Source organism: Mesoplodon bidens (assembly GCF_964165515.1).
Source record: "Mesoplodon bidens genome assembly, chromosome: 10".
In the NCBI taxonomy this organism is placed as follows: Eukaryota; Metazoa; Chordata; class Mammalia; order Artiodactyla; family Ziphiidae; genus Mesoplodon; species Mesoplodon bidens.
In genome coordinates, this window is record NC_138172.1 from 83,937,868 (window position 1) to 84,009,242 (window position 71,375).

A 71,375-nucleotide genomic window follows, 5' to 3' on the forward strand; every position below is an offset into this window, starting at 1 on the left:
CCCGTGAGCCATGGCCGCTGGGCCTGCGCGTCCGGAGCCTGTGCTCCGCAACGGGAGAGGCCACAACAGTGAGAGGCCCGCATACCGCAAAAAAAAAAAAGGAAAAGTCAGAAGTTCTTTTTGCTTCTCAAAGGAGTCTGTAAACATAAGCAACCAGGACTTTTGAAATTAAGATGTTTACCTGCATCCCTGGACTTGTTGACACTATCTCTGAGATGATTATCTGTTTACTGGGGACATGTTATTTTCCCATGCCCACTCTAATCTCATATCTTAAATTCATTCAAGTGTAAACAATATTGTTTACTGTTTATTGTAACTATATATATATATATATATATATATATACACACACATATACCCATATATATATTATTTTTATGGGCTAAATAGGCTTGTATGAGTACACCAGGGCATAAAAATGACATTATTAAAGTTTCAGTAAACATAATGAAAGGAACCACATCACTGAATTGTTGGACGTTGGCTGCTTTCCTAAATTTGGCACTGCCTCTGTGTTCTCCCAACACAAAGCCGTATAGGTGTCATTCACAGAGTATATATTTCCCAGATTTTTTTTTTTTTTTTTTTAAAGATAGAAAAAGAGGGCTTCCCTGGTGGCGCAGTGGTTAAGAATCCGCCTGCCAATTCAGGGGACACGGGTTCGATCCCTGGTCCGGGAAGATCCCACATGCTGCAGAGCAGCTAAGCCCGTGCGCCACAACTACTGAGCCTGTGCTCTAGAACCCGTGTGCCACAACTACTGAAACCCGTGTGCCTAGAGCCTGTGCTCCACAACAAGAGAAGCCATCGCAATGAGAAGCCCGTGCACTGCAACGAAGAGTAGCCTCCGCTCACCGCAACTAGAGAAAGCCCGTGCACAGCAACAAAAGACCCAACGCAGCCAAGATAAATAACTAAATAATAAAATAAATTTATCAAAAAGATATTTCACATATAGCTTATTGACAGATTATAATAGAGGTATTTTCCCTTATAGGTAACACATAATATCCTGAAGGCTAATACTTTAAGTAATTTATTATTCTTTTCAGTTCTAAAACCTACAGGCTAAAAGAGGAAAGAATCTTTTAGAAGCTCTTCTTCAGCAAATTGGCAATGTAGCCCAATCTCTATGAAAGTGAGGCTTATGGATTTTATTGTAGGTCACTATATTTCAAAACTTTGCAATGATTATTTCACAATTAGGAGTTTATATCTGCTGTATATGCCTAAATTTTCTGAATAGGTATTACGGTCACTATTTTAAAAGATGGATTGTGTTCTATAAAAGGATTTTTCAGCATCCATAGAAACTACATTATTTTTTTCCCTTAATTTTATTTTTATCTTGTTTTACATGAAAGGCTTTCCTGACATTGAACCAATCTTGCATTCCTGGAATACATTTCATGTAGGCATGGTGTTTTCTTAATGTGTTTATGGGTTCTACTTGCTAATATTTTATTTAGTACATTTTTATTCAATATTTATGTAAAACTGGTCTGTAATTTTCTTCTGTATTTTTCAGGTTCAGGTTTTGATTTTACTTGCATTATAAAAAGGGCTAAGATTTTATTTTTTAATGTTCTAGAACAATTTGTAAAGCATTGAAATTATCTGGTTTTTGAAAGTTGAATTCTGGCGTGAAACCATCTGGGCTGGGTACTTTTTGTGGGATAGTTCCATGGTAACTTTTTCCTATTTCTTCTACAAAAATGGTCTATTTAGGCTATTTATAATGGGGATCAATTTTCATAATCTATTATTTGCTTAGAAAACTCTCCATTTTGTCTAGACTTTCAAGTTATTTGCCTAAAATCTGCAGTATAATCTGTCATGACTTTTTAAACAGTTTTATTGAGGGAAATTGATACACAGTAAACTGCACAAGTATATGATTGAACATGACAGGTTTTTTTTTTTCGGTTAAGGTAACATTGGTGTATAACATTGTATGTTTCATGTATACAACTTTATATTTCTACTTCTGTATACCCTACAGCATGCTCACCACCAAAAATTTAGTTTCCATCCATCACCATATTGTTGGTCCCCTTTACCCATTTCACCCTCTTGTCAGCCCCTTCCCCTCTGGTAACCACTATTCTGTTCTCCATATTTACATGTTTGATTTTGTTTGGTTTGATTTGTTTATTTATTTTGTGTTTTGGAGGTTTCTTTGTTTTTTATATTTCGCAGATGAGTGAAATCATGATATTTGTCTTTTTCCATCTGGCTTATTTCACTTAGCATATTACAAATGACAAGATTTCATCTTTTTCAATAGCTGAGTTGTATTCTATAATGTAGATAGAATACAACCACATCTTCCTTATCCATTTGTCTGTTGAGCTCTTAGGTTGTTTCCATATCTCGACTACTGTAAATAAATGCTACAATGAACGTAGGGGTACATATATCTTTTCAAATTAGTGTTTTCATATTCTTTGGGTAAATAACCAGAAGTGGGATAGCTGGATCATATGGTGGTTCTATTAATATTTTGAGGAATCTTCATACTGTCTTCCATAAGGGCTCACCAATTTACATTCCCACCGACAGAGCACAAGGGCTCCCTTTTCTCCACATCCTTGCCAACACTTGTTATTTCTTGTCTTTTTAATAATAGCCATCCTGGGGCTTCCCTAGTGGTACAGTGGTTAAGAATCCGCCTGCCAATGCAGGGGACATGGGTTCGAGCCCTGGTCCGGGAGGATCCCACGTGCCGCAGGGCAACTAAGCCCTTGCACCACAACTACTGAGCCTGCACTCTAGAACCCGCGTGCCACAGCTACTGGAGCCCGTGCTCGGCAACAAGAGAAGCACCGCAATGAGAAGCCTGCACGCCACAGCGAAGAGTAGCACCTGCTCGACGCAACTAAAGAAAGGCCCCGTGCAACAATGAAGAACTAATGCAGCCAAAAACAGATAAATAAATTTATTTAAAAAATAATAATGATAGCCATCCTAACAGGCATGAGGTGATAGCTCACTGTGGTTTTGATTTGCATTTCCCTAATAATTAGTGATGTTGAGCATCTTTTCATGTACCTATTGGCCATTTATATGTTTTCTTTGGAAAAATGGCTACACAGCTCCTCTGCCCATTTTTTAATCAGTCAAAGGTACGACGGTTGAATGTCAGGCCAATAGGGGTAAGGCAGTACCTTATTTAACAAATACAAATTACCTGTCCCTAGATGCTATATATGTAAAAGTCCTGTAATGTCAGCAACCAACCATATATGAAGTGTCAGAATTTTACAGATAAAGGGAATTGAGTCCACGGCCATAACAACCAATACTGGACATTGCCAGATAGGGGGTACAGAGTGTCTCCTTCAGCAAGGAAAGGGAAGTCCAGCTTAGAGAAGAGGTCCATTCAGTCTGTGTGGCCTAGGGTCCTTCAATCTTCTCAAGAGCAACGGAGTTTGGAGGCCTTCCTACAATCCTACAATGGACCCAGAAGTGCATCCAGAAGGAGGGAAGTGCCAGTTTGCTGGCAAAGAGAGTCTTCTAGGGCTACAGGAAAGAAAGGATCGCTAAATAAAAAAAAAAGAAAAAGAAAAAGTATATCATAGGATACATAGGAAATAACCATATGGCTTGCAGTGGCAGACAGTGCTGTTTATGTAATTGAAATCATACAGAGTATATTCTCTGACCACAATGAAACCAAACTAAAAATTAACAAACAGAAAAATCTCCAAATATTTGGAAACTAAGGAAAGCATTTCTCAATAATGCCCAGGTTAAGGAGGAAGTCTCAAAGGAATTTTTTTTAATACATAGATTGAAGGAAAATAAATATCACAGTATGTGAGACACAGCTAAAGAAATGCTGACAGGGAAAATTATAGCACTAAATGCTTATATTAGAAAAGTGAAATAGTCTGAAATCAATAATTGAAGTTCCTGCCTCAAGAAACTAAAGATCAAGAGCAAAATAAACCCAAGACATCAGAAAGAAGAAAATAATAAAGATAATAGCAGAAATCAATGAGACTGAGAATAGGAAAACAATAGAAAAAAGTTAATGAAACAAAGCTGTTCAAAAATTTTTCCAATAAAACATAAACCTTTAGTAAAACTGACAAGATAAAAAGAGAGAAGATACAAATCACTAGTAACAGGAATGAATTGGGGTTATTACTACAGATCCTGCATTTATTAAAAGCTTTGTAAGGGCAGACAGTGAACAATTTTGCACTTATAACTTTGACTACTTAGAAGAAATGGACCAATTCTCCAAAAAGTACAAGCAACCAAAATCCAACCAAGATGAAATAGATAATCTGAATAGTCCTTTAGCCATTAAAGAAATTGAATTCATAATTTAAAAGTTCCCAGATCTTCAGGTCTAGAGGGCTTCACTGGAGAATTCTACCAAATATTAGAGGAAGGATTATCAACAATTTTACACAATTTCTTCCAGAAGATAGAAGGGGTTATATTTTCTAACTCTTTTCTTTTTAATATCTTTATTGGAGTATAATTGCTTTACAATGGTGTGTTAGTTTCTGCTTTATAACAAAGTGATTGAGCTATACATATACATATATCCCCATATCTCCTCCCTCTTGCATCTCCCTCCCACCCTCCCTATCCCACCCCCCCATCCCACCCCTCTAGGTGGTCACAAACACCTATCTGATCTCCCTGTGCTATGCGGCTGTTTCCCACTAGCTATCTATGTTACATTTGGTAGTATATATAAGTCCATGCCACTCTTCCAACTCTTTTCATGTTGCTAAGCTTACTCTGATACCATAATGAGACAAAGACAGAATGGAAAAACAAAACAAAAAACCCCCCAGAATCCAGTATCTCTCATGAAATTAGATGCAATGATATATTAGCAAATCAAATCAAGGTATTTATAAAACGAGTCATATACCATAATTAAGTGGGATTTATTCCAATATGTAAGGCTGTTTCAATCTTAAAAAAATAATATATTCCATCATATCAACAGACTAAAACATATGATCATACAATTGACACAGAAAAAGAATTTGAAAAAATCCAATACTCATTCATAATAAAAACTTTCAGCACCCTAGAAATAGAGGGGAACTTCTCTAACTTCATAAAAAACATCTACAGAACACCTACAGCTAGTTTCATACTTAATGGTGAAATGCAATTCTTTCCCCGTAAGATTGGGATCAAGACAAGAATGTTCACTCTTATCATTCTTATTCAACATAACATTGGAAGTACAGGGACTTCCCTGGTGGCACAGTGGTTAAGAATCCGCCTGCCAGTGCAAGGGACACGGGTTCAAGCCCTGGTCTGGGAAGATCCCACGTGCTGTGGAGCAACTAAGGCCGTGCGCCGCAACTACTGAGCCTGCGTGCCTAGAGCCCACGCTCTGCCACCACAATGAGAAGCTTGTGCACCACAACGAGAGCAGCAACAAAGACCCAATGCAGTCAAAAATAAATAAATTTATTAAAAAAAAAAAAACACTGGAAGTACAGGCCAGTGCAATAAGGCCAAAAATGACATGAAGTGAAAAAATAAAACTGCATATTTGCAGGTAATACAATTGTGCACACACAAAATTTCAAGGAATCTACAAAAAACTTCTAGGACTAGTAAGCAAATTCAGCAAGGTTGAAAGATACAAAATCAATATGCAAAAATCAATCCTCTTTCTATATACTAATAATGAACATTTGGAAATTGAAATTTAAAATACAATGCCATTTGTAGTTGCTCCAAAGAAAATTAAATACTTGGGTATAAATCTAACAAAAATGTACAGGATCTGCATCTGTACTGGGAAAATGACAAAAAGTTCTTGAGAGAAATCAAAGAAAATCTAAATAAATGAAGGGACATACTGTGTTCATGGACTAGAAGACACACATAGCAAGGTTACCAATTCTCCCTACACTGATTTATAGGCTTAATATAAATCCTGTCAAAATCCCAGCAAGATTTTTTGGAAGACATAGATAAACTTGTTCTAAAATTGATGTGGAAAGGCAAAGGACCTAGAATAACTAAATTATGGAAAAGAATAAAGTGGGAGGAATCACTATCCCTGATGTTAAGTCTTACTGCAGTGATCAAGAGTGTGGCATTGTAGATATATATAGTTCAGTGGAACAGGTTGGAGAACCCATAAGTAGATCCACACAAAAATGCCCAACTGATTCTTCACAAAGTTACAGAAGCAATTAAATGGAGGAAGGATAGCCTTTTCAGAAAAATGTGCTGGTGCAAATTGGACATCCATAGGCAAAAAACAAAAAGAAAAACAACTCAGCCTAAACCACACACCTTATACAAAAATCAACTGAAAACAGATCATGGGGCTAAAACATAAGACATAACTTAAAACTTCAAAGAAAACATAAGAGGAAATCATCAGGACCTAGTGTTAGGCAAAGATTCTGAGAACTAACATCAAAAGCATGATTCATTAAAGGAAAAATTAATAATTTGGTCTTCATCAAATTTAAAACTTTTGCTCTGTGACAGACTCTATTAAGAGGATTAAAAGATAAGCTACAGACTGGGAAAATATTTTTATACCATATATCTGACAGAGGACTTGTATCTAGAATATAAAAAGAACTCACCTAATCGCAACAGTTAAACAACAAACAATTCAATTAGCTATGGGTAAAACTCATGAACAGACATTTTACTGAAGAGTACCCAACAATGGAGGCACCGTGTCATTCACCATTTCATGCCCCCATATCACCTCCCAGTCACCCTCACTCCCACGGTTACTTTAACTTTTTTCTCTTCATTGTAGTTTTTCTTAAATTCCATCAGTTGAATTTAGACACATTTTTTTTAAACAAAAATGTGGAGAAAGAAGTGTAATACAGACACTTCAAGGGTTACAACACCAACTACCAGGAGAGTATTGTCTGCTTGACTGGGAGCTCAGGGAGTAATGTGGAGTCCATCCTGCAGAGATGGCTGGAGCATTGGGGACCCTTTTATCCTTAAAGTAACTGAGTTTGGGAAGAGATCAGGAGGCACAGAAGGATCAGCTCCACACCAGTAAGCGTAGATTTGCACTGACTTTCGTTTTTAAGTGGCCGTCTACTCAGCCTCAAGAAACAAACTTTTAATAACTAAGGCATTAGGCAGCTGGATTCAATCCTACCTCAGGGACTTAACTCCTAAACATTCATCAGCAGGTAGCATATGCTATTGAGTCTCAGAGACTCTTTTTATATCGTGTATCTCAGCCAATGTAGTATAGTTACAACAGAAAAACAGTTATTTCTGGAAATAGGTATGTGAACACTTTGGTCTCAAGCAGTAGGTGCCGGGGGGATTTTATGTTGCAGTGAAAGAGCAGGTGGAATCAACCAATCTTCAGAATCATTCATTCATCAGGAACTCTGCTAGGTGCTGAGGATATAGTAGTAAGCCAGTCATTATCTCTTATCACTCAGCCTCATACCAGCCCTTCTTTATCCCGATCTGTAAACAGGGTAAGGAGGCTACAAACATTATTTCTCACCAATGTGTACTCTCTGATGAATGACGAGGTCAAAGTTGCTGCTAAAGGCTTTGCCACACTCCTCACATTCATAGGGTTTCTCCCCAGTGTGGATTCTCCTGTGCTTAGTCAGGCCTGAACTCTGAGCAAAAGTCTTCCCACATTCATGGCAATAGTGCCACCTCCTCCCAGAGGCATTTTCCTGGTTTCTTTGTAACCTGCCCTCCTGTGCACCAGCTTCTGCACATGTAGAAATCTGGGCAGTGTCTTCACCCAGGTGGCATGGCATCTGCCCAGGTTCCTGTTCTGGATGGTCCTCATCTGGAGGCAGGTCCCTGATCTTAGTCCATATCTCACCACCTGAAATAACAAATGACCAGCAACTGTCAATTATGTCCTGCCACAGAGGAAAGCTTTGTGATGAGTCCCAGGGAGGCAAGAATTATAGAGGTCTATACATGGCAAGGATGAGGAGTTTAGTACAAGAATAAGAATGGAAATAAGAGGGAGAACAGAGTACTGGGGAGGAAGGAGGCAAGGATGGGAATGGGTCCATCAGAAGAATGATACAAACTGGCAAGGTGGTGAGGACTGTGCTAGGGATACATGCAGTGGCTCTAAGTTCTAAGGACAGTAAGGCAGGCTCGTGCACCTAGGATTAAATACTAAAAGGGTAGCACAGAAGGCAACAGTAAGCAAGGCAAGTGAAAGGATTTCTGAAGCATTTAGTAAGAAAACAGGGGAAGTGGGGACTCAGAAATTGATCACCAAATAATGACAAGCGCAGCCATCTCTCCTAGTATTCCAGGTAGTGGCAGGATCCCCAAACAAAACTGGCTTCAACCTTCAACACTAGGAGATCTGAGTTGGAGTGCCACCCCTGCAATCTTGTGCACCTCTGCACGGCATGCTCATCTCTAAGGCCAGGCTCTGCAGTCAATCTCTAGGTCCCTTCTAGCTCTCACTCTATGGTCCCATGGCCCATTTCCTGAAGACACCCCCTCAGCTCTCCTCCACCATCAGGGCTAGCAACAGGAAGGGAAGAGGAAGAAATCAGCATTTACTGAGCATCTACTATGAGCTGGACCTGTACTAGAGGTTGTAAGTGCTTCATCCCACTTAACCTTACTACAGGGCAGAGGAGAAGGCAAGATGAGAAGGGTTAAGGAGCTGGTCAGTAACAGAGTTTAGAAATGGTGATTCTGATCCAAACGTAGGGGGTTCAATGGCTTCTAACAGCCTGGTAGGTTCTAATTCACAAAGGCAGTCAAGAAACCTTATGAGAAATCAGTGCCCATCAGTCTTACCCAAGGAGGTCAGGCTGCCACAGTTCTCTTGCTTTTCAGCTCTGTAGAAATTCACCTGAGCTGAATCCAGCTGTGTCCATCTAGGGGGGAGAGTCAGGGCCACATCTTCCATTTTCAGCGGCCCCTAAAACAATAGGGGCCAAAGATTCATGCTTGAGTAGAGCCTTCATCAGCTGGAACTGGCTGCTTTGTGAACCCCAGGATGGTGTCAACAGTGCCATCTTGCAGCAGAGCAGTTCCTGCCCCTGGCTACCACCTGGGACCTAGAAGTTATTCATTTATTTTCATTTCCATTTATTTGTCAAACACTTCTATAGCACTTTCTATGTGCCTGGCACTGTTTCCAAGAGCGCTAAACAATTAACTCATTTAATAGAGACAACAACCACTTTAAGGTTGGGACTATTATTAACCCATTTCACTGATGGGGAAACTGAGGCACAGAGCATTTAGGAAGTTTGCCCAAGGTCACCCAGCTAATAAGCGGCAATGCTTAGGATGGGAGCTCAGGGAGAGTGAGTCCAGAGCCCATGCTCTTAACCATTACTCTGTGCTCCCTCATTACATACATGTGTGCTTTTATGAAAACTCTTTGAGAATTGGTGCTAAGTTCTTAGAATACTAATATTTTTTCTTACTGAAAACAATGAGGATAATATTTTCTAGCTTACAGGATTTGGGGGACCAGCAAACTTGATCACATTATGTGAAATCACCTAACACAGGACCCTGCACATGTGTCCCTGTTAAATGCAGGCTTCTGTCCAGACATTTATAGTTAAATTACAGTTTTCAAGTTTTACTTTCTCATGTGCAACTCAGAATTTCCCACACCCTCTGTAAGGAATGAAGAGCCTGAAGCTAAGAGACCTGAAATCACTTTTCTGTGTTACAGGGTGCAATAGATCCCAGTGAAGAACCTTGGTCTTGTGGTCACTGGTTAGAAGGCTCTGGCTACACATCCTCTGAAAGAACATTCACAAGGACACAAAATAATGCAAAGAGGAAACAATCTCATAATACAGGTAAGAAGATGCCGGTAAAATCAACCCATTTTCTGTGATCCATGGGCTCCTTTCCAAGTGGTCCATGAACCTGGATAGGAAAAAACTATTTTAATTTTTACTAGCCTCCAGGAGAAGTTTAGCATTTCCTTCCACTATAAACAGGAGCAAAAACCACAATATGGAATAAGCATACCCCGGTCTCTGTCAGCAATAGAAGCTGCAGATGTTTTCACATCGCATTACATTACCACCAGGCAAATATTGTCAGAGTCATTCGTGCTTAGAGCAACTTTGAAATTGCCAGTTATTAGGCCTGTCCCTAGGTCTTATTATTTAGTGCACCAATAAAAAAACATATATAACTTTATCACAAATTTGTTTAATGCTTTCTAACTGTATTTCAATATAATTGAGTTCTTTTATAATCCTGTATATTTTCCTTTATGTATTTTAAAATACTATTATGAGGAGTGCAGGGACTTCATCTTACTGCCAAAGAGGTTCAGGTACAAAAGGAGATTGAGAACTTCTGGATCTTAAAGAAAAGCCCCTCACTCTGATCTGGAGATTTCAGGAAGAAACAGACCACAGCTTTCAGACGATAAACCTGTTCTCTCTACCTGCGGCATCGGCTCATCCAACTGCTTCTCCAAATACTCCAAGAGTACCACCACCTCCTCCCCGCTCTCCGGATGCTGCTTCCGCACCCAGCTCTGCAGGTCCCCCGGCAGGATGGTCAGGAGCTGCTCCAGCACCAGCAGCTCCAGGATCTGCTCCTTTGTGTGCACCTCTGGCCACAGCCACAGTCGGCAGAGCTCCCGGAGCTGGCTCAGAGCCTAGCGGGGCCCTACAGCCTCCGGGTAGCGGAAGCCTCGGAAGCGCTGGCGGGAGTGCTCGGAGTCCGGAGCTGGGCTGCCTGGGGCGCCCGCCTCAGCAGCCAAGGCAGAGGCTTCCTCCTTTTCCACCTTCACGGTCAGGATCCCGGTCCTGTCCTCTGCAGACTGGGTGTCTGAGGCTACACTTTCCTTCGATTCTCTAGCCATCCTGGACCAAGGCGGTACTCGAGCCTCACCCTAGCTGGGAGCTGTATTTCTGCAGAATATTTCTGGAAGTGGGAGATTGCTATTAACTAGTAAAATTGCAACCAGTTCCCTCTTCCCATGCCCAGGAGCTCAAGGACATTGCTGGGGAGCAGCTGCGAAGACTTCTTCCCCAGGTTGAAGTGTCTCTGCGGTTCCACTCTTTGCACCACCCCAAACCTTAATCCCACAACGAGCTCCCCAAAAGATATCATGGGGGTGGCCCTGGATAGCCCCTCCCCACCCCAGGTCTCTGGATGAGCCAGGAGAGAAATTGAGACCGGCTGGGCGGACCTCTGACTGGGACCCAGGCCGCTTCCTGGACTCTATATGAAGCCTTCTCAGTGACCTGCTCAGAGTTCTCTCATTTGCAACCAGGTCTGTGGTTGGCCAACTTATAAAATGACCCCAAAGGCCCAAATCCCCAGGACTTTGAATATGATGAGGTAGCATGCCCGGACTGACCACAAAGAACTGAATTCTACCAACAACCTCAAAGAGCTTGTAGCAGATTCCTTCCCAGAGCCTCCAGGTAAGAGCCCAGCCTTACCAACACCTTGACTTTGGCCTTGGAAGGTCCTAAGCAGAGAACTCAGCTGAACCTGCCTGGCCTTCTGACCTACAGAACTTTGAAATAATGAATAGGTTGTTTTAAGCTGATAAATTTGTGGTAAATTGTCATGCAGCAATAGGAAACGGATACCAGTTCCTTATCTGCTGTCAAGGCACTGCGGGAAGGAGAAAGAAAAAATGGCAGGTCCTGGATCAAAAGAAATGGGACTGAATTTTTAAACCCTGGACACCTGGTAGTGAGGCTCTCGGTTGCCCAGACAACTGGCATAAAAGTGACACTCAAATTCAGCTGAAAGTATAGCTTCCCTAGACCCCTCTGTGCTTTGGGCTGGAAGGGACCTTTAGTTTCTCTCAGAAACACCAAAGAAGCAGAATACATTACCAAGCCCTTGCCCAGGAGAGAGAAGTGGCTGCCCCTGGTCCTTGGCACTTCACTCTGCCACTCTTTCCTCCCCTTCAAAGCTAGACTTCTTGGAAGGAAGCCTCTGGTCCCTGACTCTAGTCCTCACCTCCCACTATCCTTCAACACACTGTGGGCAGCAAACCACCAACAATGACCACTGCGATTGCTCCTGCGAATGTAAACAGAGGTTTTCCCCCCAGTTACCATTTATCATGGCTGCTTCTCAGGCAGCCAGGTTGATGTGGCTGTCACTTCCAGAAACTATCTTGTTCCTGGATTCAGGGGCTCCATTCTCTCCTGATTCCCTCCTTCCTGTTTCTTTCCAGTCCCCATTCACAGTCTGGTTAGGTGCAGACTATCAAGCCAGGTTGCCTGGGTTCATAATCCTGGCTTTACTACTTAACTTGTTGGGTAATAGCCAATAGGGATATTGTGAGTATTAAGTAAGTTTATGTATAAAGTTCTTACAACAGTGCCTGGCTCCTGGTAAGTACTATATAAATGTCAGCTAATAGTATAATTCATTTGGCTTTCTCTTTTTAAGTATGAGTGGGCCATGGAGTTTTGTTTGGGGGTTTTTCTTTTTTGTTTTTGGGTTTTTTGGTTTTAACTTAAAAGAATTTTTGGCCATGGCATACACCATGTGGGATTTTAGTTCCCCAACCACTATTGAACCCCATGCCCCCTGCAGTGGAAGTTCAGTCTTAACCACTGGACCACCAGGGAAGTCCTCTGGAGTTCTGTTCTTGACCCTTTCTTTTCTCTCTCCACATTCTTCCCCAGAACTGTCTTTAATCACTTATAAGATTTTAGCTCTCATTTCTACACTGAAGACTCCTAATCCCTATCCTGAGCTGCCTCCCAGACAGTTCTGTCTGGAAATCTTGCAAACGAATCCAATTCAGTATGCCCAAACCCAGCTGATTTTCTTCCCCCCAGTCTACTCCTGCCCCAGAATGGCATCCTCTAGAAACAGCGGCACCAGCTGCCGGGTTTCCTTAGAATAATCTGTGACTTGCTCTTCTCATTCAGTTGCCACACTGGGTCACCTGGTCCAATCTATCCTACCTATGGGATGTCTCTCAGATCTGTTTCCTTTTCTCTATTCTTACTGCTATTGCCTTGGCCCAAGCCCTCATTATTGTCTCTAGCCTACTAAGTGTTTTCAACCCCTCCAGTCCTTCCTTACTTTCTAGGCTGTGACCTGAGAGAGCTCTTTCTAAAATACATACCTAATCAAGTCCCTCCTCTGCCTAAAACCACTGATGCTCCCCTTCACACCCAGATAAAACACCTGTTTCTACTCATGCCTGCTGCAGATCCTCTGTCCCCATAAACTGGTAACCAAACTCTGGGAGCATCACATACAGTCACACAGCTTGTGTACTGCTCACACAGCTTGTGTACTGTACAGCCAGTGGGGGCTCAGGTAGGGCAAACCTGTGCCCTCCAGTGGTTTTTATTTTATTTTATTTATTTATTTATTTTCTAGTTGCGGCAAACGGGGGCTACTCTTCGTTGCGGTGAGCGGGCTTCTCATTGCGGTGGCTTCTCTTGTTGTGGAGCATGGGCTCTAGGCGCGTGGGCTTCAGTAGTTGTGGCTCGCGGGCATACTTGCTACGCGGCATGTGGGATCTTCCCGGACCAGGGCTTGAACCGGTGTTCCCTGCATTGGCAGGCGGATTCTCAACCACTGCGCCATGAGGGAAGCCCTAAAACATTTTTGATGAGTTATGCTAGAGGACATATTTTACTACATTATCTTTTCATTCTTTCTAGAAGAATTTAAATTACAAAATTAACATTAAAAGACAGTCCAAGAATATAAAGACGACAATTTAGGAGAACATTATCATAGAAGTGCATCAGGCAGTTAATTAATAAAAATATTTTGTTATTTTTCTGACTTTCATGTTTGCGATGCTTTCAAGACTTTAAAATTTGTAATATGTCATTTTCCATTCCAAATCTCCATTTTCATACCTATGTTTCACCCAAATTATATATATTAAATCTCGCACTGTCTATATTTCTCTTTTAAGCTTCTTGAGGGTCAAGATCTGTGTTATTATATCCAATCCTTAGAGGAAACCCTTGGCACAAAGAATGCATTCAAAGAGAATTTGTTAAATGAATGGATAAAAAAATAAATTCAACTTCTTAACATATATTATCTATCCCCTTCTCTCCACTACTGTGGCTACTGCCTTGATTCAGGCCCTCACTATATCTACCCTGGATTCTTGCAGTTGTCTCCTAACTGGTCTACCTGCCTGTAATCTCAAATCCTTCCAGTCTACCCTCCACACTGCTGCCATGGTAACATTTCTAGGGGCAAATCTGATCATATCAGCCCAAACTCTCTGGTTAGGGATCCAGGAACAGTAACTGCAGGTGCCCCCTGCTATATATTCCCTTCTCCAGTCATCGTGATTTGCCCAATTTTCTGGATGACCAAAGTATCTCATCCCATTCCTGATTTTATTTTTTTATTCCATCTCTGGAAATTCCTTTCTCTTGTTCTATTTCCCTTGTATTAAATACAAGGGCAAACTCCTACAGTTTCCTGATCTGCTCCATTAGTTTTCCTCTTTGGCCTAATACATACATTTATCTTCTAAATACTTACACGGCATTTACTATGGTCCAGGGACTATCCTAATCGATTTACAAACATTTACTTCATTTTTATTTCATTTCACATACAAGTCTGCTGTATACAGTTACTTGTTTCTGTGCCCGTGTCTCCTTCTAGACTGCGATTCTAGAAAACAGAGGTTGAGAGTTAAAAATGAACAAACAAAAAACCCCAACCACAACTACCATCTCTCCTTTGTGGTGTCAAAGGGACCAGAGTTAGGAGAGCGCCTCAGGAAGCAATGGGCGGTAAGTACCAGACTGGAGGAACAATGAAGTCCCTTTCGGCCCTAACATTTTGCATTGCTATGATCATCTGATTCCCAGATGCCGGGAGCCACTCCGTACAGAAATCTCGCTGGGTTTCCCCGCCTCGGGCTGGATTTCTGGTTCCGAGCCTTGTAACGAGGCAGTCATAAAGTGAATCAACCTCCGGAGCTCCTAGAGAGAGCAAGATCGCGGAAAGGGATGCTCGGCTTCAGCGACGGGGCTCGGAACGATGACGCACTTCCGGCCTTTGTGGTTTGTGGGTTGTACGGGCGCTGCTGCCCTCGCCACGGATCCGAAGGTCCCGGGACCCCGAAGGTGAGTCCCAGGCCCCTCGTCCCGACCCTCCCGCCCCGGGAAGATTAAAGTCGGTGACTTGGGGTAGACCGGGAGGGGACGTCTGCGCGGGCGTGGCCTCGCCATCCTCTCGCCGTCGCCACGACACAGGGCTGAAGCCCCAGTGGAGTAGAAGGAGGTCCCGCCCCTGCCCAGGCGGGGCTTTGTGGTCTTGAGCGGAGGTGTGGAGGTGGAGGAGGAGCGTCCGACTGGGAGTCTCGCTCCCTGTCAAAAGCCCGACTCCGTATATACCCATCACTTTTATTTAACAAGTGTTAACATTATACAGTATTTATCGCATCTATTTTTTCTTTAAATGTTTCGAAATAAATTACAAGCATCATGACTTGTCACCCCTAAATAGTTTCGTATATGCATCTCTGAAAATTAAGGATATTTTACATACATAAATCATAACCCCAACATCAACACACCCAGCTAAACCTAAGCGCATTCCCTAGTATTACCTGACACCTACTTCATATTCAAATTTCCCTTCGTTGTCCTACAAATGTTTTTTGCAGTTGGTTTGTACCAACTAGGATCCAATTAAAGACCACTCGTTGCATGTAGTTAAGTCTCTTAATTTAAACCAGTCCTATCCTTCCCCTCCCTTCTTCCCATCCTATTGCCTGGTTGAAGGACTTGTCAGTCGTCCCGTAGAGTATCTTCATTTCCGGATTTGCCTGTTTCCTTGTGGTATTTAAGTTGTTCCTCTTTTCCTTGCCTTTGTGATCAGTTTTCCTTGGAATTTATTTTGCAACACAGGTGGTTTATGATTTTCATTATCTCTTCGTTGTGCTGATATGCGAATATGCTGAAGCTAATAAGAAAAACGCTCGGGAATTCCCTGGCAGTCCAGTGTTTAGGACTCCGCGCTTCCATCGCAGGGGTCGGGGTTCGATCCCTGGTAAAGGAACTAAGATCCCGCAAGCCGCGGGGCGCTGCTGGGGAAAGAAAGGAAAACGCTTTTTACGCCACGTCATGTTTTAATTTTTTTAGTTCAATTAAGGGAGATGGGGACACATCAAATTCTGCAATTGTAGCACTCTTTTATCATGTATTTGCTGCCTGACACGTAATAGGCACTTAGTAAATATTTTTAAGTGAATTCCTTTGCGGGTTACAGGTAATGCAGTGAATTTAGGATGAGTTGTCCTCTTTCCTCCAGGAGTGTACCTTATACACATCTTCGAGATTATGGCTTTTATTTCATTCTATTATAATTTTATCTCCATGAGTTATAAACTCCTGTGTATACCCAGCTCTTAGCACAGCTCCATCAATAACTGTCCAAAGACTGCAGCACTTTTTTCAAACAAAAGTTAAGCTGTTTTGCCTTTCAGTTGTATTTTTCAAAGTTAAATTAATTTGATGAATACATTAACATTATACCTAAGTGGCAGTCTTTTGGATCCAGTGCAATAGCCTCCACCACCACGCTTTCAACTTTTGCCTTTTCTGCTTCCACTCTCTTGCCTCCACCTTCATTCCCTCAGCTCGCCTACCATACAGTAGCAGAGCATCTTAAAACGTAAACCCAGTCTTGTCACTTACCTTCGTAAAAGCCTTCAGTGGCTTTTCAGTGTAATTAGAATTAAAAAATAAACTCTTGTGCCCTGCATGATCTGCCTTGTCTTACCAGCCTAATTTTTGCCACTCTCCTCTCACATGGCTGTAGGCACTCTGCCTCCTTTCATTGTTTTGACCACACCATGCCCTGCCTCAGGGCTTTTGACCAGTTCTCCCCCTGCCCCCCACCTCTACTCTTCAGGGCCCACTCCTTTTTGTTCTTAAGGGCTCACCTCTCACCATCCTATCTTAATAGGTCCTCCATTTATTTGATAACTCAGTGTCTTCCCCAGTAGAATGAAAGCTCTAGCAACACAGCGACTGGTTCTCTCTGGAGCACAGCCAGGAGGCAGGACAGCAGAGGAAATCAAATAAGAAATCTTTGGTAGCTGTGACAAAGCGAAAGAGAGGCATGGACATATTAAAAAAAAAGAAATCTTTGGTTAATATAAATGGCACTAAATTTACTGACTATGTTTTAAAAATACAAGAGTCTTAAACCATTTATAGAATTTAATGTTTCTTTCAATTGTAGAACTGAAGTCCCTGGTAGGACCAAGGTCTCCCTTTCCTTGCTGGCTGCCACTGTGGGACTGGTCTCAGCTTCTTGAGGCTGCCTGCATTCCTTTACTGGTGGCTCCCTCCATCAGCAAGTCAGCAATTGTGTATCTAATCCTTCTCATACTTCAAACCTCTGACTTCGTCTTCTGCTACCAGCCAGAGAAAATTCTGCTGTTAAAGGAGTTATGTAGTAGGTTAGGCCCACCGAGAGATCTCCTAAGGTCAACTTAATTACATCTTAATTACACCTTTTATCGTGTAAACTAACAATCTTAAGTGACATGATGACAATCATAGAAGACAGAGATCATGTGGTGATCTTAGAATTCTGCCTACCACAGTTCCACTGTTTGTTTATCCTGCAGTTGATGGACATTTGGGTTGTTTCTAATTTGGAGCTATTTTGAATAAAGCTGCTCTGAACATTTCTGTAGTTTTAGCTTTTAGTGGACGGAAGCACTTGTTTCTTCGGGGTATATATCTGGGAGTGGAATTACTAGGTCATGGCGTACACATATGTTCAGCTTGTCAAAGAATGATGAGACCATCACTCAATATCTGAAATGAAAAGACAGCTGGAGAGATATCCTGACTAGGAACACCTCCCTAGGTACAGAAGAGATTGCTGCTGTTACACAGGCGTTTTGAGAAGCATGGAGTTCGGTGGGCTGACATCATCTCTGGGGACTTGGTTTCATGGGACAAACTGTTGTTGATTAGTTGGCTCTCAGAGCTGTGTTTATTGGAACGAGTCATTACAGATTGGCTGATTTTCAAAAGCTATGGGTTGCCACTAATTGATGGACTTAAAAAAACATGTTCTCTGAAGTGAATTGTTGATTGATTGAACAGACCAGTTCAGGGCTATTTTTTTTAAATTAATTTTTATTGGAGTATAGTTGCTTTACAATGTTGTGTTAGTTTCTCCTGTGCAGCAAAGTGAATCAGCTGTACGTATACATATATCCCCTCTTTTTTGGATTTCCTTCCCATTTAGGTCAGTTCTGGGCTACTTGATACCACAGCTGCAGAACTTTTTTTACTCTCAAGCTTTAAGAGATAGTTCTAAAGAATTTTCCAAAGTGGTTGTACCCATTAAAGTATCATATTAATGTATGAGAGTTCCATTCGCTCCAATTCCTTGCTGATTTACCCTTAAATTATAAGATGTGTATTTACTTTTAGAATTTTTTTTAATGAGGTCTGTTGTTCAGTATTTCTATTCTCCTGACAACAAGGGCCTTAATACACTCTTTCTACTGAATTGACCATCTACCACATCTTGTTATTATAAAGAATTTTAGTTTTATATTCTTCCCCTTTTGCGTAGTAAAACATTCTCATGTAAAAAAATGTAATAGGGGTTATCCACTGAAAAATTCCACATCATGCCTGCTCCCAACCACTCATTTCCCATCCCCAGAGACAGGTAATGTTGCTTGGGTATCCAATATATATATATATTTTTTCCCTTTTTTAAATACAACTAATAATATTTTTCACAGTGGTTCTTCACCTTGCTTTTTTCACTAAATGTATCTTGCCAGTCCTTTCATATCTGTACATAAAGAGCTTCCTCATTTTTAAAAACTGCATAGTAGTAGTCCAATATATGGATTACTCTAATTTATTTAACCAGTCCCATATTGGTGGACATTTAGGTTGTTTCCAACCTTTTGCCTCACAAACAGTGCTACAGTAAATAATCTTCTATGTACATCATTGTACATGTGAATGAATGTATTACTTTACAGGAAGTTTTTTTTTTCCATAATCATTTAAATTTATTGCCATATTTTGTCAGTTTTTGGACTTACGTTGTTTCCTCTGTTTCATACCTTCTTTCTGAGTTCACTTTTGTTTGCTGAACTACATCTTTTAGTTACTCTCTTAGGAAGGGTTCGTGGGTTGTAAATGGCTTCATTTTGCTCTATTTATTTATATTTAGCTGGGAGTAAATTCTGTGTTGACAGTCATTTCCCCACTCTGATTGCCTTCTGGACTCCATTTATGAACACTTTGCTGTGTTTCCTTTGTAGGTAATCTGTCTCTTTTCCTCTGGTAGGTTTTAAGATTGTCTCTTTATCCTCAATAGGCTGCAGTTTCACTATATTATGTCTAGGTGTGCACTCTTGATCTGAGAAATCAGGCCTTCATTTCTGGAAAATTCTTAATTTTTTTTCTCAACTATTATTTCTCAGTCATTCACTACATTCTCATCTTCTGAAGCTCCTGTATATTAATGTTGCATTTTCTTAACATTTTATATATATAGTATGTATATATATTTATGTATTATATATGTGTATATATATGAAAGAGCAGTTAAGAAGATATATATATGAAATATTCTCTCTTTCTTCTTAACTGCTGTTTCATATTTTTCATCTCTTGCTGCATTCAGAGTAAAGCCTTCAGTATTGTCTTAAAAATCACTGTTGTTCTTCAGCTGTGTCCGTTCTGTTGTTTATCCTCTAATACATTTTAAATGTCAAAGTTTTTTCTTAAATCCTAAGATTTCTCATTAGTCCTTCTTTATATCTACCCGATGTTGCATTTTTTGCCTGTTCTGGTTTCATTATCTCATGTATTTCTCAAAATCACTTATTTAAAAAATTCCTTGGACTATAAAATAAATTTCATATCAAGTGAATTTCTATTCTGATTTGTTGATTATTTTTCTTAGGGTTAGAGTTATTCATGCGTTTTGGAATTTAGTTTGTAGGTTTATTTTGTGTGGGCAGCTTTCTGTTTTAGATTTCTCTCTCTTCTTCATTCAGCATTATATTTAAGACCCTTTCTGGGACTTACACCCAGTGTTTGAGTGTTGCTGCCCCAAGAAGTTCTTAGGGCTGGCAGACCTAGTATGGGGCCAGCAGCTTCAGGGCTTAGTTACTGCAGATGAGACTGGTCCTGTCCCTTGACCCCTGGGTCCATAGTTTCTGATAAAGCCGTAGCCTGAGTCAGTAGCCTACAGTCTTTTTTTTTTTCCTACCCCCTTTCATGAGTGTGGAAGTCCACTGAAGCCTCTAGCATCAGAAAATATTTCTTCCAAGATTTTCAACTGTCTACTGAATGTGGCCTGTGAATTCAATGGTTTATTTTGTTGGGTCTATTTCCTCTATAAAAAGAGGATATTCAACTTATTAGTACTGCTTTGCTAATAATACCTGGTGGTTTTTTAATGTTTAGCAATTGCTATGGGCCAGGTACCATGCTAAGCTTTTTATATGCATTACCTTATATAATTATCACAGTTCTGTGAGAGGGGTGCTTTGGTCAGTCCCATTTTAGAGAGGCCACATGATTTGAACATTAGTCTCTACCTTGCAGTGCTTCTCTAAAGATGATTTTAAAGAACTCAGTCCATTCAGTTTATCAGATGTGTATCAAGTACAAGAGGTGTCTGGGATCTGTAGCAGGTTGGGACATGGGTGGGAGAGGAGACAGGAGACAAGGGAGGACTAGCTGGGAACATAGGGTAACACATACAAATCCTGAGAGCAGTGGTGGCATAAGGGAGAATAGGAAGAGTGCATTTTCTCTGCCTTCTCCCTTCCCTGCCCTTGCCATGGCTTGATGAAAGGAAAAGGGACGTAGATAGGGAGAATTCATTTATTTATCCAGAAAACAGGGATAAAGACAGAGTTCATGGTGGCACAAGATCAGGAGGTAAATCCTAAGTCCACCAACTGTGGGGAGAGCAGCACAGCGAATGCAGAGGCTGCCCCACCTAGGGCTTTGGGTCTGTGAGGGGTTGCCTGTGGTGCTCAAGAGAAAAACCTGATCACCATGGTTTCTCAGTAGCGTTAGATGCAGAACCTATAGTCACAGAACAATTTTTGCCATATTTTTAATAATAGTGGAATCCAGTGTAAATTCATAAGAATTCTCAGGCTTACAAGTCTTCCTGGACTGAAGACTCAACAAACCTGATACCCAGATGCTGCAGTAAGGAGTAAAAAATTAGAGTTGATGCTGGATACGGACAAAGAATAAGACCCACAGTCTTTGTAATGCTCTCTATTCTTAACACTACAACATAAGTTGCTGTGAATATTGTACTAAAGTCTGTGTCTCCCACTGCAAATCCCATAAAGGCAAGGACCAGGTCTGTTCCTTTTCATTGCTTTGACCTAAGTGCCCACACTATGCCAGGCATCTGGTAGGCACATGATATTTGAATGAATGGAATAAATACATTTTCCCCCAATAAAGTATAACTGAGAAACTTTTCTCAGTTCTCTCAGACCTTAATGATTCTATTAAAACAGGACTAAAGTCATATATAAAACTTAAATTCCACTGCTAAAGTAAACATTGTATTAGTGTAACCACCATTAAACCTCCCAACTTAAACTGCCACAACCCTACAGCATATTCTTACCATTTCCCTCCTGAATCTTACTCAATATTCATTTAAAATACAGGTCTAACTCTATGACAGTGAAATAAAAACCTTGATGACCCTCGGTTTTCCATATCGTAAAGTCTAAACATCTTAGCCTAGAGTTCAGGGTTGTTCTCTATTCTGATGAAATGCATCTTTCCAACCTTATCTCTTGTCATGTATTTTCTCCCCACACGCTATACTCTGTAGTTCAGCCACCAGTACCCGCTGCCTGTCCTTAGAGTCACTGTGCAGTGTAACCTTAAATACCTTTGATTCTGTTGTTTGCTTGGCCTGTCATGTTGAGTTTCCTCCCATCACCCTTTCTCTGCCTGACAAATTTCTGTTCATTATTTTAGGCCTAATTCAAATGTACTTGCCCCTAAGCCACATTCTTTCATTGCTCCATACCCTGTCAGAATTATGTTTTTCCTGCTCATCACTCCTTAGATATTCTGTTGAAGCCTCTATATAGCACTCATCATTTGATGATATGGCTAGTTTTATATGTCCTGTTCTTCCCCTGAAGCTACCATATATCGACTATGAGGCTTTTAAATCACTACAATTTATTTATTTGTTTATTTTCTTGGAATAAGTACTTTATTTGAAATGGCTCAACAATCAGAAAAAATACAGAAGGTATTATTTTCCTTCCTGTCTTATTCTGAGTTACCTAGTTCCCTCCCCAGAGGCCACCCGTCTGTATTAGTTTTTCATTGCTATAATAATGTGGTGTAACAATTACAAATCTTTGGCAGCATACAGCAATAAACATTTATTTAGCACATGAGTCTGGGGTTCAGCTGATAGAGGCAGGGCTTACTTGTATATCTGCAGTCAGCTGTGAGTCCTCCAGGCAGCTCTGCAAATCTCAGCTAGGCTCACTTACATGTCTGGGGATTAGCTGGCTGTTAGCTGACCTAGGATGGTCTCATCTGCCTCTCTGGGGTGATTTGGCTCTGTCCTGCTGCATGTTTCTTATCATCTGAAAGCCAGCATATCCTCCTAGCAATTGTAGCAGGCAAGGGCAAGCAAGCCCAATCACACAAGTACTTTTCAAGTCTAGCTTGTATCACACTTGCTAGTAACACACTGGCCAAGTCAAGTCACATGGCTGAGCCCAGAATCACAGTGGGAGGGCACAACAAAGTACATGTCTACAGGGAAGGGTGAAGAATTGGGGTCAGTAATGTATTCTGCCATATGCCTTTTTTTCCAATTTCTAAACGTACAGAAGTAAAATACTATATATACCTTTTATTAACATAAATGATAGCATAATATTTATTGTTCTTATACTTTGTTTGTTTTCCCCATTACTTTTTAATTTCCATTAAGACATATTTTTCTCATCAGGTACATCCTCCTAAAGAAGGTTAAATCAGGGGATCTTAAATCAGTTACCCCTCTGCCTCAGGCTGGAGTGAGCCCTTCTAAGTTAATCCCAGAATGGCTTCAACAGGGGAACAGGATGGACTTAAGATTGTGAAGGTGGAGGAAGACCCTATCTGGGACCAAGGAACGTACCTTCAGGAGAACAGCTTTTCTGGCCAGGAGGCCTCCCGCCAACTTTTTAGGCACTTTTGTTACCAAGAGACTCCTGGTCCCCGAGAAGCACTGAACCGGCTCCGGGAACTCTGTCATCAGTGGCTGAGGCCAGACACACATACCAAGGAGCAAATCCTGGAGCTCCTGGTGCTGGAGCAGTTCCTGACCATCCTGCCCGAGGAGCTCCAGGCCTGGGTGCAGAAGCACCATCCCGAGAATGGGGAGGAGGCAGTGGCTGCAGTTGAAGATCTGGAACGAGAGCTAAGTGAGCCAGAGAACCAGGTGAGAGGAGGAAGATAGGCTCCTGGACACAGAATATTAAATGAAGGGTGAAGTTTGGTGACCCAGGTTGGTTGGCTATAGCCTCATGTATTAATTTTCTGTTGCTGGGTAACAAATTACCTGCCTCCCTAAGCTTTAATGGCTTGAAAAAACAAATATCTCCCAGTTTCTGAGTCAGGGTTTTGGGAGCCACTTAGGAGGATCTCTCATGAGGTTGCTGTGAAGATGTCAACCAAGACTATAGTCCTCTGAAGACCTAACTGCGGCTGGTGGACCCACTTCCAAGATGGCTCACTCCCATGGTTGTTGGTAGGGAGCCTTGGTTCTTCACTGGCTGTTGGCAGGAGGTCTTTACCATGTGGGTTTCTCTTTAGGGCTCATTGAGTGTCCTCACAACATGTCAGTTGGCTTCCCCAAGAGAGAGACAGAGAAATAGAGAAAGAGAGGATAAGGATGAAACCACATCCTTTTTACTACTTAGTCTCAGAGTTATATACCATCACTTCTGCCATACATTCTATTCAGTAGAAATGAGCCATTTTAAGTACAGCTCTCACTCAAGGGGAGAGGAATTAATGGAAGGAGCATCAAAGAACTTATAAACATATTTTAAACCACTGGGCCACTCTTGTTCTCCCCCTTCTGCTTTTGGGTGTGGATTTAAACTCTGGGTCTTCCACTGTGCCATTGCTCTACAAAATGTCTCATATGGTTCCATATGATCTCTTTCATTGAGTATTAGCCTGGATTCCTGTAGTCCTCCTCTTATGAACCCAAATATACCTACCTGCCTTCAGGCCCCAGACTGTGAACATGGACATTCTGAAGTGCTCTCAGGGGATGCAGTGCATTTGAAGGCCAAGCAGGAATCCACAGCTCTCCAGGTTCAGTCCATGGTGACACAGTTCAAATGTGAATCTTTTGGGCCCCACAAATTTGGAGAACAAGGTAAGGACTTTCACAGGTCCATTCAGGGGATCTTTGGTGGTTCAGTATAGGGTAGTAAAGACTGTGGACTCTGGCACCAAATTGCCTGGGTTGGAATTTAAGCACTGCTACTTAGAAGCTATGTGACATTGGGCAGGTCAAGTAACCTTCCTGTGCCTTCAGTTTATGCATCTGTAAAAATGGAGATAATCATAGTATGGAGTCAGAGAGTCTTTTGAAGATTTAATAAATTAATACACATAAAACACTTAGAACAGTTCCTGCTTCCTAGTAAGCACTCCACAGTGCCTGCTTGTGTACATCCTCTCTGGAAGCCTCACCTTCTCTGGGTGATCCCCTCCATCCACTTCAGCAGGTGCTGATGACCCCTTACTCTGTTGGTCTCAATATCTCCATTTAGGTCTTCTGTGGATTCCTAGAATATGTGTGCTTGATATGGATCTTCCTGTTCCCCACCCTGTGGTTATATTCTTTCATAAAGGAAAGAGATGACATTGTTTGATCTATTTATTATTCTAGATGGTGAAACTGTACTTGAAAACCAGGACTTGGCATCAAAACAAGAAGTCTTAAAAGAAATGGGACATTTTGAGAATAGCAGACTCCAAAGAGATGTTCCTTTAGATTCTAAGTACAGAGAAACTTGTAAACGTGAGAGCAGGGTAGAAAAGCAGAGGGAACACCCCACTGGAGAGAGACGTCACAGGTGCAATGAATGTGGGAAAAGCTTTACTCAGAGTTCAGTTCTCATTCAGCACCAGAGAATCCACACTGGGGAGAAGCCATATGAATGTGAAGAATGTGGAAAGACCTTCAGCCAGAGGTCAGGCCTGGTTGAACATCAGCGGAGCCACTCTGGAGAGAAACCCTATCAATGTAAGGATTGTGGGAAAGCCTTTAGTGCCAGCAATGGCCTCATTAGACACAGAAGGATCCACACAGGAGAAAAACCATATGAATGTGAAGAGTGTGGGAGAGCCTTCCGCCTGAGCTCATACCTTGTTCAGCATCAGAGGATACACACTGGAGAGAAGCGCTATCGCTGTAACGAGTGTGGTAAAGCCTTCAGTCAGAATGCGGGGCTTTTCCAGCATCTCCGAATCCACACTGGTGAGAAACCCTATCAATGCAGTCAGTGCAGTAAAAGCTTTAGTAGGCGAACACTCCTTATAAAGCATCAGAGAAGCCACACTGGAGAGAGACCGTATGAGTGTGATGAGTGTGGGAAAGCCTTCAGTCATCATTGCAACCTCATTAGGCATTTTAGAATCCATACTGTTGCCAAACTGGACTAATCCCATGGACCACCAGGGCCCCTAAATGAGGTGATCTTGGAAAGTAAGATTTTCAAGTGGCTTATTTTGCTCTTATGAAATTTATTTTGCTTTGGAGTGTGTGGCTTTTCTGCAGACCAGGTGCTGCTGTCTCCTGGGTGGATGACTGTTGGCAGTTGCTTGGCAACCTCCTTCTTCCCTATCCCTTGGTTCATTTCTAACGATTTCTCTTAAAGGGACCAAATCTTACCTGTAGATAAATTGGTATGGAGGGGCCGTTATTGAGTAATATTTAATATTGAATAACTCTAAATGACTAGCAATTGTGTATACTTATTTTAAGATTGGGTACATTCAAAAGATACTCAGAGATGAGCCTTTTTTTTGTAAAAGTGACATTTTAAACACAATTAAGATTTGGGGGAATAAGAATCATTCCCATTCCCATAGGAAATCATTGCCACAGTCTCCCCAGGAATTTAATGGATGATTTCTTTGTTGCTTTCATCAGAATGGGTGGCAAACTCATTTATTAAGCAGCATTACCCATGGTGTGAAACCTATAGATCTGATGGTTTAGAAATCCATGTCCCATTTTGATATCTAACTCCAAATTCCCAGTGCAGGTCATTACCATATTAAGGTTTCCATTTTTGTTATAAATAACGAATAAGATGATACTTTAAAACCTTTGCAGTGTGCCTGTTTTATTCATAGCCTTTTCTGCCACTGCCTTTTGAAGGCTAGTCAGCAACTTGGAGGGCCATTGCGAGCAGCATCGAGACTCTCAAGAAAAGGAGGCTCTGACCTCGGGCAGCTTGCTGCTTAACTGGGGAGTCCAGCGTTCTCAGGCCATTTACTGTCAGGGTTAAACACACAAATCTGGCACCACACTGTGTAGGCTCATTACCTGCCTCTTTGTCTGTGAGCTGTGTGACTTCGAGCAGTTTAATTAAATGCCCCTATGCTACAGTCTCCCTGTCTATAAAATAGGGGATAAGAGTACCTTTCTCATAGGGAACATAAGAATAAATTAATACAAACTTGTAAAGCACTGAAAACATAACTCTCAATAAACGTGCACTATGATTTACATAAAGAAATAACTTAATACCATCTAATGAATGTAGGTGGAATTGTAAGTATCATGCTTGAACGAAATAGAATGTTAAACGCCTCTGCTGACAGTCTCATTATACTTTTCTCCACAGTCAAAATCTGAATCAGAATTTCAAAAGAAAGGAAATAAAAGTTCAACCTAAAAGTATACTGTACTAAATATGTCTTCAAAGTCTATTTTTAAAAAGTTAAAGAAGTCTATATATGTGTGTATATATGTATATGCATATGTATATATATTTGGTTTTCCTTATAGCTTAGGGACCATAACAACAACCAGAAAACTCTAAAATTCCTTGACTGTTTCATTTGTAAATAGAACAGTGGCTAAATGCAGACTACCTAGAATAGTGCTTCTTGATTTTTTTTTTTTTTTGGCTGCACTGTGTGACATGTGGGATCTTAGTTCCCCAACCAAGAATTGAACCCATGCACCCTGCAGTGGAAGTCTGAAGTCTTAACCACTGGACCACCAGGGAAGTCCCTAGAATAGTGCTTACTGAATTTTAGAGTATCTACAAATCATCCGAGATCTTGTTAAAATACAGATTCTAATTCAGAAAGTCACAGTGTAGCCCAGGAATCTGCATTTTCAGTACGCTCCCAGTGATGCTGATGCTGTTGGTTCATGGAACACACTTTGAGTATCAAGGCCCCAGACAGTCCTGATGGTCCTTCTAATCAGCTAGAGGTGCCAGCAAATCCATTTCCTTCCCATCCTTCTTCCACCTGCAACGTCTACATCAGCATGTTGCCCCTATACCTGTGCTCCCCACTGCCCACCCCACCCTCAGAGGAGTGAGATGCCCCAGAAGTGCAATGGGCAGGTGGGCTGAGGTGGGTTTGGGAAACCAGGCAGTGTTCTCTGCTCTAGCACAGGAAGATTCAGCCAAATCTTTACCTGGTAAGTCTAAGCAGTTCCTGTAAACGTTTACTTTAGGAAAAAGCCGCTGCTACAGAGCTTCCGCTCTGCCTCCTCCCTCCCCTTCACGTGAGCTCCCAGGGTGAGGGGAAAGCAGCTGTTGCATGTTTAGAGCACAGTGCAGACCTGCAGTCCTCCCTGTGCTCCCTGAGCATCTCAGGGCACAGGGACAAAGTCTCAGCTGCTGTGTCCTTATCTAGGCTGCTACTACAGACCACACTCACCTTCAACGCTGAATTTCAGTTTGGTCTCTCTGAGACTCCAACCCCAGTGCTCAGACAGCCCCTTCCTCTCTCACCTACCCAGAAAGGCAAAGAAAAGCTCACAGAGGAGAAAGCAGTCACAAAAGAGGCCCAAGGAGTAAAGGAGAAAAGCAAAGGGGAGGAGTGGCCTCTCAACGAATGAGAGACGGGAAGGGAGAGACAGGGGGAGAAGAGAGAGCCTGATAGGGTAAGCCTGCAGCAAAGAGAAAGTTGAAGGGAGAATTTGGGAATGTTGCAGGTTTTTTTCAGTTCCTCTTTCACCAACCTAGTCCAAAGTGTTATAGTCGCTGACACCACTCCCCTGCATTCAGCCTCATTGACAGTGTCATGAAGGATTTTCAGTGCCTGTGATCAGCGGAGCACCTAGAGAAGAAGGGAAGTTCAGGCAGTGAACAGGGCACTCAGCCAGTCGGCAGCATCCACCGAGCACCGCTATGGGCTCGCGGACGCTGTTGCAGGGATTTGGGACACAGCAGAGAACCCTGCCTGAGAAAAACAATAAGTATAATAAATAAGCAATATAGTGTAATATATAGGTGATACAGTGCTTTGGAAACAGAAGAAAATGGAGCAGGATAAAGGAGTGAGGTTTCATTATCTAGGGTGGTCAGGGGAGGCTTCGTTAAGAGGCATTTGAGCTATGATACAGAGCAGATGAGGGAGTCAGCTCAGTGCCACCTGGGAGGGCAATCCAGGAAGTGGGACCAGCTGGTGAAAAGGCCTTAGGGTATAGACTAAAAAGCTTTCCCATGGGGTTTCTCAGGTGATCCTCACAATCACCCAGAGAAGAGCAAGGCGTGGGTATTTACCATTCACATTTACAGTTGAGTAAACTGAGCTTGGTGACATGAAGTGATTGTCCAATGTCGCATGCCTGGGAGGTGACAATGGTCTGTATTTGAGACTGACTCTCTGTCTAGTGCTCCTTCCTATTAAGCATCCAGAAACTTTGTTTCCCTACCTGGAAAGTTATTATTCTTCCTTATCTAGAAAACATCGGTGTTGCCACATAAGTAGTTGTCAAGTAATTATTTTGTGTGACTAGCTGTGTCCTGAAAGTATTGGGAGAGGGGGTGGTGCAGATACCCTGTTGGTGCACAAGAGGAAGAAATGGAGAGACTCCTGGAGGTCAGGTGATGTTAATGTGGGGTGGGAGACACGGGGAGTGAGGGTGGCCAGGTGTAGGGACTCTGCAGGCAGCCAGAGCCTGATGGGAAGGAAGGGCGGGGAAAGCCGCGCGGTGGGAGGATGAGTGTCTTGGTAACAGGGCGCTGCTGTGGTTTGTCCCTGTCCACTAGTGTTGCTGTGGACGAGTTACTTCACCTCTCTGTGCCCAAGTGGGAAGACAAGAAGGCCAGGCAGGTGTGTGGAGCTCTCAGGGGTAAGGCAACGCAGGCGACCCCTTCTCTGGGTCTCTCGGTGCTGCTCCTCAGATCGCCAAATGAAATCCACTTGTGGGGCAAGTCGGGGGCAGGATGGGGTGGGGCTAGGAAATGGAAGGGAAGAGCCAGGCTTGTATGGAACAGGAACAGGAGGTCCCAGGATTTGGGGAGAGCGGGGGAAGGGGTGCAGTTTCCTGCTGGCCTCTTTGCACTGGATGGGCCAAAAGCGAGGAGGCCGAAGACATGAAACAGCTTCCGAGCGGCCTAAAGAGACAGCGGAAGTGTCAGCCTAGCGGAGTGGAGAGAGGGTCCGCGGTGCTCCTTCGGCCCAGGTCCCAAGGCCCCACCGGCGTTTCAAGAGTCTTGGTCGCGGGTCGGCCGGCTTCAGGTGAGTCCCCGGGCGAGCGGGACGGGCGGGGGGGGGTGCGCTCCAGGCTAAAGTCCAGGAAAGAGGGCGCGCAGTGCGGGGTGCGCCAAGAGCCAAGGCCGGCCTTCCAGGACCACGACTACTACTAACAGATACTTCTGTAGCGCTCACCACGAGCCTGGCACTGTACTAATCACTTAACAGGTAGTAACTCATTTAATCGTCAAAAAATGGTCTGTATACGGGAATTCCCTGGCGGTCCAGTGGTTAGGACTCCGCACTTTCACGGCCGAGGGCCTGGGTTTAATCCCTGGTCGGGAAACTAAAATCCCCGCAAGCTGAGGGGCGTGGCCAAAAAACATCTATATGATTATTATCAACTCCATGTTAAAGAGGGTGAAACTGAGGCAAGGAGAGGTTAAGTCACTCGCTCAAGGTCACACAGCTTGAAGGCCCCCTTTGTGCTCTTGACCCCATTTCAGTAAGAAGCTACAAAGTATTACATCAGTGCTGTCAAGGCTGTACTGGATTCCGTTTTAACTTCTACCCTAGTTAGAATTGAGAGCCCCGTTTCTTTAGCAGTTCTACTGATGGACATTGAGGTTGTGTCCTGTTCTCACTATTAGGAACAACACTGCAGTGCCAGGTCGTGTACTTGCCTCCTGGAGCACAAGTGTTAAGTGCAGAACCATAGCATATGCACATGTTTTAAAAGCTTTTTTTTTTTTTAATTACAAAGAATTTAAAATGTTGACAAAGACTGAAAGAATAATATAATGAACCCTTACATGCTCATCCACTTTCAACAGTTAGCAGCTGTTGACCAGTCTTGTATCATGTGTGTCCCCATCCACCCACTCCCTTCCCTTGTTATTTTGAAGCAAAAACATAGACTGTTTTACCTGTAAATATTCCAGTATGTATCTCTAACAAATACATAGGCATAGGCATAATACCTAAAACATAGGCATAATACCTTTATCTCATAAAAGCTTAATAGTTATTCCTTATGTCATTACATATCCAGTAAGTGCTTACATTCCAATTTTTATTATCACATATATATGTTTAGTTGAATATATATATCATATATCATATATATATAAATGTTTAGTTGAATCAGGATCCTCATTATGTCTACAAAATGTGTTTGACTGATAGGTCTTGTCTATTTTTTTGTTTGTTTTTGGCTGCGTTGGGTCTTGTTTGCTACCAGCGGGCTTTCTCTAGCTGTGGCGGGCGGGGCTACTCTTTGTTGCGGTGGGTGGGCTTATTGCGGTGGCTTCTCTTGTTGTGGAGCACGGATTCTAGGCGCGCAGGCTTCACTAGTTGCGGTGCGTGGGCTCAGTAGTTGTGGCTCACGGGCTCTAGAGCACAGGCTCAGTAGTTGTGGCTCACGGGCTTAGTTGCTCCGCGGCACGTGGGATCTTCCCGGATCAGGGCTCGAACCCGTGTCCCCTGCATTGGCAGGCGGATTCTTAACCACTGCGCCACCAGGGAAGTCCCTCTTGTCCCTTTTAATTGGATTTCTGCTCCATTTCTTTCTTCCTATTGCATTGTATTTGCTGGGCATGGGGTTGTTTATCCTGTAGTTGCCCCCAGTATTGCATTTTGACAAATGCTTCCCTGTAGTGTACTTTCACATCTTTCTCTGTTTCTACTTCCTGGGAATTGGTAGTTCAGTCTGGAGGCTTCAACATATTCAGGTTCAGCCTTTCTGGCAAGACCACTTAATCATGGTGTCACTTTCTTCCATCAGGAAGGAATGTCTGGTTTCTCTTTGTGATGTTAGCAGCCACTGATGAATAGTGTCTCTATCCACTAATTCATAATTCGTGGCAAAATCACAATATTCTAATTATATCATTCCTTCTTTATTCAATAGAAAAATACTTTTTTTTTGGCTGCGTGGCCTGGCTTGCAGGAGTTTTCAGTTCCCTGACCAGTGATCAAACCCGGGACCTTGGCAGGGAAAGCACGGAGTCCTAACCACTGGACCGTCAGGGAATTCCCTAGAAGAATACATTTATTAAAAGAAACTTTTTCTTATCTATTTGGTTACCAAGTGCTATAATTCACATGGAAAAGACAGGATAAATCCTTGATTGTTTCCAGTTTTGATTTACCAGTTTTCAGAATAGTTAGTTGGTTCTCTAGCATTCTCTAGTGGTGACCAATCCAGTTTTTTAAAATAAGAGTAATTATGAATTCGTGGATGTAAACATCCTTAAAGTATTTCAATCCACTGCTGTCATTATCTTTACTGATGCTCAGATTTTCCCATCTTCAAGTGGGAAGTTCTTCAAGTTGGCTTCGACATTAGACCCTCATAGTCAGGAACTTCCTTGCTTTATGGTGACAAGATGTTTCAGGCTTATGTCATATAATTCCTGCCTCAGATCTGTATTCAGCCATTTCTCCAAGGAGCCTTGGTTTCTTCTTGGGGAAACAGAATTTCAAGACCACAAATTGGATGCCAGGGCATGTTCACTGTTTCTAAGCCTTTTTAGTAGAAAGACCTAGGGCATCTATATTTTATTGATACTTCCAATTCAAATTCAGGACTATAGGGTATTTACTTCTCTTACATTTGTATCTCCTTTTGTGGTAGTTATTTCTATTTCAAAACTTAGTAGTTTAAAACAACACACATTATCTCATAGTTTTCATGTGTCAGGAATCCAGGTATGGCTCAACTGGGTCCTCTGCTTCAGAGTCTCTCAAGACTGAAATCAAGGTGTTAAACAGGGCTAGTGTCTCATCAGAAGGCTTGACTGGGGAAGGATCTGCTTCCAAGTTCACGTGGTTGTTGACAGGATTCTGTTCCTTGAGGGTTCTTGGACTGAGGGCCTTAATTACTCAGTTACTTGCTGGCTGTTGACAAGAGGGCCATGTAGGCCTCTTTAACATGGCTGCCTTTATATACTTTTCAATTTTTATTGAAGTATAGTTGATTTATAATGTGTTAATTTTTGCTGTACAGCAAAGTGATTCGGTTATACATATATATATATATATATATATTCTTTTTCATATTCTTTTCCATTATAGTTTATCAGAGGATATTGAATATAGTTCCCTGTGCTATAAATAGGACTTTGTTTCTGGGTTATTGTTTATTGTTTTATTTTTATTTATTTATTTTTAGATTTCAGTTCCTATGGATTTTTTAAAAATTTTTTATTTTATATTGGAGTATAGTTGATTAACAATGTTGTGTTGGTTTTAGGTGTACAGCAAAGTGATTCAGTTATACATATACATGAATCTATTCTTTTTCAAATTCTTTTCCCATTTAGTTTATTACAGAGTATTGAGCAGAGTTCCTCTTGCTATATGGTAGGTCCTTGTTGGTTATCTATTTTAAATATAGTAGTGTGTACATGTAAATCTCCAAACTCCCAGTCTATCCTTCCCCCCCACCCAGGCCCCTGGTAACCATAAGTTCATTCTCTAAGTCTGTGACTCTATTTCCATTTTATAAATAAGTTCATTTGTATCAATTTTTTTGAGATTCCACATATCAGCGATATCATATAATGTTTGTCTTTCTCTTACTTCACTCAGTATGATAATCTACAAGTCTATCCATGTTGCTGCAAATGGCATTATTTCATTCTTACTTCACTTAGTATGATAATCTACAAGTCTATCCATGTTGCTGCAAATGGCATTATTTCATTCTCTTTAATGGCTGAGTAATATTCCATTGTATATATATACCACATCTTGTTTATCCATTCATCTGTTGATGGACATTTAGGTTGCTTCCATGACCTGACTATTGTAAATAGTGCTGCAATGAACACTGGGGTGCATGTATCCTTTTGAACCATGTTTTTCTCCAGATATATGCCCAGGATTGGGATTGCAGGATCATATGATAGTTCTATTTTTAGTTTCTTAAGGAACCTCCATACTGTTCTCCACAGTAGCTATACCAATTTACATTCCCACCAACAGCATAGGAGGGTTCCCTTTTCTCCACACCCTCCCCAGCATTTATTGTTTGTAGACATTTTGATGATGGCCATTCTGACTGGTGTGAGGTGATATCTCATTGTATTTTGGGTTTTTTTTTTCTTTTTCTGGCCATGCAGTGCAGCTTGCAGGATCTTAGTTCCCCAACCAGGGATGGAACCCGGGCCCCCAGCATTGGAAGCATGGAGTCCTAACCACTGGACCACCAGGGAATTCCCTCATTGTAGTTTCCTTTTTTTTTTTTTAATATTTATTTATTTGGCTATGCTGGGTCTTAGTTGCGGTACGTGGGATCTTTTTTAGTTGCGGCATGTGGGATCTTTAGCTGCAGCATGCAAACTCTTAGTTGCAGCATGTGGGATCTAGTTCCCTGACCAGGGATCGAACCCTGGCCCCCTGCATTGGGAGCATGGAGTCCCAGCCACTGGACCACAGGGAAGTCCCTCTCATTGTAGTTTTTTGTTTATTTTGTTTTGTTTTGCCATGCAGCCTGCGGGATCTTAGTTCCCCAACCAGGGATTGAACCTGGGCCCTCAGCAGTGAAAGCGTGGAGTCCTAACCACTGGACCACCAGGGAATTCCCTCATTGTAGTTTTGATTTGCATTTCTCTAATAGTTAGCAATGTTGAGCATCTTTTAAGGTACCCCTTGGCCATCTGTACGTCTTCTTTGGAGAAATGTCTATTTAGGTCTTCTGCCATTTTTTGATTGGGTTGTTGTTTATTTTTTTATATTGAGCCACATGAACTGTTTGTAAATTTTGGAGATTAATCCCTTGTCTGTCACATTGCTTGCAAATATTTTCTTCCATTCTGTGGGTTGTCTTTTCATTTTGTTTATGATTTCCTTTGCTATACACAAGCTTTTGAGTTTAATTAGGTCCCATTTGTTTATTTTTGGTTTTATTTCCATTACTCTAGGAGATGGATCAAAAAAGATATTGCTGTGATTTATATGAAAGAGTGCTCTGCCTATGTTTTCCTCTAAGAGTTTTACAGTATCCAGTCTTACATTTAGGTCTTTAACCCATTTTGAGTTAATTTTTGTGTATGGTGTTTAAGAATGTTCTAATTTTATTTTTTTACATATAGCTGTCCAGTTTTCCCAGAGCCATTTATTGAAGAGACTGACTTTTCTCCATTGTATAGTCTTGCCTCTATTTGTCATAGATTAATTGACCATAGGTGCATGGGTTTATTTCTGGGCTTTCTATCCTGTTCCAGTGATCTATATTTCTGTTTTTGTGCCAGTACCATACTGTTTTGATGACTGTAGCTTTTTAGTATAGTCTGAAGTCCAGGAGCTTGATTCCTCCAGCTCCGTTTTTCTTTCTCAATATTGCTTTGGCTATTTGGGGTCTTTTGTGTCTCCATACAAATTTTAAGATTTTTTTGTTGTAGTTTTGTGAAAAATGACATTGATAATTTGATAGGGATTGCACTGAATCTGTAGACTGCCTTGGATTGTAAAGTCATTTCAATAATATTGATTCTTCCAATCCAAGAACATGGTATATCTTTCCATCTATTTGTGTCATCTTCCATTTCTTTCATCAGTGTCTTACAGTTTTTGGAGTACAGGTCTTTTGCCTCCTTAGGTAGGTTTATTCCTAGGTATTTTATTCTTTTTGATGCAATGGCAAATGGGATTGTTTCTTTAATTTCTGTTTCTGAACTTTCATTGTTAGTGTATAGAAATGTGACAGATTTCTGTGTATTAATTTTGTATCCTGCAACTTTACTGAATTCACTGATGAGCTCTAGCAGTTTTCTGGTCGCATCTTTAGGATTTTCCATGTATAGTATCATGTCATCTGCAAACAGTGACAGTTTTTGTTTTTTCTTTTTAATTTTATTATTATTTGGCTGTGTCGGGTCTAGTTGTGGCATGTGGGATCTTTGTTGCAGCATGCAGGATCTTTGTTTCAGTATGCGGGATCTATTGTTGTGGTGCGCAGGCTTCTCTCTGGTTGTGGTGCACAGGCTTAGTAGTTGTGGTGCATGGGCTCTCTAGTTGCAGCACACAGGCTTCTCTCTAGTTGTGGCATGTGGGCTTCAGAGCGTGTGGGCTCAGTAGTTGCAGTGTATGGGCTCACTAATTGTGGCACATGGGCTCTACAGCACATGAGCTTAGTTGCCCTGCAGCATGTGGGATCTTAGTTCCCCGATCAGGGATTGAACCTGCGTCTCCTGCATTGGAAGGCAGATTCTTAACCACGGGACCACCAGGGAAGTCCCAAATAGTGACAGTTTTACTTATTCTTTTCCAAATTGGAATTCCCGTTATTTCTTTTTCTTCTCTGATTGCCATGGCTAGGACTGCCAAAACTATGTTGCATAATAGCGTTGAGAGTGGACATCCTTGTCTTGTTCCTGATCTTAAAGGAAATGCTTTCACCTTTTCACTGTTGAGTATGATGTTAGCTGTAGGTTTGTCATATATGGCCTTAATTATGTTGAGGTATGTTCACTGTATGCCCACTTTCTGGAGAGTTTTTATCATAATTGGGTGTTGAATTTTGTCAAAAGCTTTTTCTGCATCTATTGAAATTATCATATAGTTTTTATTCTTCAATTTGTTGATGTGGTATATCACACTGATTGATTTGCAGATACTGAAAAATCCTTGCATCCCTGGGATATATCCCAGTTGATCATGGTGTATGATCCATTTGATGTATTGTTGGATTCAGTTTGCTAGTATTTTGTTGAGGATTTTTGCATCTTTGTTCATCAGTGATATTAGCCTATAATTTTCTTTCTTTCCTTCCTTCCTTCCTTCCTTCCTTCCTTCCTTCCTTCCTTCCTTCCTTCCTTCCTTCCTTCCTTCCTTCCTGTGGTATCCTTTTCTGGTTTTGATATCAGGGTGATGGTGGCCTCAATGAGTTTGGGAGTGTTCCTTCCTCTGCAATGTTTTGGAGTAGTTTCAGAAGGATAGGTGTTAACTCTTCTCTAAATGTTTGATAGGATTCACCTGTGAAGACATCTGGTCCTGGACTTTTGTTTGTTAGGAGTTTTTTTTTTTTAATTTATTTTTGGCTGCATTGGGTCTTCGTTGCTGTGCGTGGGCTTTCTCTAGTTGCAGTGAGCAGGGCTACTCTTCCTTGCAGTGCGCAGGCTTCTAGTTGCAGTGGCTTCTCTTGTTGTGGAGCGTGGGGTCTAGGTGCGCGGGCTTCAGTAGTTGTAACATGTGGGCTCAGCAGTTGTGGCTCGTGGGCTTTAGAGTGCAGGCTTAGTAGTTGTGGTGCATGGGCTTAGTTGCTCCATGGCCTGTGGGATCTTCCTGGACCAGGGCTCGAACCCATGTCCCCTGCATTGGCAGGTGGAACCACAACCACTGAGCCACCAGGGAAACCCCTGTTAGGAGTTTTTAAATCATATTTTCAACTTCAGTACTTGTGATTGGTCTGTTCATATTTTTTATTTCTTCTGTTCATATTTTCTGTTTTTTCCTGGTTCAGTCTTGGGAGATTGTACCTTTCTAAAAAAATGTTCATTTCTTCTACGTTTTCCATTTTATCAGGATACAGTTGCTTGTAGTAGTCTCTCGTGATCCTTTGTATTTCTGTGGTGTCCGTTGTTGTAACTTCTCCTTTTTCATTTCTAATTTTATTGATTTGAGCCCTCTCTCTCTTTTTCTTGTTGAGTTTGGATAAAGGTTTATCAATTTTGTTTATCTTTTCAAAGAACCATCTTTTAGTTTCATTGATCTTTTGTGTTGTTTTCTTCATCTCTATTTCATTTATTTCTGCTCTGAGCTTTATGGTTTCTTTCCTTCTACTAACTTTGGGTTTTGTTTGTTGTTCTTTCTCTAGTTCCTTTAGGTGTAAGGTTAGGTTATTTATTTGAGATTTGTCTTGTTTCTTGAGGTAAGATTGTATTGCTATATACTTCCCTTTTAGAACTGCTTTTGCTGCATCCAATAAGTTTTGCTTTCATGCTTTCATTTTCATTTGTCTCTAGGTATTTTTTACTTTCCTCTTTGATTTCTTCAGTGATCCATTGGTTGGTTAGTAGCATATTGTTTAGCCCCCACATGTTTGTGTTTTTTAGTTATTTTCCTATAGTTGATTTCTAGTCTCATGGCATTGCAGTCAGAAAAGTTGCTTGATATGATTTCAATTTTCTTAAATTTACTGAGGCTTTCTTTGTGGCCCAGCATGTGATCAATCCTGGAGGAATGTTTAGGTGCACTTGAGAAGAATGTGTATTCTGCTGCTTTTGTATGGAATGCTCTATAAATATCAATTAAGTCCATCTGATCTAATGTGTTATTTAAGGCCTGTGTTTCCTTATTGATTTTCTGTCTGGATGATCTGTCCATGATGAAAGTGGGGTGTTAAACTCCCCACTGTTATTGTGTTTCTATTTCTCCTTTTATGGCTGTTGGTATTTGCCTTATATATTGAGGTGCTCCTATGTTGGGTGCATATATATTTGCAATTGTTACATCTTCTTCTTGGATTGCTCCCTTGATCATTATGTAGTGTCCTTCTTTGTCTCTTGTAACAGTCTTTATTTTAAGGTCTATTTTGGGGACTTCCCTGGAGGTCCAATGGTTAAGACTCCACACTTCCATTGCAGGGGTCACGGGTTTAATCCCTGGTTGGGGAACTAAGATCCTGCATGCTGCATGGTGTGGCCAAAAAAATAAAAAATCTGTTTTGTCTGATTTGAGTATTGTTACTCCAGCTTTCTTTTGATTTCCATTTGTATGGAATTCCTTTTTCCATCTGCTCACTTTCAGTCTGTATGTGTTGCTAGATCTGAAGTGGGTCTCTTATAGAGAACATATATATGGGTCTTGTTTTTTTTTATCCATTCAGTGAGGCTGTCTCTTTTGGTTGGAGCATTTAATCCGCTTGCATTTAAGGTAATTATCAATATGTATGTTTGTATTGCCGTTTTGTTAATTATTTTGGATTTGCTTTTATAGGTGTTTTTTTTTCCCTTCCTCTTTTGTTCTCTTCTCTTGTGATTTGATGACTAACTTTAGTGTTGTGTTTGGATTCCTTTTTCTTTTTTGTGTGTGTATCTATAGTAGATTTTTGTTCATGGTTACAATGAGGTTTTGGTATAGCAGACTATATATAAACAAGATTGTTTTAAGTTGCTGGTCTTTTAATTTCAAATGCATTTCTAATATCCTGCATTTGTGCTCTCCTCTTCTCACAGATGCTGGTTTTGATGTCATATTTGTGTGCAGATGATTTTCACCTTTACTGTATGTTTGCCTTTACCAGTGAGATTTTCTATTCATAATTTTCTTGTTTCTAGTGGTGGCCTTTTTTTTTTCCGGCCTAGAGAAGTTCCTTTAGCATTTCCTGCAAATCTGGTCTGGTGGTGCTGAATTCTCTTAGCTTTTGCTTGTCTGTAAATCTTTTGATTTCTCTGTCAAATCTGAACGAGAGCCTTGCTGGGTACAGTATTCTTGGTTGTAGGTTCTTCTTCCCTTTCATCACTTTAAATATATTGTGCCATTCCCTTCTGGCCTGCAGAGATACTGCTGAGAAATCAGCTGATAACCTTATGGGAGTTCCCTTGTGTGTTATTTGTTGCTTTTCCCTCGTTGCTTTTAATATTTTTTCTTAGTCTTTAATTTTTGTCAGTTTGATTACTATGTGTCTCAGCATGTTCCTCCTTGGGTTTATCCTGCCTGGGACTCTCTGCACTTCCTGGACTTGGGTGACTGTTTTCTTTTCCATGTAGAGGAAGTTTTCAGCTATTATCTCTTCAAATATTTTCTCAGATCCTTTCTCTCTCTCTTCTCCCTCTGGGACCCCTGTAATGCAAATGTTGGCGCATTTAATGTTGTCCCAGAGTTCTCTCATACTGTCCTCATTTCTTTTCATTCTTTTTTCTTTATTCTGTTCCATGGAAGTGATTTTCACCATTCTGTCTTCCAGCTCACTTATCTGTTCTTCTGCCTCAGTTATCCTGCTATTGATTCCTTCTAGTGTATTTTTCATTTCAGTTATTGTATTGTTCACCTCTGTTTGTTCATTCTTTAGTTCTTATAGGTCTTTGTTAAACATTTCTTGTATCTTCTTGATCTGTGCCTCCATTCTGTTTTGAGATCTTGGATCATCTTTACTCTCATTATTCTGAATTCTTTTTCAGGTAGATTGCCTATCTCCAATTCACTTAGTTTTTTTTCTTGGGTTTTTATCTTGGTCCTTCATCTGGGATAGATTCCTCTGCCACCTCATTTTGTCTAACTTTCTGTGATTGTGATTTCCATTCTGCAGGATGCAGGGTTGTAGTTCTTCTTGCTTCTGCTGTCTGCTCCCTGGTGGATGAGGCTGTCTAAGAGGCTTGTGCAGGCTTCCTGGTGGGAGGGACTGGTTCCTGCCCACTGGTGTGTGGAGCTGGTTCTTGTACCTCTGGTGGTCAGGGCCCTGCCAGGGAGTGTGTTTATCAGGAAGCTGTGTGCTCAGGAAGACTTTAAGCAGCCGTCTGCTGATGGGTGGGGCTGTGTTCTTGCCCTGTTGGTTGTCTAGCCTGAGGCATCCCATCACTGGAGCCTACAGGCTGTTGGGTGGGGCCACATCTTGGTGAGAAGATGGTGCCCTCCAGGTGGGCTCATACCAGTGAGTACTCCCTAGAACTGCTGCCACTAGTGTCCCTGTCCCTGCAGTGAGCCACAGCTACCACCTACATCTGCAGGAGACCCTCCAATACTAGCAGGTTAAGTCTGGCCCAGTCTTTTATGAGGTCACCGCTTTTTCCCCTGGATCCTGGTGCACACAAGACCCTGTGTGTGCCCTCGAAGAGTGGACTTTCTGTTTCCCCCAGTCCTGTGGAATTCCTGTGATGAAACCCCACTGGCCTTCAAAGCCAGATTCTCTGGGGGATCCTCCTCCCATTGCCAGACCCCCAGGCTGGGGAGCCTGATGTGAGGCTCAGAGGTTTCACTCCTATGGGAGAACTTCTGTGGTATAATTAGTTTCCAGTTTCTGGGTCGCCTACCCGGCATGCATGGGACTTGATTTTATCATGATTGTACCCCTGCTACCGTCTTGTTGTGGCTTCTTCTTTATCTTTGGATGTAGGGTATCTTTTTTGTAGGTTCCAGCATTTTTTTGTTGATGGTTGTTCAGCAGTTAGTTGTAATTTTGGTGTTTATGTAAGAAGAGGTGAGCTCACGTCCTTCTACTCTGCCATCTTGTCTCCCAATCAAAATTAGGTTTTCCCCACGACTGAGTTGCAGAGTTTTGAGGACATTGTTGTTTATCTGTTCTATACATAATAGTCTGCATCTGCTAATCCCAAACTCCCAATCCTTCCCTCCATCCCTCCTCCCGCAACCACAAGTCTGTTCTTTATATCTGTGAGTCTGTTTCTGTTTTGTAGATACGTTCATTTGTGTTGTATTTTAGATTCCATATATAAGTGATATCATATGGTATTTGTCTTTCTCTTTCTGACTTACTACACTTAGTATGATAATTTCTAGGTCCATGTTGCTGCAAATGGCATTATTTCATTTTTATGGCTCAGTAATATTCCATTGTATATATATACACCACATCTTCTTTTTCCATTCATCTATTGATGGGCATTTAAGTTGTTTCCATGTTTTGGCTCTTGTAAGTAGTGCTACTATGAACATAGGGGTACATGTATCTTTTTGAATTATAGTTTTGTTTGGATATATGCCCAGGAGTGGGATTGCTGGATCACTTGGCAACTCTAGTTTTTTGAGGAACCTCCCTACTGTTTTCCATAGTGGCTGCTCCAATTTACATTCCCACTAACAGTGTAGGAGGATTCCCTTTTCTCCACACCCTCTCCAGCATTTGTTATTTGTAGATTTTTTAATGATGGCCATTCTGACTGGTGTGAGGTGGTACCTCATTGTAGTTTTGATTTGCATTTCTCTGGTAATTAGCGATGATGAGCATTTGTTCATGTGCCTTTTGGCTATCTGTCTTCTTTGGAGATTTGTCTATTCAGATCTTCGGCCCATTTTTTGATTGGGTTGTTTGGGTTTTTGTTGTGGTTGTGTTATTCAGTTGTATGAGCTGTTTGTATATTTTGGAAATTAAGCCCTTATTGGTCACATCATTTGCAGATATTTTTCTCCCAATCCATACGTTGTCATTTCGTTTTGTTTAAAACATCATTGCTTGCTTCATCTAAATCCCCAGAGGAGAGCATCAGCTATCAAGCAAAAATTACAGTTTAAAAAAAATTTTTTTAGCCTATTCACAGAGGTTACATCCCCTCAACATTACTGTATTCTATTGGCTAGAAGCAAGCTATTTAAAGGGGGTGAGGGATTATATAAGGCTTTGAATACTGGGAACTGCGATCATTGGAGGACATCTTACAGCCTGCCTACCACACTTTTCTCCCATGTCAAGAATTCTAGTTATCAAGGACAGTGGGATGATAAAATTAAAATATCACATCGGGCCTCCCTGGTGGCACAGTGGTTGAGAGTCCGCCTGACAATGCAGGGGACATGGGTTCATGCCCCGGTCCGGGAAGATCCCACATGCCGTGGAGCAGCTGGGCCCGTGAGCCATGGCTGCTGAGCCTGTGCATCTGGAGCCTGTGCTCCGCAACAGGAGAGGCCACTGCAGTGAGAGGCCCGTGTACCGAAAAAAAAAATCACATCATTTATGCATTAAAAATTTTAATAGATACTAAAGTAACTCCAGATTGGCTTTGCCAGTTTACATCCCGTATCTCATATCCTTGCCAATATTAATCAAACTTTTAAATAATTGCCAATCTCTTAGGTGTGTAATGGTGTCTTGTTTTTATTTTTAATCTCCAAATACTAATAGAATTATGATCTTTTTATATGCTTATTGGCCATTTGCATTTCTTCCTTTGTGAATTCCTTATTCATATCCTTTGTCCAGCTTCTTTTTAGGCTTTTTAACTTTTCCTTATTGATTGGCAGAAATTCTTTATAGTCTGTATATTAACCCCTTAATTAATATGGATTAATTAATCCATATTAATATGTGTGTGCAGTTATGTGTGTATACACACACACACACACAGACACACACATATGTGTCATTAGAAAAATAGGACTACCTCTGAAGACAAGATGCTAAATTGGAGTCCTCCTGAATCCCAGGCTCCAAGCAGAGTGAACCTGCTACTAAATTATCTGGACTATCTGGAGAAGCAAGAGAAGTCCCAGTTGTGGCCATGCCAGTTCCCTCCAGAACAAAAAAGGGCTACACGAATCAAGGTGGAGAAAAACAGCTTCACATAGAATCAGTTATCTAGCCTGCTAGGAAAGAGTCCTTTACACCAGGAAATCTGCAGATAGCACTTCTGCTACCAGGATTTCCTTGGGCCTTGGCTCTGAGCCATCTCTGGGAGATCTGGAAGTAACAAAGACCCAACCCCTTCATCCTCCTAGTAGCAGTGACTTCACCAAGAAATGTTTATGTCCTCACATGTAAATTTTGGAGGGAGGCAATTTCCAGGGCTCTATTCCAGCCTCTAGGGAACCAGGTTCCTTCTAGCTTATTACTCCATCACTTCCTGAGCAGGTACTGGTGTGTATAGAGCGCCTGGGCCAGTTCTGCTCTAGTCTTAGGACTAGAGTCACTCACCATATCCCTTGGGCTCACTGTTTCTTCTCAAATGTGGGGTGGCATTGAGGGTCATGGTGAGAGTATAGGCCAGGCTCAGAGAGGTAATCTGCCCAAGGTCATACAGTTGGAATTCAAAGATTTTCTGGTGCCAAGACCCACATTTATGCTGCTTTATAAATATTATTTATGCTGCCTTATAAGATACTGTCTCTGCCTTCTGCATGGCCAGTGCTGACTTGCTCTTTAGAACTCTCACTGTGGATGTGATTTGGAGAAGGGAATGGTTGGGGGGAGTGGAGGGAGGCTGTGGTGGGCAGCCAGGCAACATCACAGAACTGTGATCTAAATAATAGTAATGGCAGGGGGTGGAGATGTACAACAGATTCAAGAGAGATTAGAGGTGGCTGGTAGAAGGAAGGGATCACAGATGACATCTACGTTACCTGGGGGACAGGTATTGAAGTCATTTATTTAATTATGGAACCCTAGAGAAGAGAAGAACACATTTAGAAGGGGGAGATATTAAGTGCAGCCTTTGATAACTGCCAAGTAGGGGATGGCCAGAGGGAGCTCTAAAGATCAAGATAGAAAATAAAGTGAAATGAGTTTATTCTGTAAATAATTCCTGCCCACATTAGCAATCAGTGTCTGTACTATTCATTTATCATTGAATTTAAACCTGCATTCTATTAATACTCTTGTAAGTGGGTATTTATTATAGATACCAGACATTCCATTGCTTGAAAGCAGAAACTAACCCACCTTAGTGATGTATTGGTATTTCACAAGGAATAACAGATTAATTAAAGGAAATAATGAACATATTTGAGCATCTGAGTGTGAAGTAAGTGAATCTGTTACTGTTATGCATGGCTTACACTTGCACCTCAGCATGTGCACAATTTCACGCCTGTTGAAAGAATTCAAGCCTGCCTGCCTGCCATTCAGCCAGAATTGGGACAGTAAATGTTCGGGTGTGAAAGGAATGCAAGGTAAGACCCCACAGAAATGAGGTGGGGTCCATCTTCTCTTTACCCACTAGACTAATTCATCAATACGAGACTTCAACACGAAGGAGTTCACATCATCCACTCTTTTGAAGTATTTCTCCTTTGGTTATCTATCCTTATGACTTGAATCCTGGACTCATTTAATCTCCTTAGTAGTTTTCAACATGGGCTTTACGTCAACTTTACTGCTATCCTTCCCTTTCTTCTCATAATGATTCTATTGTTACCCTGATTTGCTGCATATTGCCTCAGTTTTCTCGACTCTTTTGGCTTCTAGTACCAACGTCCAGTCACAATAGGACACACCTTTCATTTCAATATTCAAAGAGACTGCTTCACCCCCAGTTTTCCCTTTACAGAACTCTCCTTCTTCAGCATTCCTGCCTACACACAATCGGATGTGGTTACATCAATGCTCAGGTCTTCAGCCTCTGACACCTACATTTTGTTTAGATCATCCTGACATCATGGGCTGTTTTGATTTTCAACTATGGATTCAGTGCCATTCTATGGTTATTTTTATTTTCCATATAGTTTATTACAAGATATTGAATATACTTCCCTGTGCTATACAGTAGGACCTTGTTGTTTACCTACTTTATATATAGTAGTGTGTATCTGCTAATCCCAAACTCCTAACTTACCCCTCCCCCACCCGCTCCCCTTTGGTAACCATAGGTTTTCTATGTCTATGTGTTTGTTTCTGTTCTGTAAATAAGTTCATTTGTAGCCTATTTTAGATTCCACTTATAAGTGATATCATATTTGTCTTTTTCTGTGTGACTTACTTCACTTAGTATGATAATCTCTAGGTCCATCCATGTTGCTGCAAATGGCATTATTTCATTCTTTTTTATGGCTGAGTAGTATTTCATTGTATATATGTACCACATCTTCTTCACCCATTCATCTGTCAATAGACATTTAGGTTGCTTCTGTGTCTTGGCTATTATAAATAGTATTGCTATGAATACTGGGGTGCATGTATCTTTTCAAATTAGTTTTTTCTCCAGATATATGCCCAGGAGTGGGATTGCTAGATCATATGGTAGCTATATTTTTAGTTTTTCTAAGGAATCTCCATACTGTTCTCCACAGTGGCTGCACCAATTTACATTCCCACCAACAGTGCAGGAGGGCTCCCTTCTCCCCACATCCTCTCCAACATTTGTTATTTGTAGACTTTTTAATGATGGCAATTCTGACTGGTGTGAGGTGATACCTCATTGTAGTTTTGATTTGCATTTCTCTAATAATTAGCAATGTTGAGCATCTTTTCATGTGCCTTTTGGCCATCTGTATGTCGTCTTTGGAGAAATGTCTATTTAGGTCTTCTCATTTTTTGATTGGGTTTTTTGTTGTTATTGGTTTGTATGAGCTGTTTGTCTATTTTGGAAATTAAGCCCTTGTCAGTCACATCATTTGCAAATATTTTCTCCCTGTCCATAAGTTGTCTTTTCGCCTTATTGTTCCCTTTGCTGTGCAAAAAGCTTGTAAGTTTGATTAGGTCCCATTTGTTTATTTTTGCTTTTATTTCTATTGCCTTGGGAAACTGACCTAAGAAAACATGGCTACAATTTATATCAGAGAATGTTCTGCCTAGGTCCTCTTCTAGAAGTTTTATGGTGTCATGCCTTATATTTAAGTCTTTAAGCCATTTTATTTTTGTGTACGGTTGGTGTGAGGGTGTGTTCTAACTTCATTGATTTACATGCGGTTGTCCAACTCTCCCAACACTACTTGCTGGAGAGTGTCTTTTCTCCATTGTATATTCTTGCCTCCTTTGTCGAAGATTAACTGACCATAGGTGTAGGTTTATTTCTGGGCTCTCTGTTCTGTTCCATTGATCCATGTGTCTACTTTTGTGCCAGTATGACACTGTTTTGATTACTGTAGCTTTGTAGTATTGTCTGAAGTCTGGGAGGGTTATGCCTCCAGCTTTGTATTTTTTCCTCAGCATTGCTTTGGCAATTCTGGGTCTGTTATGATTCCATGTAAATTTTAGGTTTATTTATTCTAGTTCTGTGAAAAATGTTAATGGGTAATTTGATAGGGATTGCATTAAATTCTGCCTGCATTTTAAAATGGCATTCCCGAGGCTTCCCTGGTGGTGCAGTGGTTAAGAATCCACCTGCCAATGCAGGGGACACAGGTTCAAGCCCTGGTCCGGGAAGATCCCACATGCTGTGGAGCAACTAAGCCCATGTGCCACAACTACTGAGTCTGTGCTCTAGAGCCCGCAAGCCACAACTACTGAGCCCATGTGCCACAACTACTGAAGCCCGTATGCCTAGAGTCCGTGCTCCGCAACAAGAGAGAGAAGCCACCACAATGAGAAGCCCACGCACCATAATGAAGAGTAGCTCCCACTCGCCGCAACTAGAGCAAGCCCCTGCGAAGCAACGAAGACCCAACGCAGCCAAAAAAAGAAAAAAAAAAATGGCATTCCCCAGAGAAAACTACCAGGAAAAAAAGGAGGCAGGATTTCATTCTTTAAATGCACAAATTAATCAATTCAATTCAACTAATAAAGGAGTTCCCACGTTTGATATCAAAACTAGACCTAGAAAAAGATACCAATAGATTTCAACATTTTTACAGATCATTAACATTGTTATAACAGTTTTTGAAACTCTACATAGATTTTTTAAAAGAAATATTAGTCAATTAATAATTTCATTGTATACATACATCAGGTTTGCTTTGGGTACAATCTGATGTGTAGTTGTGATTTTTCTGTGTCTTACTAATGTCTGCATTGTAGCTGTTTTACCTGCCTTAATCTGACATATTTGCATTATGTGCCAAGTAGAAATGGGCAACATCCCTCCGAAAATCCCCGAGTTCTAGAGAGGCACCTGGGTTACAGGCTCTGTGCAGGTGCCATGCATTGCTCATGGCTACATCAATCATGTAGCTCACCAAAACTGAGTACCATTTCTTGCCTCTTATTCTCACCCTATATTTGGAAATGATCTGTTCCATTTTAGCTACGCCTTCCCTGCATTCATCATACAGTTTCACTATGGAAGGTTGACTTATCTGAGGGATCTCCTTGTCATCAGCAAAACAACATATCTCATTGACTGGCTCTATGCCAACAGCGTTGGAGCACAGACTGATAATACCATCACCATGCCAATGACACAAAATTATCTCATCATTTTCTTCTACTCGGAAATCGAAATACCCCTTCTTCATTTTTTTCATATGTTCTACACTCACCAGGGGACATTTTTCAGTCCTGTTCTCACGAATTGTTCCTGTTGCCCTCACCCCTTTCTTCTTCAAGGCTGACATCAATTTGACACTTGTAAAGAAGCTATCAAAACACAGGTGATAGGGATATTGACCTCTCTCTAAAAGAACATCAGCAAAATTCATCACTAGATTTCCACCTAAACCAAGATCAAGATCCTTACCTGCCATCATAGTTGACTCTTCTTGATAGGGCTCAAACCAAACCAGATAACCCTGTGTGGTTGTACCACACCAGACTTTATAGCCAATTCTAATAGGTTTCCCATTCAGGAATTGGTCACTATCAAAGCACTCACACATTGTCTTATCAAAACAATAGTATTCTTCAAGGGGAGCATACAGGAGAAAATTTTTATTCATTTGCTTTATGAGAGGCCTCAATTTTGTAAACTTATCATTTTGATCTAGGTGGCTATTATCTGCAAAATGCAGGTATGAGAAAATCAATTCAAATCTGTCCCTTCTGATTGAATCTCTAACCAGATTCTGATCGGCATCAGACATTTCCCAATACATTCCCCTTCTGGGACGCCTCACAAGGCCACTCAAAAGCAGGACACCAAGCACACACCTCATTTCCTGAACTGTGACTTCCAAGTTGACATTTTTCTGAGAAGCATAATTGTTGGTTTCACTGACAATCAAGTTGAATGTTTCATCATCAAAAAATAACTCAAAGAGCTCCACTGGGTTCAACTTTTCACTCTTGAGATTCAAAAGTCCAGAATCCAGTGCTGACCAGCTTGGAAAGTTGGGTTTAATGTCTCTTTTAGTCCAGTTCTTCTCTGGGATGCTTGACACCTTTGGTCTTTTTGGAGGAGGCTGAGTCTCAGGCTCGTCATCCTCTTCCACATCTGAATCACCAGAAAATGTGAGGCCTTGGAGCAGTTCACTCACTCGAGCTTTGTCTTTTTTTCTCCCTTTTCGGGTAATGTCTCCTGCAGCATATTCCAGGGATGAGATGTGCATCCGAGCCCACAAGTCAGCAGGGTGACGGTCCTTCAGAGTGTTCGAATGTGCAACTGTCCTTTCAGCAGGAACAGGGGTACTACAAGGGGCCTGGGGTACACAATCTCTGGGAAAGAAAAAAGAACATATGCTATAAAAATTCTGTCTCATTCACTGATACAGGATAAATCCACTGACGCCTAAGGATGCTTTTGTGGGGAATACTTCCTTCTCACTCCTCATGTTTCCATGGAGAGGGCTTTGGCCAGACTGAACATTTCTGGCCTCTTCCCACTTCCCACTCACTCCTCATGACTTAACTAATTGTTGAATCTGGGAGAAAGAACTGGGCTGTCCTCTTTAGAAGCCAGTTGCAGACATTCCATGTTCCTTTTTCCCCCAAGATGGATCAGGAAGGCCTATGCGGGGGTAGGGTCCGCTGTCACTATGCGGCCACTTAGCTCTGCCTCTGAGCGGCTTTATCAGTCTAGCTTCTGTCAGTCATAAAGCAGAGGTTTCCAGCATCATCTGTTTTACTCCTGTGTCTCTATCAATTGGTTCTGAATTTGGACAAGGAAATGGGTTGTTATTTACTGAGCCCCCTCACCTCTCACAGAATTTCTGAACATGGAACAATTTAGCCTCCCCTAGTTCTGCATTCATCTGGTGGACACACTGTTTCTGGGGAGAAACAAAAGAGAAACTCAAACTTATTGCCCTTGGACTGATTTTTATGCAGTTTTCAAGGAACTAGGCTAAAGTTACTACGATGAAAAGTATTATTTTACACAAACTTCTTTAATTCTAGAAATGTGCATTTCATTTACAAATGTCCTGTTGGTACATTAAATTAGACCAATTTAAGAAGACATAAGGGAGGAAAAAGCAGTGAAAAGAGTATGTTGTAATATAATTTACACTATATATACTTATTTGTTTGCTTAGAGCATTTATCATCCTGGGTGTCTTTAATGTCTGCATGTATGATCCATTCAGTAGATCCATCTTAGAGTTCCCTGACATCTTCAACTTCCGGGGCCCTCCTTGAATCCTGTCACTACACTGAACTTTCCACTGGTGAAAACTGAACTCCAAGAGCTCATTCTAGCCTCCTCGCACTCTTGTCCCACAACACCTGTTCTTCCATCTCACTCTGACTCCTCCGTTTCCTCCTGCTTTTACCTCCCTTCCTATTCTGTCTAGACCTCGTGATCCATCATCACGTGAGTCCTTCTCTTGCCAGGATCATCAATCACCCTGCCCCAGTGTCCTTCTGTAGTGGTGGGCCAGCAAAACTCAGCACCAGATCAACCCCATCCTTAGTCTTCTCTGTTCCTCACCCAGGAGTGAGTAGTGCCAGAGAAATCAAACAACGAGGTAGACTGACACTGCTAAATATGATGGTCTCCAAAACTCAGCTAGTTACTCAACACTGCCCAGAAATCCTTCTCATGTCCTCTCGTCCCTTTCTTCCCTGTTCCCCACAAGAGGTATTTCATCACTCTTCTCAAATCTACCAGTCTATCTCCAAACATGACTTCTTTTCCTACTCCAAAGAGGACCCGGAATTTTTCAAGCAGAAACTTGGTTTTTTTGTTTGTTTTTGTGGTACGCGGGCCTCTCACTGTTGTGGTCTCTCCCGTTGCGGAGCACAGGCTCCAGACGCGCAGGCTCAGCGGCCATGGCTCACGGGCCCAGCCGCTCCGCAGCATGTGGGATATTCCCAGACCGGGGCACGAACCCGTGTCCCCTGCATCGGCAGGTGGACTCTCAACCACTGCGCCACCAGCGAAGCCCAGAAACTTGCTCTTTAAAATGATCCTCTGGGACGTCCCTAGTGGTCCAGCGGTTAAGACTGCGGTCCCAGTGCAGGGGGCTGTATCTGACAGACACAACAGCAGGTTCCTATTCTCCAGTTATAACTGAGCTAAGTCAGAGTGTTCTTTCTCTTACTTTAGTGCAGCTTGGCTCGGACTTCACCAGCTTTATGAAAGATCTTACTTCTCTTCTTAGGCTTCAAGACATCTCTTTTAACTGAGATTTAGCTCCCTGTTTCCCTAAGATGAACAAATGTCAATAAGGAGAATCCTCATCCCCTGCCCTACTCTTCAGTGTAATTATTGCACGCTGTTTCCTTTTTCTTCTTTTCTCACTTCTCCAAGGAGTTAATGGCCTCACCAGAACCCAACCTTTGCTCATGATCCGGTCCCTCTCCTTCTGCTTTAGGAACACCTATGCTAGACATTCATTGCACAACCAACACTCATTAAACACCCACTACTATCTTTAATTTGTCCTTCGTCATCAGCTACTCTCCTTTTAATTCTTGCTCAGGATCCTCCTAATGGAGGTCTAAGATACCCTACCTGTCTTCCCTAAGTCCTCTTCCAGGTCTGATGATATTTCTTTCTTAACCATCGTGGCAACAAATGTTACCTGCAGCCCTCACTCTCTTGTCTAAGTCCTCTGCTTCTCTATCTTCTTCTCTTTCTGGCTTCAGTATCTGTAGCCCCACGACATAAGGGAGCCAGGGGAAGAGTGATCAGGCAAGGTAAACTGAGTCAGAGAGGATTCTTGGAGGCAACTGTATACCAACTGGAAGTTTTGTATAATTATGATACACTGACAGGTCACCTCCTTGGCGTGGGACCTCCTATGATCACAGAAGTGAGTGTTACTCTTTCTGTATTATTCCAGGGAAGCAGGCTTTTACCAACTGGTTTCTCTGGTTTCATTTCAATTTCTTCTTACATTTGTAGGATTTGTTCTACTTAGGACCATGGACACTCACCTGTTGGGTATTCCTGAGACCTCAGCACCTTGTTCCATTTCTTCAGAAGTTTCTTGCTTTGTGTTAAACAATCCATCTTTAGTTACAACTTCTTCAGCTAAAATAATATGTTAATAATTTAAATGTCATTTGTTGCCTGAATCTAGAAAAAACAATCTCTAGGGTAAGGAACAGGATGTTCCAAATTAAAACAAACAAAAAATCAACAGGTGTACCAGGAGTGCAGTCACAACAGTCCTAAAAATGTGGCAGAGTACAGGAAGATAGTAAGAAAGGTCAATTTGCAGGGGAGAGTATCTAACAGGGCAAAGCATATTTAAAGAAAATTACACATAGACAGTAGTGTTCACAGAGAGTGAAGAGAACTTCCTCTGAGGTAAAGAAGGGATCAGGCAGAGGTGTTTGTGGAACTTTCAGGTATTAAGGGATGTCTGAAAAGGACAAATTATATGGGACCCTTGAAAAGGGAAGAAAACAGGGAGCAGAGGAGGAGATGTTGAGGGAATCGTGATCAGAGGAGATGACAGCAAGACTCAGTAGTGATTAGCAACAGAAGGAGATAAGGGCATTGGGAGGGGTTCAGAATGGCGGGGCTGAGAGGAGTGTGGAAGCAGAGCCAGAAGAAGGGGAAGGAAGGGTGAGGGCATGTAGGAAATGTGGGTTCGCAAGGGCCGAGTCAGGGTTAATGATGGGAAAGGTGAGCACAGCTGGGGACCAGCCAGAGGCCTGTCCTTACCCATCAGACTGATGTTTGTAACCTTCTCCCGAGCCGAGTTTCCACAGAGGTTCCTCTGGGGCGGACTCAGATGTGGCCACTCCTCTGGGACAGGAGCCTGGGCTGCTGCTTCCTCAGTCTTCACTGATGTCTAAAAAGGCAAAAAATGGCCTCTTAGTCTTCACTGTGGTAAGGATAAGGGGTCCAGGTGTGAAGGGTGTTGAATACCACACTGCAGACCAGTCGTACCAAGCCAACCAGCAGGGGCCTGCTCTCTCCGAAGGTCTAAGGGACGACTGTCCTGCCTCTCTCTCAGCTTCTGGGGGTTGTCAGCAGTCCTGAGTGTTCCTTGGCTGGTAGATGCATCACTGCAGTCTCTGCCTCTGCCGTCACATGGCCTTCTCCCTGTGTGTCTCCCTGTCTTCACATGGCCTTCTTATAAGGACATCGACCGTTGGATGCTGGGCCCACCCTCCTCCAGTAGGACCTCATCTTAACTTGATTACATCTACAAAGAATCTATTTCCAAATCGGATCACAGTCATAGGTACCTGGGGTTAGGACTTCAGTATATCTTTTCGGGACACAACAGAAGCCATAACTTCATCTTAGCTCTACTTCAATTAATGTTATTTTTCTCTTTCTCTGGCTGGTCTTTCATTATTCAACTCAATGCTAGTTTCATTCTACTGTCCACCCACATCTCTGCCCTTTCATTTTCCTAGCCTTTTGATCTTCTTATTCCTCCTTAATTCAAACCTAATGATTACACATCAGTGCAAACGTTTAACTACTTTGTTATTTCTTGGTGTGATCATGTCCAAACATTTGCATTTTTGAAATACTTTTTTTTAATAAATTGCTTTTTGTTTCTCCATTATATAGCATTTTAGATAATTATCTTGATTTAAATATACATATAGGTAAGTTTTACTTGCTATACATTTCTTTTCAGGAAGGTGAAGCATTTGTTAAGAACAGGAGGCACTGGGTCTGATAGGATTAAGAACGAATTAAAAGTCACAGAATGAGGAAAGGACTCCATGAAGACCCTGTTCTTGAGGAAACTGACTCAGCAGCAGAGGACTTAAATAGGAGACTTAAATATTTTTTAACTAAATGACTAGGAAAATGATTGGACCACTAAGAGAATAAGGGGGAAAAAAACCAAGAGTCTATTTTGTGAAGATGTGAAGTTTTGCCTTGGATACACAGAATTTCCATTATCATCTCCAAATATTAATTGGGTATGTGCAGAACACTGGGACTATAAAGTAACATGAGGAAGAGTACTGCTTCTCAGACTGGGGGGAGAAACCAGAGACCCCCTCAAAAGATAAAACATCAGTCACTGAGCATCAAATGAGTAGAGGCACTTTCTGAAACCAAGGGCCTAACTCTGCCCCTTATTCTCATACCTTGAGATCTGGATGTGCCTCCTGCATACAGTATGGAATGAGGCCACTGCATAATCTATATGATCTATGTGCGCTCCCCGGATCACATAATCTATGTGATCTATGTGAGCTCCCCGGATGAGGCATAAATGGTCTGTGATATTCTGTGACAAGGTGAAGGCAGAGGGACCGTGCCACCTGAAAGGCTCCCAGGGTGAGCAGTGTGAGGCAAGAGAAGGGCAAGGGATAGGTGGTCGAGGGAAGGAGGGCTGCTACTGAGGTTTGCATAGCCCGGGCACCATGCTTACCTGGGACCTGGCTGAGTTAAACCCCAGTACTGCTGCCTGGTCTCTGGGATTCTCTTCCTGAGGAGGGGCTGGTCCCTGGGGAGCAGGCCCTGTGGAAGGAGGAGACAAGAGTCCTGAATGAGACACAATGGCTTTTAGGAGAGAGCCCTTTGTGGGCGACCCAGACCCCAAATCTTCTTATGTTTGTTAAACATCCAGGAACTAAGATACAGATCTTACGCTAGAACATCATATCTGCTTTCATTCTGTCAGAATTCTAAAATTCTAAAACTTTAGGGTCCCTACCCACAAAATAAGTGGTGTTTATGAACTCATGAGGTGATCTACAGTGATGCACTTTCACGTTCATAAAGAAAAATTAGAAATCATTGATGAAAATAAGGAGAGGGAAGGCAGAACTTGGTGATAAAGGAAACATTAACCAGAGAACAAAGAAGAAAGAAAAGAAGTGGAGAACAGAGAGAGAAGGCAAAGGGGAAACAGGAAAGCAGATAAGAGGAAGATGAAAAGAGAAAATAAAGGTACAAAAAATAGAGTTGATAATGGGGGAGGCAACGTATGGGGGGAGGCAGGGGGTAGATGAGAAATCTCTGTACCTTTCTTCCCATTTTGCTTAACATAAAACTGCTCTAAAAAAATAAAGTCATACATGTACACCTGAAACTAACACAACATTGTAAATCAACTGTACGTCAGTAAAAAAAGTAACACACACACAAAAATAGTCATACATACATACATAGAAGAAATGCTAACCGTGAGCTAGGAGAACTTTTGAGAATCTGCCACACTGGAAACTGTAACAATAATTCAGACAGTCATAATGATTGCAAGGTGCCAGGCACTGCACTGTTACTTAAAAAAATTCTTTCCAATTTCTTATCTGTACAATGGGGAGAACACAGTCTACTTTACAAGGTTAATGAAGATTGAGGCAACATAAAAACTCTCTGTAAAAGCCCTCTGTAAATTGTAAGGCCCCACACAAGGTAATGTATCACTATTTTTCAAGATGGCAACAATATAAGGAGCCCAAAATTACTAAATGAAGAGTACAGGGGATAATTCTAACCCAAAATAGAACATAGTACCACTTTTCCTTGCTCCAGACCCAGTGGATCACTGGAATCTTTTTGTTGCTGTTGTTTCATATCTAGAGCAAATAAGGCTTGCTAGGAAAATAAAATAGCCTTGCCCCTGATTCACTGTTACTACCTTACCTCCCCACAATGCATACATGCCAAACACCCAACAGCGTAAAAAGCACAGTGTAAAGCAGGTCTGCTGTCAGAGAAAGGGCTAAGCTGAGGAGGGACAGGATGGCAAGAGAGAATGGAAGGGGGCAAAGGTATAATGCAGTGAGGGAAGAGATCAACAGCAATGAGAAATTTGAGAGAGCAAAGGTCAGATCAGATGCTGTGTTTGCCTCTTATAATCCTCCTGAGGTGGAAAAGCATTAGGGTTAAGCCTGGGAAGAAGGCGGAGGAATGTTTTCAAACATATTAAAGTTCACTACAAATACCACACTGATCTGTTGCTCTATATCTCTGCCAAAGACAGAACAAGAGAAAATGGGCTTAAGTTTCAATGAATAAAATGATCTCAAGATCTTTTCTACTTCTCCGTCAACATATCGAAAATTTAACAATGTGTCTGACCCTAAGAATCAATCACACTTGAGCATTAAGAGACTGGCAAAAATAAAGTACTCAACAGTTTTCATTTTAAATCTAGTGTTCCATGACAGGTGAGAATGATATACTATATACACACAAATAACACAGTCACTATAAATCATATTTTTGATTTTAAAAAAAGGCTTCAATGGCACCCAACTTTTTAATGATAAAGTCCAAACCTCTTGGTCTGAATTTAAACACCCCATAAAATGGCCCCAACTGACCTTCCCATTCCCCCCACCCACTCTTTCCCCTAAACAAACCCCATCCTCCTGTCATGCTGGTTGACTTATTACCCCATTGAAAATACTAGCAGGAGAGGAGGGAATGCAGGTAGCCTGGGAAACTGATCTTCAGTTCATTTGGTCGCAGGTATCCTGGAGAAATGTGCTTGGGTTACGACTAGTAGGCAGGGAGGCCCTTAGCCAGTCTCCAGAATATTTGGGAGGGCCTAAGAGGGTATAAAAAGCCCTTGAGAATGACAGGGTGTGCTAACTAAAGGACAACAGAGCATCCTGATTACACACACCACAGCAGTGGCGCATCGCACGGGGACCTAGAGAACCGAAGAAGCCCCCCCCTCCGCCCAGTAGATACTGCTGGGGTCCAGTTCCGTGAGCCAGCTCATGCTCACACGGAAGAATCTTATATCCTATGACCGCTGTTATCTTTCTGTCAATTACCATCACCATTCTGACAAGTACCTCCATTTTCATTACCCCCTCCCCCTCCACAGTCAAAATGAGATGAAACTGATTTCATGCATGTTCATCATCTCACAGGTAGATGGGAATGCTCACCCTATGCCTGCTCCACTGCAAATCCTCATCTATCAAGGCTCAATGCAGGCTCATGACTCCAGGAAAGCTTTCCCAACCCCAGGGCCGTAAGGCTCCCTACCATCTCTAAACTTCTTCACGTAAAACATTTGGGCTTCATGTCATGGTGGTTTTTTTTTTTTTTTTTTTTTTTTTTTTTTTTTGCGGTACGTGGGCCTCTCACTGCTGTGGCCTCTCCCATTGCGGAGCACAGGCTCCGGACGCGCAGGCCCAGCGGCCATGGCTCACGGGCCCAGCCGCTCCGCGGCATGTGGGATCTTCCCAGACCGGGGCACGAACCAGCGTCCCCTGCATCGGCAGGCGGACTCTCAACCACTGCGCCACCAGGGAAGCCCCATGGTGGTTTTTAATAACCAAAGAAATAAGACAGAACTATCAGTCAAGTAAGTAGGGAAATATCAAGTTCTATTTATGCTCCAATGGGTAAATATCACAAGTAATCTGAGCCTCATACATTTTCTTTTATTTCCCTTGAATGTTCTCAAATCATTTATTATATGAACCATTTATTCTGCACTTAATATCAAAATATCAGTATTCACAGATCACCAGTGTGGTGACTGTAAACCAATGTGGTAAATCATGAAGTTGTGTGCGTCATTTTGTACGCCTTTTCTAGGGAAGAGAGTTAATCCTTCTCAATAAATTCTGGGGGAAAATGATAGCATCCCTCACCACAAAGGTTAAAAAACACCGCACTACGGAGTTCTGAGGTCTCCTTTTTGAACGATCTGTATACTTCTGTGTGTTCTCAAGCCATCTGCAAACTGCAGGCCACAGACTTTGCCTTCTTTGCATGGCCTATCTTACTGCACACAGCTGAAATATAACCAATAGCTGGGATGGATACGGAAAGTGAGAGAGCCATGCACACAGGAGGGTACACTCCAAGTGCAGGAAGGAGAGAACCTGTTTAAACCTAAAGCTGTATGTAAATTACTGAAAGATTAGAGGCAGGGAGGCTACTGAAGAAAATGTTACCATGGGAAAAAGACAAATTTATGGAAAGCTACCAAGTAAATGTTTAAAATATTCACAAGTGTAGAATTAGAAATGTGGAATAGAGATATATAGTAAAGAGAGAATCTTGGTCAGAAGGTCACGTGACTTAACTCTGCCTCTGTTGACCCTGGTCAAGTCACTTAAACTCTGAGTTTTGGTTTTCCTAACTATTAAGGGTGTTGGATGAGAAGATCTTAGATTTCTAACATTTTACAATTCCAAATGTTTTTAAAAGTTTGCTTAGGTATAGGGCTAACAAGCAAACAAAAAAAAAACAAAAAAAAACCCAAAAAACACCCCACAGATAAACAAGCTTTTACTTAGAAGGCCATGCACCTGCCAGCGGCCTGCTCCCAGTGTCCTTACTAAACTCACCCTCCGGCACTCACCACTCACTTCTTGGGTGACCTCTTGGTGGGGCTCTGGGGGTTCACACTTCAAGGTGGTTACCCCAGGCAGTAGCTGGGGCCTCTGACACTCCAAAGAGGTTCCTTGATATTCTGTCACCGGTAGGTGCATGTCCTGTCCCTGAGTGTAGACAGAAGCCTGGGGACAAAAGGTTCACTTTGAAAAGGCGTCCTGGGGTGGGAGGGAGACGCAAGAGGGAGGAGATATGGGGATATATGTATACATATAGCTGATTCACTTTGTTATACAGCAGCAACTAACACAACATTGAAAAACAATTATACTCCAATAAAGATGTTAAAAAAGAAAAGAAAAGAAAAGAAAAGGCATCCTGGTGGGAACTGGACCGAACAGCAGTCAGGGATATCCTCAAGGGAACACCAGACAAGCCCCATTTAATCCTTAAGCAGCAGCAAGTAAGACAGAGTAGCAAGACAGAGACATTCACTCATTTGGCGAATATGGACTGAATGCCTACTAAAAGCCAGGCTCTGTTCTACGTGCTGGGGATATAGTGGCAAAGAAGAGACACAAGACAGGCAAAGATCCCTGCCTAGAAAAACAAAACAGAAACCCGGACGGATGCTTAACTAGTGGGTGGAAGTTCATTGAGAAATAGGATATGTACACTGTCTCAAAATGTCTCCCACAGATTTCTTATTAATTACAAAGGGGAAAATGGTAACTTTACAGTAGAGAAATCTGACAGATACCACCTTAACCTCATCAGTAATGGGACAGTCCATCACCACGTACCTCCTGATGTGATGCACTGAGGAGACCACAATGTCACTTCCGTGGTATTCTAGCCAAAATGCACAACCTGGGTCTTATCATGAGAAAATACAAGGCAAACCCAAATTGAGGGGCATTCCAAATAATAACTGGTCTGTACTCTTCAAAAATGTCATTGTTATGACAAAGGAAGACTGAACAACCTTTCCAGATCTAAGAAGACTGAAGAGACGCAACTAAATGTAATGTGTGATGCTGGACTGTATCCTGGATTGGGGCAAAACTGTCATAAAGACTACTACTGGGCTATCATGGCTGTATCTAAACAAGGACTACTGTTGAGGTGACAGTGTCATCAAAATTTTAATTCCCCAAAGCTTGATTGTATGTATTCTGGTTATACAAGAGAATATCTTTCTTCTTCAGAAATACACACCGAAGTGTTTAGAGATCAAGGGGTATGGTATCTCCAACTAACTCCAATCTCAAATGGTTCAAGAAACAAAATGTGTGAGCCTGTGTGTGTGTGTGTGTGTACACACATATATGTACATATACAGAGAGAGAGGGAGCACGTGCTCGCACACGAGAGGGGCACATCCTGTAACAAATGTTAACAACTGGTGAATCTGGGTGAAGGGTACACAGCAGTTCTCTGTACTACTCTCCCAAAACTTCTGTAAGCTGTAAATTACTTCAAAGTAAAAAGTTAAAACTTAACAGACAAATGTTCGCCATTATTTCTCCCAGGCCACCACGCACATTCTCTTCCCACCTGCTGTCCTGAGTCTCCTGTGTCTTTCTCTAGATCCTCCAGCACTGTCACTGCATCTTCCCCGCTCTCCAGAGGATACGCCTGCACCCAGGCCTGGAGCTCCTGGGGCAGGATGGTCAGGAACTGCTCCAGCACCAGCAGCTCCACGATCTGCTCCTTGGTGTGGGTCTCCGGCCGCAGCCATTGATGGCAAAGTTCTTGGAGCTGGGCCAGAGCCTCCCGGGGCCCGGTTACCTCCTGGTAGCAGAACTGCCGGAAGCGCAGGCGGCAAAGCTCCAGTGTGTGGGAGCTGCTCTCCTGTGAGCTGCACACCTGCTCCCATGTGGGATCTTCCTCCTTCACTTTCACAAGGCTGTCTCCATTCTCAGGAGTGGGGCCTGGCGAAGCTTCATCCATGTTGACCTTAAAGGCTAGAAAAAAGGTTCACTTAGCTGAGGTCTATGCTCCAGAACTGTTTTTCCAAATGCACATCTGAAGCATAAGAATTGATCAGTAACATAAAAATTATAAGAGCTTCAAAACTCTATGTAACAGGGCTTCCCTGGTGGCGCAGTGGTTGAGAGTCCGCCTGCCGATGCAGGGGACACGGGTTCGTGCCCCGGTCTGGGAGGATCCCACATGCCGCGGAGCGGCTGGGCCCGTGAGCCATGGCCGCTGGGCCTGCGCGTCCAGAGCCTGTGCTCCGCAATGGGAGAGGCCACAGCAGTGAGAGGCCCGCATACCGCAAAAAAAAAAAAAAAAAAAAAAAAAAAAAAACTCTATGTAACATACTTATATTTTTGTCCCCACTCTAAGTGATGCTCAAAATCTGAGGCTTCTTGTCAATATTATCAGTGAAATTAATCAGAAGTCTACCTTGAATCCTAAGGGAGTTGAGCCCAGAGGTAAGGGATGTAAGGTAAGGGATACCAGGGAAGAAGGGTTAACAGTAAGAATGCTTGAGCAGCTTATACTTTAGATGGAGGGAAGGGATAATTTGATCCATGGAAGAGCCAGACGGCTGCCTTTATGGACAGATTAATATACTCTTAAAGTTCATCTATCTCTGCATATTTCTCACAGAATACTCCACCTTAAATGTAGGTGAGGTAGACTGTTTCCAAAGCCTCCATCCCCCAAAACCTGTTATGATGAGATTTTGTCACTTTTCTCATCATGAGGTAGAGTCTACTTTTCCTTCCCTTGAGTCTGTGCTGACCTGTGACTTGTTTTAACCAATAGAATATGGCAGAAATGACAATGTAAGAGGAAGTGCTCTTGTAGTGCCAGACACACAGCCATGAGACTTCCATGCTGTGAGAAAGCCCAAGCTAGCCATGCAGAGGTCACGTGGAAGAGAACCACGGAGCCCCAGCTGGAGCCCAGCTGATTGACCAGCAGCCACATGAGTAACTCCAGTAATACTGCCCAGTCAATCCATAGAATCATAAGAATAAGCTGAGGTTGTTTTAAGCCACTAAGTTTGGGGCTTTATTTTTTTATGTAACAATAGATAACAAACCGTAGAAATACTTCAACTTCTGTTTCTCTTCTCACCTGTTCCTTTTGTGATCTCAATTAATCAAAATTCAATATGTCTCTATTCTAAGAACACTTAAATCTCTGTCTGGCTCTGACTTGCCTTTCGTATTCCAAACTCACATCTTGGGCCTCTCCTGCACTGTAATTTCAACACATCCCAAACTGAAATCAGAGTCCCCTCCAAGCTGCACTCACTCTGTATTTTTCAGTTTCTACTGGCATCACCACCACCTTCCATGCATTCAGGCTCAAAACCAGCTTACATATATTATATATAATCACCAGGAGTCCAGTCAATTCTTCCTCCACAACGCCTCTTGCAGCAATTCCTTCCTTTTTACTCCTGCTTTACGATTTACATTCACTATTACAATAATTTTCTGTGTGGTATTCCTGCCGCACCATACACTGCATCATCACTGGATCGGTATTTCCTAAAGCACAATTCGAAACATATTCGATACACCTGTCCCACCAAAAAGCGGGTTTCAACTGCTCCTAGGTGAACTAAATTCAAACTCCCCAAAACATTTCTGGAGCATAGACCTCAGCTAAGTGATCTTAACTGAGTTTGACTTGTGTGTTTGTCACTCGATAAACATTTATGGAGCACGTTATTTTCCAAGCATAACGCTAACCCCATAATAAAAGACATAGACCCTACCTCCAAGAAAGCCATCGTCTTCCCAAATGCCTCGTAACACTGCCAGCTGATACTCAGATTTGTTCCACCAACCTTGTACTTTATGGCCACGACCAGTCTTCTAACGGTATATTCCCAAGGCCCCGTGCAAATGCCACCCCCAAACCTAATGTACAGTCTTCTGTCCTCTGAGCCACTCAGGTGGAGGGTGTTCCCATGGAAAAGTGAGCCCAAACCTGCCTCACCAACCCATTTCCCTCTCCAACCCGCATTACAGATCACACCCCGCATCACCACCACCACCCCTGCCCCTTGAGGACAAGGGTTTATCTTTGCATGACCTCAGCGAGCCCGGGCTTACCTGGTATTCAACAAATACTGGCGGACGTCCTGCCGGAGGCACGTAGAAGTACTGGGATGTCGGTAGCTGGGACCTGCGACGGGCCCAGAACGCATCTTACTGCGATTGCCCCCCAGCTCCTAGCGCTTGGCATATAGCGGGCACTCGGTGAGTGTCTAATGGCTGGTTAACGGACCAGAAGTTCAAGGAACATGCACAACGAAGACGTGGCCGACCCAGTGAAAAGCCCCACCGGAGGGCGGAGGCCCGGCTCTCCACAGTCGGGAGGAGCCAGTCGCCTGCCCCCGCAGGGTCCGGGCGTCTGCCGCTTCCGGCCGTCGGGACTCGGGGGCAGATTTCCCCTCCCGCCGTGCGGGCAGCCGAACCTCAGCCCGGCCGGCTCCATGCCTCTCTAGGAATGCGGCCGCACGTCTCACTGGTGCGCCTGGCGGACCCCCGCAGCCACCGCCCGCCCTGCTCAGTTGCTGAGTCCCCACCAGGCCATGGGGATGTTCCCAGCCTGCCCCTCATTTTCGCAATCATTTCAATTAAAAACCAACTAGATGATGAAGACAAAACTGAGTTTCTGTCTTTAGAGTCCTCACAGGCTGCTGGGGGAACAGATGAATAAAGATTACAATACAGCAAGCAGCACAAATTTTAAAAACTTAAAATATACAGATCATATATATACAATTAAAACACAAGGTGCATAGAAACTATAAAATGAAAAGTATCCCACTCCCCAGAGTTAACCATTGTTAATATTTTGTATATATCTTCCCAGGACGCTAACAGCCACATAGTAGCACTCATTAAACATCTGTTTAATAAGTATGTATTTTAAACCACCTCTGGCATCACAACACAATTTTGCACCTTATCTTTTTCAGTTAAGAAAGCTTGGAGATCTTTCCATACCACTTTATCTTTTAATAGCTAATTAGTATTCCATTGTACGGGTTAATTTACGTAACTATTCCTACTATATTTTTTCTTTAAGTAGAGAACACCATTGAATATCTTTACATGGTTTTATGAGTATATTTCTAGGGTAAATACTACACACTGAAATTTATTTGTCAAAGGGCATGTGCATTTAAGTTTTGATATACAGCTCCCTTATTTAATTTTTAAGGGCACTGCTGTTTAAGAGTAAAAGGAGACTCTAATAGAATAATTCAGCCAAGGTGAACATGGCGGTTCAAAATCAGAATTAACATGTTACTTACCAACCAATTAACATGTGAAAAGACTTTCAATTTTGACAGTAAAACTGTTCTTTAAAAACTCTTTAAAAAGCAGACGCAGGGACTTCCCTGGTGGCGCAGTGGTTAAGAATCTGCCTGCCAATGCAGGGGACCTGGAAGATCCCACATGCTGCGGACCAACTAAGCCCGTGCTCCACAACTGCTGAGCCTGCGCTCTAGAGCCCGTGAGCCACAACTACTGAGCCCACATGCCACAACTACTGAAGCCCATGTGCCTAGAGCCCGTGCTCCGCAACCAGAGAAGCCACCGCAATGAGAAGCCCACACACCGCAAGGGCAACGAAGAGTAGCCCCCGCTCGCCACAACTAGAGAAAGCCCACGCGCAGCAACGAAGACCAATGCAGCCAAAAATTAATTAATTAATTAATTAACTAAAAAAAAAAAGCAGACCCAAACAGAAATGGCTGATCAGTAGAAGATACTGCTGCAATACGGTTAGTCTTCCTGGACTTCTGCTCTCTGAAAAGATTTTTAACTGCCTTTTAGGGTGTCTAGGATGTCTTACATTGCAAGCAAACCACCAATTAAGATCTGTTATAACATTTGCCCTTTGTTCAATGTTTCTATAATTTTCAGGAATAAATAAGGAAAACACGTTATTTAAATATATCTGTATCCAAAATTTTGCCCAGGTGGTTATGGATCTGCCCCAGGGTACGGATGAGAACACCATTTCCTTTGGAACTGTAAGGAAGAATTAGGTTAAGGTGTCAATGAACTTAGAATGCTTATAATACCTATACGATGGAATCATCATGAAAAGAGAAAGCCAAAATAAATTTTCCAGATATTTAAGGTATATATCAATTCTTCATACTTTGAATCTTTTAATTTTTACTTTTTAATGAGAGTAATAAAGATACTCCATGTTCTTTCCTTAAACTGAACAGAGAATCAAATAGATTTAAACTACGACATGGAGCTAAATGTTTAGGTACTAACCTCAGCACACCCCTCAAAACTCTTGGAAAAATCCGTTATCAACTTAATTTTACTCATAAAGACAGAATAAAGACACATACCTTTATGGCTTCCTAAGCAATGGAATATGACTGACTTTCCATAAAATTCTTTAATTTCTCAAAAAATTACAGCTGCCCCTCCTGCTGACTTGGTCCTCCTCCAGATAATGGTGTTAACTGTTGCTCTGCTCAGCTTGCACCCACTCAGATCCGAGTGGGAAGTGGGCCAAAGACTCCTAAGTGCCAGGCACCTCCCTTGTGGCGCAGCGGTTAAGAATCTGTCAATGCAGAGGACTCAGGTTTGATCCCTGGTCCAGGAAGATCCCACATGCCGTGGAGCAACTAAGCACATGCCTACAGCCCATGTTCTTCAGCAAGAGAAGCCACCACAATGAGAAGCCCACCACTGCAACAAAGAGTAGCCCCCTCTCCTCAACTAGAGAAAGCCCACACGCAACGGAAGACCCGACACAGCCAAAAATAAAAATAAAAATATATATCTATATCTATAAAAAAGGCCCCTAAGTGCCTATTTCAGCCTTCACTCTCCCCTTTACTCTTAGTGTCAGAAGCCTGATTTTCAGCTGGGCATCCTGCAACCCAGGATAAGACACACTTTCCAGCTTCCCTTTTCTAAGATTTGGCCTATGATACAACCGCTGAAGTGATTTACAGGAAGGCTGCTTAAAGGGAGCTGACTGACCAGGAGGAGTCTCTTTTGTCCTTCCCTTTTGTCCACATTTTGCACGTGATGGCTGGAGCTTCAGCAGCCATCAAGGATGATGACCTTAAGGAATGATGGCATGAAAGGCAGAAGCTGGGTCCCTAGTGATGTCATGAAACCACCTTACCAGTGCTGGACTGCTGTCTCTGGCCTTTACTGTTTAAGAGAAAAATGAACTTTTATTACATCATTCCCACTTTTTTTTAAAAAAAAAAACTATATTCAGCTGAACCAAAACCTCAGCAAAACATGAGGGCTCACTAGTCTTCCCACTCACGTGACAGAGTGAGAAGTACCCCAAGCAGCTACCACCAATCAGCAAGTGATGTTTATCATCCTGGTGACATATTCAGAAGTGGACTTCCCTAAGGTTCCTATTCTTCATCATTACCATGACATTTTGGCATTCACAACATGAAGATCATGATCTCTTCCAAGCTGATTTTCTGATTTGACTTTCAAAATTCCAGAACAAGCAGCATTTTAAAATTCTGTCCTCAGTATTAAAGGAAAAAAGTCCAATTTCTTTCCCCATTTATTGAAGCTTCTATGCAGCAGCCACTATACTGACACTGGAGTTATGAAGTAAGACAGTTGTTACTTGGATTAATTCAGCCCAGTTCATTCAAATGGCTTATGAAATCTCTTCCATAGTCTAAATAAAACCTTACTCTCTAACTTGAATCAATGAGGTATTATGGCAGGGATGGGGCTGCGAAATAGTAAAATTAGATCATCTTTGCTTTCCAAAATGTTGATTGGGGGTGGGGAAGGAGGGGATAATGTTAGGGACAGGCAGGTAGTAAAACCAGTGGGTGAAAATGTTCACCATTAACCTGTGCTTTAAGATACCTTTGAGTGTGATATATTTCCAAACATCACTGGTTTTATTTTATAGGAGTCTGTTGCTGTAGCATATGCAAAAATATCAACCTGCTCTTTTTCTGTTTAAGCCTGTAAATCTGTGGACACTTGACTCATTGCTGACTTAAAGCCCTCACTCAATCATGAGGCTCTCTACTACTTGGAGATGCATAGCTATGCATTTAGCATGCTAAAGGCTCTGAGAAGTCCTGCAGTAAAGAATGCTATTTACCTTTGATCCCCCAGGGTCTAGGGTCAAATTACTGTGGCCCAAAGCTGACTACAAGGAAAATGAAGGAAAGAGAGAGGAGGCAGATAGCCTCCAACTTGGTCCCCAAGAGTTCTCTGCCAGAGTTGGCTAGAGTGACTTTTCCTAAAGTGCCAGCTTGATTGTTAATGTACTGTCTCTGATGGTCCATAAGGAGAGGACACCTCATCAAGCCAGTTTGTCTTTGTGGTGATATCTCTGATGTTGAAAAAGACCTGACCTCTGCCTGAAGGCTTCTCCACATTCATTACACTCGTACGGTTTTTCCTCATTGTGGATTCTCACGTGCTGAGTAAGGTGTGAGTTTAGTCGGAAGGCTTTCTGGCATATAGTACACTTGAAAGGTTTTTCTCCAGTGTGAATCCTGTGGTGTCGAATAAGGTCTGAGGTCAAACTGAAGGCTTTCCCACACTCATTACACTGATGGCTTTTGGAGTGGCTGTGGATTCTCTGATGGTGGGTGAGGAGCAGGGCCTGACTAAAGGTTTTCCCACACTCCTTGCACTCACAGGGCTCCTCCTGACTGTGAATTCTCTGGTGTCGATTAAGGTGAGAGCTGCGCCGAAAGTTCTTTCCACAGTGGATACACAGGTAAGGTTTCTCTCCAGTATGGATTCTGAGATGTTCCAAAAGGCCTGCATTCTGGCTAAAGACTTTTCCACACTCCTTGCACTGATAAGGCTTCTCGCCAAGATGGATTTTCTGATGTCTGACAAGGTGTGAACTTCTCTGAAAGGTTTTCCCACACTCATGACACTGATGACCCTTCTCTCTAGAGTGGATTTTCTGATGTCCAGTAAGACTAGAACTCTGACACACTTCAGATTCACAGAGCTTTTCTCCCCTGTGTGAACCTTCATGCTTAATCAGGTCTGAGTGCTGGATGAACCCCTCCCCACATTCTGAGCATTTATAGTCAGTCTTCTCCTTGGCCTTGGCCTGTTGCCTATCCAAGTTAGAGTCCTCATAATAAGCCTCTTTGGGTTCAGATATTTTCCCAGATGATTCCACTCCTCCACAGGAGTCTGTCTCTATAACCAGCTTCCCGTTCTCAATCCTTGTCTCCTCACCTGAAACATTAAATATACACCACCAGTTACTTGTTTTTTGGTGCTTAGGGAAAGGAATCTACAATTAGGAGGAAAAAAATTGAATCAAGCCATGTGTGCAAAGCGGAAATGCTGTGGGTGCTGGTGTTTGCATAGAACATACATGGAATGATACATAAGAAACTGTTTAACAGTGGCTGCCTTTGGGGGATTATGGTGAGAGGCAACTTATTTTAAATGGTTTGAGGTTTATCATGTGATATGCACATCTATACATACATACACACACACAGAAGTTAGCAAGCAAGCAAACTGTCATAAAGGGCATGGCTGTATGTTCTTGATAATGGCCTCATGTGGAAAATTAGAAAGCTAGGTCAACTGAGTACCCTGGGGCCAGTAAGAAAGGGCTAGCACCAGAAATGAAGAAATAAACTGGAAATGAAGACATGCAGATGTGGTGCCAATTTTATCATGATTAACTGTGTAATCTTAGGTAATTCCTCTGGGCTCAGTGTCCTCACCAATAAATCAAAAACACTGGGCCACAAGGCCCTGAGGGTAACATGAAGTCCACAAAAATGTCTTAGCCTTTCCTGATCTCCTTGGACAGCAGTAACTGCTTTCCTGTGTGGTTCAATGGAGCTATTATATCTCAGTGCTGTAATAATTTGCTTATATGTCTGGAACATAAGACATATAAGCAAATTATAACAATGTGCACTGAATAAAACCTTAGCTCAGACACACAAGGAAGAGGGTGAGAGGGAACAGTAGATAGGATAAGTCTTTTAAGTCCAGGAGCCTGAAAGGGGGTGCAAAGTCAGAATGAGAGAGTAAAAGGGGAGATGGATGGAGAAAATAGAAGAGGGAGCATCTAAGCAGCACTCATAACAAGCAAATGAGGGTTACCCGGTGTAAGCAAGATAAAGGCAGCAGATCATTTAAAGAGTGAGAGTAGATGAGAAAGTGAAGGGTGTGGGAAGGAGACATCAGGAAAGTAAAAGCACATGTGGGAGAGGGAAGATTAAAAACATGTACTGTGTGTAAAGGCCTTTTGCAAGAGGATGAAGTAGCCTCCATGGGGGAGGGAGTGAGAGTTAAGGGATGAGAACAAGAAAGGTTCTTTTCCAGTGATTTTATAATGACATACACAACTAAAAGGGGAGGCAGGGGCCTCCAAAACTGAAAAACAACCTGAACTTGAATATAAAATAACGGGGCTTCCCTAGTGGCGCAGTAGTTAAGAATCCGCCTGCCAATACAGGGGAAATGGGTTTGAGCCCTTGTCCAGGAAGATCCCACATGCCACGGAGCAACGAAGCCTGTGCACCACAACTACTGAGCCTGCGCTCTAGAGCCCACAAGCCACAACTACTGAGCCTGCACGCCACAACTACTGAAGCCCGCGCACCTAGAGCCTGTGCTCCGCAACAAGAGAAGCCACCGCAATGAGAAGCCTGCGCACCGCAACGAAGAGTAGCCCTCACTTGCCGCAACTAGAGAAAGCCCGTGTGCAGCAACGAAGACCCAATGCAGCCAAAAGTAAATAAATAAATAAAAGAAGAATATAAAATAACATTTTCAACAGATCTACAGGGTAAGGAACAGTTTCAAGAATCTACTATTGCTAAATCTACTTTTCATACTTAAACACCCATCACTGATTACATGGCATAAATTCATTTCTGCAAGGCTGTTTAGAAAAGGTAGGCCTCTCTCTTTCAGCGACTTTACTCAGAAAGCTTCCAGAAGAAGAGGACTTTTGAAGCAGACTCAGAAATTGAGCAGGGGAAGTAGGTAGTAGGTAAAAGCCTTTAGAATTGAAATCAGCCATTCATCAAATAGACATTTACTGATGGTCTACTCTAGTCCAGGGACAGTAGCAGACTCAGGAAACAAAACAAAGCCCCTGCCCTTTTGGTCTGGTGGGAGAAAAAGAGAAGTAAACCAGCAACTCTAATATAATACAATCAGTTCCGTGGTAGGAGAAAACTTGGAGCTCTAGCAGCAGAGGTGGGGAAACTGATCCAGACTTGGAGAAATTAGGGAAGGACAAAGAAAGTGATATCTAAGCTAGGTCCTGAAGAATGAGTAGGAATTAGCCAGGGAGAGTGAGGAAAAAGTATTCCAGACAGAAGAGGAGCAAATGGGAAATGGAATGCAACTCAGCATGAGGGGAACACACAGTGTGAGCAGGTGGGACAAAGGGCGATTAATTGTCCCAATGTGTCTGGGACTGAGGGGTTTCCCAGCACGTGCAACAGCTGGAGCTAAAAGTCTCAAGCAAATCGGAGCAAGCTGGTGATGTTAGTGGACATGGGGCTGCAAGGTCTGCAAATGCCAGAACATGCCGTGTGAGGCCTTTGTTAAAGGCTATTGGGAGTCACGGAAGATGGTGGGTTCGTTTTTATTTTTTACTTTTTATTATAGAATTTTTCAAACATCAAAAAAAAAAGTTGAAAGAATAACATTACTTAGCTCACTGAAGGGCTTTAACGAGGAGAGCAACATTAATGAATGTGTTTAAATAACAGAGAATGAACAGGAGGTAATTTAACTTCAGTGGAAGCACTAAAATGACAGACAGTAAAACAAAAAGAGAAGCAGGGCTTGTATCAGACTGGAAAGAGGAGAAAATGAAAGGGATAGAAATTAGAAAGAGAAATTCACAGTCAAAGAAAATATGGTGGAGCAAAAAAAAATAACTCAGGCAACATTTAGAAGTAAAAGACAGTAGTCGTTTACAATAATTTGCATGTGGTAAGAAAAAATGAGTAATGAATCATGTGGCTGGAATTCTTTGCCTTGGGTAAGAAAAAATGAGTAATGAATCATGTGGCTGGAATTCTTTGCCTTGGGTAAGAAAAAATGAGTAATGAATCATGTGGCTGGAATTCTTTGCCTTGGGTAAGAAACTAGCACTCCTTTTTTAATTCACTCCTACAGTAATGGGGAGAAGAGGAAGGTTATGGTCTACACAGGAGAAGCATTCAGTTTTAACTGAACAAGAAAAACCCCAGGGCTTCCCTGGTGGCGCAGTGGTTGAGAGTCCGCCTGCCGATGCAGGGGACATGGGTTCGTGCCCCGGTCCGGGAAGATCCCATATGCCGCGGAGCGGCTGGGCCCGTGAGCCATGGCCGCTGAGCCTGTGCATCCGGAGCCTGTGCTCCGCAACGGGAGAGGCCACAGCAGTGAGAGGCCCGGGTACCGAAAAAAAAAAAAAAAACCCAAACTAGAAACATCCAAAGACAGAAACAAGGATTAGGGAAAAAGGAAATGTCTGGGGTGATGGAAACTTTTATATCTTGACTGTGGTGATTATTAGACAAGTACAATTATTTCATGTTTGTGAAAAGTCATTGGCCTGTACACTTACAAAGAGTGAATTTTACTGCGTGTAATTTACACCTCAGTAAACCTGACTCAAAACAAGAACAAGACGCAAAATGCCAAGGGTGCTGAGCAGGGCCTCGGGTGCGAGGGGACCACGAAGCCCATCACATCTCACATGCAGGAAGATGCAGTCTACTTCTTACCCTTCTGTCTCTTGGGCTTGGGAATTTCACCCTCAGGCTGGACCTGCAGCTTCGGCACTGCTTTCACAGGGGCTGTCTCCTCCACAAGCATTTTCTGTTTCTTTGCCTGGTTTGGGTCCTAGGGATGATTAGGTACACATGGGTTTAGGAGGAAACTGCTGTTCAGAAAAACACTTCAATGTTAGAAAAGAGAGCAAAGAGAAACCACAGAAGGGCAAAGAAAAGAGGCTGGAGAAGCTGGAGCACATTCAGTTTCCTCCCAGCAGAGACAGGTAAGGCTGAGGTAAGACCTTCAGCGATGAACAGCCAGACTGAAAAGAAACTGAACCAAAGCTTAGCGATTCTCCCACTAGTGAGCTCACGGCCACCGCTCTGGCCAGAGGTCTCAATTTCTGCTTTCCTACAAAAGAGCACATCTGACCCTTACCACCTGTTGTTCTGTTCCTCCCAGTTCTGGCTGCAAATCCTCCAGTACAACAACCACATCTTCCCCCCTCTCTGGGTGATGCTCCCGCACCCGGGCCTGCAGCTCCTCGGGCAGGATGGTCAGGAACTGCTCCAGCACCAGCAGCTCCAGGATCTGCTCCTTGGTGTGGGCCTCGGGCTGCAGCCACTGTCGGCAGAGCTCCCGGAGCCGGCTCAGCGCTTCTCGAGGTCCTGTGGTCTCTTCATAGCGCAACTGCCTGAACTGTTTGCACAATGGCTCCTGCCTGAGGCCTGCGCCGTTTCCTTGCAGCTTGACCCCCTGCTCCCGAGGAGAGAGGTGATCCTCCTTCACTAAGTGGAGTCCCTCCTTCTTCAGATTCAGAGGAGCCGGGGAAGGAGTGGTTACCAATGCTGTCGCCATGTCCAGCTTCAGACTGCTCTCTCTGTTCTGGAGAACTTTCTTTTGATGGCCTCCTCAGGGATACCCCTGAAAATGTAACAACAAGAATCACAAAAACAGTAATAGTATAGTAGTAGTAATGATAATAACAACCATAGCAATGCCCCTTTGTTGGGTTTATACATTTCCAATAATTACTATCCATTTTTTTTCTCTCTGAAACAACCATACAA

The 71,375-nt window shown here is 42.3% G+C and overlaps 3 protein-coding genes across 9 annotated transcripts in view; 1 reads left to right on the forward strand and 2 right to left on the reverse strand.

Moving 5' to 3' along the window:
- Positions 1–14,859: 14,859 nt before the first annotated feature.
- ZSCAN31 (zinc finger and SCAN domain containing 31) lies at positions 14,860–26,868 on the forward strand. Its single transcript, XM_081246494.1, has 4 exons — positions 14,860–15,071; positions 22,972–23,445; positions 24,243–24,393; positions 24,913–26,868. The coding sequence occupies exons 2-4, from the start codon at positions 23,065–23,067 to the stop codon at positions 25,686–25,688; spliced, it is 1,308 nt and encodes a 435-aa protein (XP_081102620.1). The 5' UTR covers positions 14,860–15,071; positions 22,972–23,064; the 3' UTR covers positions 25,689–26,868.
- A 19,892-nt stretch (positions 26,869–46,760) lies between these two features.
- On the reverse strand, positions 46,761–63,182 carry PGBD1 (piggyBac transposable element derived 1). Of its 4 annotated transcripts, none has more exons than XM_081247559.1 (8): positions 61,660–63,182; positions 60,938–61,089; positions 59,135–59,544; positions 57,606–57,762; positions 53,697–53,785; positions 52,013–52,142; positions 51,277–51,373; positions 46,761–48,612 (listed from the first exon to the last, which is right to left on the reverse strand). In XM_081247559.1, the coding sequence occupies exons 3-8, from the start codon at positions 59,528–59,530 to the stop codon at positions 47,055–47,057; spliced, it is 2,427 nt and encodes an 808-aa protein (XP_081103685.1). In that variant the 5' UTR covers positions 59,531–59,544; positions 60,938–61,089; positions 61,660–63,182; the 3' UTR covers positions 46,761–47,054. The 4 variants fall into 4 exon arrangements, with proteins under 4 accessions (XP_081103685.1, XP_081103684.1, XP_081103683.1 ...); XM_081247558.1 differs by having other exon boundaries at positions 60,919–61,089; XM_081247557.1 differs by lacking the exon at positions 60,938–61,089.
- Positions 63,183–64,809: 1,627 nt separating this feature from the next.
- Positions 64,810–71,375, reverse strand: part of ZSCAN26 (zinc finger and SCAN domain containing 26) — a 9,512-nt gene continuing 2,946 nt past the window's right edge. For 2 of the 4 annotated variants that reach the window (XM_081247562.1, XM_081247561.1), the window contains 3 exons: positions 70,744–71,229; positions 70,317–70,434; positions 64,810–66,798 (listed from right to left, as the gene is read on the reverse strand). In XM_081247562.1, coding sequence (XP_081103688.1) covers positions 65,897–66,798; positions 70,317–70,434; positions 70,744–71,163 — 1,440 coding nt within the window. In that variant the 5' untranslated portion in view covers positions 71,164–71,229 and the 3' untranslated portion in view covers positions 64,810–65,896. The remainder of the gene's footprint in view (positions 66,799–70,316; positions 70,435–70,743; positions 71,230–71,375) is intronic. The other 2 variants (XM_081247564.1, XM_081247563.1) reach the window with 2 other exon arrangements.

Excerpts from the sequence above, each read along its gene's own strand:
- ZSCAN31 (XM_081246494.1), top strand. The coding sequence starts at position 23,065 with ATGGCTTCAACAGGGGAACAGGATGGACTTAAGATTGTGAAGGTGGAG. Across the intron at positions 23,446-24,242 it reads TAAGTGAGCCAGAGAACCAG|GCCCCAGACTGTGAACATGG; the intron begins GTGAGAGGAGGA and ends ACCTGCCTTCAG. Across the intron at positions 24,394-24,912 it reads CCACAAATTTGGAGAACAAG|ATGGTGAAACTGTACTTGAA; the intron begins GTAAGGACTTTC and ends TTATTATTCTAG.
- PGBD1 (XM_081247557.1), bottom strand. The coding sequence starts at position 59,530 with ATGGATGAAGCTTCGCCAGGCCCCACTCCTGAGAATGGAGACAGCCTT. Across the intron at positions 51,374-52,012 it reads TACAAACATCAGTCTGATGG|CTGAAGAAGTTGTAACTAAA; the intron begins GTAAGGACAGGC and ends ATATTATTTTAG. Across the intron at positions 48,613-51,276 it reads GTCTCAGGAATACCCAACAG|AGATTGTGTACCCCAGGCCC; the intron begins GTGAGTGTCCAT and ends TTTCTTTCCCAG.